The sequence below is a fragment of the Peromyscus eremicus genome, chromosome 17 (assembly GCF_949786415.1).
Source record: "Peromyscus eremicus chromosome 17, PerEre_H2_v1, whole genome shotgun sequence".
Classification (NCBI taxonomy): domain Eukaryota; kingdom Metazoa; phylum Chordata; class Mammalia; order Rodentia; family Cricetidae; genus Peromyscus; species Peromyscus eremicus.
In genome coordinates this window covers 57709356-57780295 of record NC_081433.1, presented here as the reverse complement: position 1 = coordinate 57780295, position 70940 = coordinate 57709356, and the positions used below count along the sequence as shown (strand labels likewise).

The 70940-nt window shown below is 47.4% G+C and overlaps 2 protein-coding genes across 2 annotated transcripts; one reads left to right on the top strand and one right to left on the bottom strand.

The window, feature by feature from the left end:
* The first annotated feature begins 3806 nt into the window (after nt 1-3806).
* LOC131894187 (cytochrome P450 4F3) lies at nt 3807-24236 on the top strand. Its single transcript, XM_059244393.1, has 12 exons — nt 3807-4004; nt 9021-9165; nt 10445-10498; nt 10623-10750; nt 14116-14237; nt 18068-18338; nt 20045-20111; nt 20319-20448; nt 22674-22807; nt 22896-22960; nt 23582-23664; nt 23991-24236. Exons 1-12 carry the CDS (start codon nt 3807-3809, stop codon nt 24160-24162), a joined length of 1569 nt encoding a protein of 522 aa, XP_059100376.1. The 3' UTR covers nt 24163-24236.
* Nucleotides 24237-49848: 25612 nt separating this feature from the next.
* LOC131894663 (zinc finger protein 709-like) lies at nt 49849-64261 on the bottom strand. Its single transcript, XM_059244977.1, has 4 exons — nt 64191-64261; nt 53623-53749; nt 53412-53472; nt 49849-51827 (listed from the first exon to the last, which is right to left on the bottom strand). The coding sequence occupies exons 1-4, from the start codon at nt 64191-64193 to the stop codon at nt 50672-50674; spliced, it is 1347 nt and encodes a 448-aa protein (XP_059100960.1). The 5' UTR covers nt 64194-64261; the 3' UTR covers nt 49849-50671.
* Nucleotides 64262-70940: the final 6679 nt, after the last annotated feature.

Genomic DNA, 70940 nt, shown 5'->3' with positions numbered 1-70940 from the left:
CTGCAGAGCTGTGCCCCAGCCTGTCCCTGACCTGCAGAGCTGTGCCCCAGCCTGTCCCTGACCTGCAGAGCTGTGCTCCAGCCTGTCCCTGACCTGCAGAGCTGTGCCCCAGCCTGTCCCTGACCTGCAGAGCTGTGCCCCAGCCTGTCCCTGACCTGCAGAGCTGTGCTCCAGCCTGTCCCTGACCTGCAGAGCTGTGCCCCAGCCTGTCCCTGACCTGCAGAGCTGTGCCCCACTCCTGTCCCTGACCTGCAGAGCTGTGTCCCAGCCTGTCCCTGATCTGCAGAGCTGTGCTCCAGCCTGTCCCTGACCTGCAGAACTGTGCCCCAGCCCTGTCCCTGACCTGCAGAGCTGTGCCCCAGCCCTGTCCCTGACTTGTAGAGCTGTGCCCCAGCCCTGTCCCTGACCTGCAGAGCTGTGCCCCAGTTTGTCCCTAACCTGCAGACTTGTGTTCCAGCCTGTCCCTGGATTTGTCTGATAGAATTCTCAGGAAGCCTGTATATCAGCTCTGAAGACAGGCTCAGGGGTGAGGGGCAGGCCTCCTGGAACTGACTGTAATTATTGATGCTGTTGTCTGCTGGGTGGAGGTAGAGGACATATGCTCCAGAACAAGGCTTCCCTCCCCTTGTCTCTCTCTGGGAATGTCCCATAAGCCTGGCTTGTACCATTTCCCTCCCTGGAAGAAAACTCCCAAGCTGAAGGCTTAGCATATGGACAGGCCCCACGTCCGCCTTCCTAATCCCCTCCTGCCACTGGGCCCTGGAATCTGATGGACATTGCCTAAAGGGGCCCTCAGTCACAGAAACACTGCTCAAGGCTTCAGCGTGGAGCCACACCTGGTTTCCCAACCTGGTCTTCCTGAAGTCTTCATGATTCTCCACACTGGTGACCTCAGCACCTGTCAAAGACCCGAGGACCCACTTGGGCCCCTCAGTGCCCCTCCACACATCTGTCCTTTGGAGACTTCCTTTGTCCCTGTTGCAAAGTCACCTCCTGGGCTGGAGCAACGGCTCTGTGGTTAAGAGCGCTGACAGCTTCTGCAGAGGACCAGAGTTCAGTTCCTGGCACCCACATCAGGTGGCTCACAACTGCCTGTAACTCCCCATTTCTGACCTCTCTGGACTCCTGCGCCCTCATGCACAAACCCACACACAGATACACATGTACACAATAATTAAAAATAAAATCTTATAAAAGAAAACTCACTTCCTCCAGGAAGCTTAATTTGACTCCTGGCTTAAATCAGGACCAGGTTCCCTTCTTGCATGTATGTGTGTGTGCCTCTGTGTCTGTGTGTGTGTGTGTGTGTGTGTGTGTGTGTGTGTGTGTGTGTGTGCGCGCGCCTCTGTGTGTGTGTGCATGCGCGTGCGCGTGTGCGCGCACGCAGGTGAAGGCACATACATTGTTCCCGTGGAGACCAGAGGACATACCCTCATGTGACTTCCAACTTTTGTTTGAGTCTTTGGAACTTCCATATATAGGTCAGGCTAGCTGGCCACTGAGCTCCTCAACATCTGTCCATCTTCACCTCCCACCTGGCCATGGAATGGCTGGGATTACAGATGTGTGCCGTTGCACATGACTTTTTATGTGGGTCTTGGGAATCCAAACTAACTCCTCACAATTGCCAGGCAACTAGTTTGCTGACTGATCTATCTCCCCAGCCAGACTTCTTCATTTATTTGATTTTATTTCTTGTTGTTGTTGCCTTTAAAATATTTTATTCATTCATTTATTTTTTGAGACAGAGTCTCACCATCTAGCCCTGGCTGACCTAGAACTCACTATATAGATCAGGCTAGCTTCGAACTCACAAGATCTGCCTGCCTCTGCCTCCAGAGTGTTGGGATTAAAGTGATGGGCTGTGGTGGTTTAAATAAGAATGGCCCCCATAGACTCATAAGTTTGAAAGCTTAATCACCAGGGAGTGTCACCATTTGGAAAGATTATAATGGTTAGTGTGTCACTGGAGGTGGGCTTTGGAGTTTCAAAAGCCAGGTCCAGCCCCTCTCTCTCTCTCTCTCTCTCTCTCTCTCTCTCTCTCTCTCTCTCTCTCTGCCTGCCACCTGCAGGATTTAAATCTCTCAGCTACTGCTCCAGCGCCATGCCTGCCACCATGCCCCCCCCCTCGCCATGATGATCATTGACTAACCTCTGAAACTGTAAGCCAGCCCCAGTTAAAATGCTTTCTTTTATAAGAGTTGCCTTGGTCATGGTGTCTCTTCACAGCAATAGAACCATGACTAAGACATGAGCTGCCATGCCAGGCAAGGTTTTATTTTAAATTGTGTGTTTGTGTCTCTGTGTAGGTTATGTGTGTGTACATGTGGGTACCCGAGGAGGCCATAGGAAAGCTGAAATACAGTACAGGCTCTCGCTGTAGCCCAAGTTGGCCTTGAACTACATTCCTTTCTTAGCCTCTCAAGGGCTTGGATGACAGGCATATAGCACTGTGACTCTGTTGAGGGCTACAGCCCCCTGACCTCCGGCTGACTGGGCTGGAGGCGGTACTGGGCATGTAGAGGAAGCTATGTCCCCCTTGCTTTTCTCAGCAGCTGGGTTGGAGCCCATCCTTCCAGACCCCCTCTGGACCATCCTTCAGGAGGGCCAGGAGAGAAGGAGGCAATCTGTGGATAGAGCATCCTGGGAAGGGAGGAGAAGCAGAAGGCCATCGAAGGGCCTCAGGATGCTTCTGGTGTGTGGCCATGTGATCCCAGCACTATAAATGTCCCTACATTGACAGTGCACTGTGCTCCATAGGGTAAAACAGCTCTGGAGAGGGAAAAGCTTTGGGCTTTACGTTCTGACAAGCCTGAGATTTTATTTATTTATTTATTATTTCTGAGCTGTGCAAATTGGGTTAGATGCTTGCCCTCTCTGAGCCTCCCTTGTTTTCCCGTTGATACTCAGGACTCTAGGGCAGACTGCTTAGAGTGTGGAGGGAAATAGGCCTTGTGTGGATGCTGGGCACCTGAAGAAAGCAGACAGTTTATGTAGACTAGTGTGTAGACTAGCCTGGGCACAGGAGGCAGGATGAGGACCCTAGGCACGGTGGGAGGACTTTCCTCACACTCTTACACAGAGCAGAGTCCTAGTTCACAGGCCCCATAGTGGTGGCCAGCCTGTTTCCTCATACCCTTTCTTTGGGGCTCTATCTCTGTTGATCTGCCCACTGCTTCCTCTAAAGCCCCCACATGAGAGGTGTGAAGTCCCGGGGACCCAGTACTCGTCTGTGTGACCCTGAGTGTGGGGTCCTGATTGGTTCTCCTCTGCTCCAGGCTGGCTCCGCCCCCATGTGGGCCATCTACCCAGACAGAAGGAGGCAGCAGGGCCTGCAAGGCATAGGCTGGCCCAGCCCAGACTCCTCCAGCCACCCCTGGTCAGGAGTCAGAAAAGGTGAGAGAAGGACTTGGGGAACAGAGTGATCCTGAGAGAAGGTACCAGCCTAGGGCCGGTGGGATGAGGGGTCCCAGTGGGGCGGGGAGGGGCTGTCCTAGGCTGGGGTAGGACAGGAAGTCGGTATCAGGTGTTGATTTCTCGCTCATGGTCCCCGGCCCCTGGTCTATGACTAGGACTCAAATCAATCTCTTTCCTTCTCCATCTTCTCTTCTTCATTTCTTCCTCCTCCATCTCATTCTTCCTCCTCTTCTCCTCCTTCTTGTCTGCCCCTGCATTGCCCTGGGTCTCCCTACCTTCCCAGGCCTTATCCCCACCTTTTAATCCCCTGCTCCTGTCTACTGTCCCTGGACACCCCTCTCCCTTTCCCGTGCCTCAGGATCTCACCTTGTGTTCATTTGCCCTGCAGGATGCTACAGCTGAGCCTGTCCTGGCTGGGCCTGGGGCCTGCAACAGCTTCCCTGTGGCTGTTCCTGCCCCTGGCTGGGGCCTCCTGCCTCCTGGCTTACATCCTGAGCCAGGCTCACGCTGTCTATGAAATCTCCCATCGCCTTCGCTGTTTCCCTCAGCCCCCCAAACGAAACTGGCTCTTGGGTCACCTGGGCCTGGTGAGTGTGGCAGGGAGGTGGGCCTGGGGTTTCAGGGTGGAAGGAATTGTGAGGTGCTTGGAATGGGGGCAGGGATGGGCTGAATCACATCGTTCCACCCGGAATAGGTTTCTCTGCATCCATCTCCAGCTGACTTCCACACAGATGCCCATGCTGCAGGGCTCCCAGCATGGCTCCACAGACTGAGGACCCTGGTGTTCTCAGGCTGTCTGTGCTGGGCTTGAAGCCTCCTGAGGGGAGATCAGGGCCAGTCCTCTGCCTCTACTCCATCTTTTCATGTCTGGTCTCCCACTGGCCACAGAAATGAGCTGCAACCCACCGAGGCACACCCAGGGGGGTGGCTGGGCCAGGGGAGCTCTGGGGTCTGATTTCCTACTTCCTCCAGCCTCTTCCTCTTATGTCTGGCTTCTCAACTGAGATGTACCAATGAGCTAGCCCTGTTGCTCAATCTAGATATGAGCTGGCCACTCACTTCCCCTTTCAGACGCCTTCCCAGAACCCATCCTTCAGGCCACACCTTGAACGTTGACTTAGATCTGTTTTTCCCTCTGGGTGATTTGGTGACATTTGTTTTTCCTTGTAAATGGCATGGTGCCAGGGGTGCAGGGGTTCAGCTGGACCACACACAGGCTGTTCTGCCAGGGCCTGGTGTCAGCAGATGACAGGTGAGAGCTGCCACCCTGATGGAGACCTAGGTGACACCTCTGCTCCCTTGGGGTCTGTCAAGGCTTCCTCGCAGAAGGAACCAGAGGCTATCTGGGTGGCAAGTTAACTTTTCCTGAGTAGATGTGATCAAGTATTTACCCGAGGAGGTGCCCGAGTAGCAAGCCCACCAGCGTCTAGCTCTGTGAGAACAATGGGTTTATCTGGTGTTTTTACAGAGAACAGGAGAGCAGTTACTTACAGGATCATGGGTGACCCCCAAACAGCCCTATTATTATAAGGTCCCAACCATCCTGGGTGACAACTTCATGGAAGCTGCACCGTAGAGTCTTAAAAACCCTCCTTTTCCGGTACACTCTAGCATATCCTAAGATCACTTGCTGCTGGAGGAGAGAGTCATAGCTGGAGTACCAGAAAAGGGTCTCCCCTGGAGTCTAATAACTCCATCACCATTACCATTGGCCTGGCTACTACTCCAGTGTTCTGCTATAGTTGCCATGACTACCAGGAAATGCTGAAAATGACATCCTGTTAGGCCTGGAGGGAAAAGTGCCATATAAAAATGGGCCACCTAGACCATGGAGGGATATGGGATACCTTGGGGACAAGTCCTGAGACCACACTTCCACCCACTATCTCCCCATGGGAGTTCCCTCTTGTGGTGGCCTCTGATGCTGGGACTGCTCCCAGGGTGAGAGAATCCACATTCCAAAGCCAAGGTGGACATCGTGGTGTTGAGAGACTTGAGGAAACATGGACTAACTTCTGCTCATCCAGAATGAGGCTTTGACGTCTTGTGTGTTTCCACTTTCAGACCCCTTTGGAGTCTCCTGTTTCCCAGAGGGAATGTTAGAGAAAATTGTTATACAACATATGCTTGCTGGATGCCCAGTGCCCAGCTGGTGACACTCGTTTGAAGGTTCTGGAAACTTCAGGAGGCAGGATGTAGTTGGAAGACATAGATCATTAGGGACAGCTTCTTGGGAGTTTCTTGTCCTCTCTCCTTTCTTATCTCTTTTTGCTCCCTGTCCACATGAGGTAAAGAACTCCCCTACCATAGACTCCTGTCGCCATGAAGTGAAACATCGAGTGGATGGGCCGAGCAGCCATGGACTAAATGCTCTGAAACCTTGAGCAAAGAAAGGCCTTCCTCCTGTCACCTGTTCTTTCAGGGACTCTGCTCACAGGCTCATAAAAATAACTAACACAGAGATTAGTGGGTAGGTCTGGAGGAACTCAAAAGTCCAGAATCTGGTGAGAATTCAGACAGTAATGACTGCACTTATGAGGTAATGACTGTGCCCATGAGTTAATGGCTGACCCATAATGTAATGACTGTGCCCATGAGGTAATGACTGTGCCCATGAGGTAATGACTGTGCCCATTAGGTAATAACTGTGCCCATGAGGTAATGACTGTGCCCATGAGGTAATAACTGTGCCCATGAGGTAATGACTGTGCCCATGAGGTAATAACTGTGCCCATGAGGTAATGACTGTGCCCATGAGGTAATGACTGTGCCCATGAGGTAATGACTGTGCCCATGAGGTAATGGCTGTGCTTATGACAAAATGACTGTACCTATGAGGTAATTACTGTGCTCATGAGTCTTTAGATGGGAAAAAACACTGCTGGTAGTTGGAGCAGAGGCCACCTGTTCTATGGAATTTTCCTCCAAATTGCAAATTCCTTCCAAATTGAAACATTTGCTCCAGAAAGAAAAGGGGAGCTCAAGAGCCTCAGGGGGAGCAGAAGCTTAGGAGATTCTTGAGGACCTTAAGCCAACAGTATAAAAGGGGCAAACGCTTACTGGACGGAGACTCTGACCAGCCAAACTGCATAAAGAAAGATATTTGGGCTGTGGAGTGGCCTGTAAGCTCTAAAGAGAGCTCCAGGGTTGCTTTATTTTTCATGAATTTTCTGGGGTGGGGTGCAATCACCCATGTTTGGGTGGGTTTCCTAGCGATGCAGCTGCTTTTGAGTCATCCCTGCTCCCTGTAAGTAAGCCCCTTCCCATCATCCTGTTAGTAACCCCAATAAAATGTGTTGGTTGGCCAAGTCAGACACTTGTGCAATCATTACTTTTGGTCTGTCATGGTGAGTAGGGGTGTGTGTTGTGTCTTCCCAGGGAGACTGTCACACACACATTTGGTCACACGCACCTTCCCAGGGAGACTCTGTCACACACACATTTGGTCACACACACCTTCCCAGGGAGACTCTGTCACACACACTGGCAAAGAACTTAGGGACATTTTGTCCCTGCTCTGAGACTTTGTGGGAGTCTCTGTTTAAAGATTTATTTATTTATTTGTTTATTTATTTATTTATTTATTTATTTATTTATTTGTGTGTGTGTGTGTGTGTGTGTGTGTGTGTGTGTGTGTAGTGCCCAGGGAGGCCAGAAGAGGGTGTTGCATCCCCTGGAGCTGGAATTGGAGGCAGGTGTGAGCTGCCCCATGTGGGTGCAAAGAACCAAACTTGGGTCCTCTGCAAGAGCAACAAGTGCTCAGAATTACCGAGCTGTCTCTCCAGCCTCAAAGCTGTGTTTAAAATGTCAAACTAGTTCTTTTGACAGAAGGAATTTCAAAGTAGCAGGTTTTTCAGGCTGTTGCATGGTATTGATGTTTGTTTTTAGATGTGTTTATACTGAGAATTAGGAGCAAAAAGCAGGACAGAATAACACAGAAAAATTATTAGTTTGGCAAAAAAAAAGGGGGAGAATACTTGAAAGCTGGGGCTACACTGTCACTGATGGGGTCAGGAGGGAGCACTGAGAGGCCTTGAGAGGTGGCTCAGTGGTTGTGAGCTCACTGGCTGCTCTCACAGAGAACCTGATTCACTTCCCAGCACCCACACTGGGCAGCTCACAACCACCTATAACTTCAGTTCCAGGATCTAACATCCTCTTCTGGCTTCTGCATGTACTGCACTCATGTGTATAACACACACACACACACACACACACACACACACACACACACACGTATTGTAATGAAGTCTTGACTGTTAACTTGACACACCATGGAAGAAGAAATCTTAATTAAAAAATCGCCTCTATCAGACTGGCCTATGGACATGTCTGATGTCTGTGGGTTTATTTTCTGATTGTTAATTGATGCAGGAGAGCCCAGACCACTGTGGACGGCACCATCCCTACACAGGTGGACCCAAGCAGTCTAAGAAAGACAGATAAATACAAGCTAGTGAGCAAACCACAGTGAGCCAGTGAGCAGTGTTTCTCCATAGCTCTTGCCTCTAGGTTCCTGCTTGAGTTCCTGACTCGACTTCCCTCAGTGATGGACTATGACCTGGAAGTATAAGTCAGAGTTGCCTTTGGTCAGGGTGTTTTTATCACAGTAACATTAAAACTAGAACAGGATCAGGCCATGAAATGTTGCTGCACCCCAAAGACTGAGTCCTTCTACATCAATTAACAATGAAGACAATGCCCCTCAGGCATGCCTGTAATGACGAGTCTTAGAGATTCAGGTCCACGGGAGAGCTCACCGCCCCCTGGAGTTCCCATAAAGGGCCCTCACAAGGCAAAGTCTGCACTAAGTCTCTGTGACTCTGGGGATCCACAGTCCCAGGCTCAGGTCTCAGCCATGCCGCTTGCTATGTGGAAAACTGCGAGGTACAACTGTTTCCATGTGGAGGACGGGATGGAGGAGAACCCGGGTTAATACGGTATTCAGGGTGCTTGGGGGATGGCTTAGTCAGTGAGGTGCTTGGTGCACAAACATGACCCCAGCACTGGGGAGGTGCAGACAGCTGGGTCCCCGGAGCTCACTGGCTCACCAGCCTAGCCCAGTCAGTGAGCCTCAGGCCACTGAGAGATTCTGTCTCAAGAAAACAAAGTTGGGGCTGGTGAGATGACTCATCAGGTAAAGGCGATTGCCTGGCAATCTGAGTTCAATTCCAGGGATCCACACAGTGGAAGGAGAGAACCAACTCCTGCAAGTTATCCTCTGACCTCTACAATGTACACCATAGCACTTGATGTCCCACAAATAAATAGAAAGTAATAAAAAAAAGAAATTAGATGATACCTGAGGTTGACCTCTGGCCTCCATACTCACATACACATGATCATGTGCACATGTGCACTCACTCAAGCATGCACACAAGGCAAAATAAAATAAAATAAAATAAAATAAAATACAGTGTTTAGGATACTAAGTGAGGATATATCTTCTGTCCCAAGACTCAGGATGGGGGACCTGGGCAAGGCTCAGCAGTGTGGATGAAGTCCTGGATGGAATCCCTGGGACTCCCTGTGGCTCTCTACCCTACTTGTTACCTCTGGCAGCCCAGAGAAGCAAACACCAGGTGGGTCCTTCTCTTCTATAGATCCAGAGCTCGGAGGAAGGGCTCCTGTACGTCCAGAGCCTGGTGCGGACCTTCAGGGACGTGTGCTGCTGGTGGGTGGGGCCATGGCAACCCGTCATCCGCATATTCCACCCTGCCTTCATCAAGCCTGTGCTCTTGGCTCCAGGTAGACACCATGCTGGTCCCAGCTTGCACACCCGTGAGTCTCAGGTGACCTCAGTGTGGTCAGGAAGGGCTGTGGTAGAAATGCCCCTGCCCTTGTCTCATTTGGACCCACCTGACTCACCTGTGGTCATTTGGCCCCTGTCTGGAGCATTCCATGTGGTATCTCCCAGACGCTTCTATCTTTTTGGTGTGTGTTGGTGGCTGCGCCTGGTTCCCACCCGGGTTTATATGACAGTGGTTTTCTCTGGGGCCACAGACAATGGGACGAGTTGGCTTCTGACCGGCTCTCGTCTGAGGTGTTGTTAGAAACTGTCTTTTTCTCCTGGCTGTGTCCATGTCCTGCTTGGAGTGTCTGAAGTCTGGGACCAGGGCCTTTCAGAGCTATGACTGAGACAGACCTTTTGGGAAAAATCTGAGTAGTGTTGAGGCCTATGTAGGTTACATCAGGGAAGTAGTATTATTATTATTAACTTTAGTATTATTTTTACATTTATTTATGTGCGCATGTGTGCGTACTACAGAGCAAGGGTAGAGGTCAGAGGACAACTTGGGAAGTCATTTCTCTTCGTCCCAGCCATTGAACTCTGGTCATCAGGCTAAGTGGCAAGCACCTTTACCTACTGGGCCATCTTGCTGCTCCCAAAATGAACTTTTCCCCTCTAAAACTCTATTTCCCTAAATACTATATTTTATTGTATTTTCATTGTGTAGCTCTGGCTAGCCTGGAACTTACTATGCAGACCAGGCTGGCCCGGAACTCACAGAGTTCCACCTGCCTCTCTCTCTCCAGAATGCTGGGATTAAAGGCATGCTCCCTCATGCCTGGCCCAGAAATGGACTTTCAAATCTCATCCGGGGCCTGTCAATGGGACATGCTGAGGTGTGCCTGACCATCTGTGTCACAGTCAGGGCAGGTCATGTGTACTTCAGTCACGTGTACTTCAGTCACGTTAGCCTATGTTTGTCTGTGTGTGTCACATGACTATGTCAGGCGATGTCAGCACATGCTGGAGCGGATAGGAGCAGTGGGTCTCTATAAAGGTCTGCAGAATGTGATGCTGTGCTTGGCAGGGGAAACATGTTCAGCCATGTAGTAGCTGTGTGAAGGTGTGCTGAAGTATGTGTGTCATGTCAGGCTGAGTCCTCCCTGCACCCTCTGCCCCTGCCCCTAACCCTACCATGTGGACTTGGAGGGGAGTGTGCAGATCCCAGGCTAAGGGCCCCATCCCTTCCATGTCCTCCCTCCCGCCATGGCTCCTGATGGTCCTTGTTCACACCAGCTTCAGTTGCTCCCAAGGACACAGTCTTCTACAGTTTTCTGAAGCCCTGGCTGGGTGAGTACCAACAAGTGAGGAGCTGGGAACACCCTCGGGGGCCAGGGGGCCGGGGCCAGGGGGCCGGGGCCCGGGGGCCGGGGGGAGGGTGCTCTCCTTTCCTACTGCCGTGCTGCTTTATTAGGAGATAGCCTCTTGATGAGTGCCGGTGACAAGTGGAGCCGCCACCGGCGCATGCTGACACCCGCCTTCCACTTCAACATCCTGAAGCCATATGTGAAGATTTTCAGCGCCAGCACCAACATCATGCATGTGAGTCCCTGGAACCCAGGTCCCCAGCTGGAGCCTGGGGGACAAAGGGCTGTAGACAGGTCTGGTCTCCAGTCCCTGCTCAGATGGAGGCGGTGATAAAATACCCAGACAGAAGCAACTTAAGGGAGGAAGTCGCTTTGCTCCACGCTCCATAGTTTGGGGAAGTCACAGTGGCAGAAGCGTGCGGCGGCTAGTCCCATTGCATCCGTAGTCAGGAAGCAAAGAGGGATGAGTGCTGACGCTCAGCTCACTTTCTCCTTTGTGTACAGCCACGGACGCCGCTGGCCCACCTGCTTTCAGGGTGGCCCATTGCCCTTCAGTTAACGTCAGCCTTCTAGTTTCTCTTCTGCTGCTGTGATAGAATTCCCAGACAAAAAAGTGACTGAGGTGTCACTGAACATGTCATGGCCATGGTCAAGAGCAGAGAGAAGATACACAAGGATCCCTGCTCACCCACAGCCAGTTTTCTCCTCTCTGTTTAGTCCAGGAACCTCTGTCTAGGGAATGGTGCCACTCACAGTGGGATGGGTTTTCCTGAATCAATTAACCGTCGAGACAATCCCCCAGACACATGTCCACAGGCTGACCTGATCTAGAAAACACCTCATGGAGTGATTCTCTTCCCAGGTGATTCTAACTGTGTCAAGTGGACAGTCAAAACTAGCCAACACATCAGATAACCCCTTCCAGGCACGCACAAAGGGTAACCTAACACAGATAATCCCTCACAAGAATGCCCGGAAGCTTGTCTCCTAGGTAACTCCAGATCTTGTGAGGCTGGCAATCAACATTAATCATCACAGAGGGTTTGTATGTTCGCATGTGTGTGCATGTGGAGGCCCAAGCTTGATGTTGGAAATCTTCATCCATCTCTCTCAGCCTGACTCATTGAGGCAGGGTCTCTCAATCAAACCCAGAGCTCATGGATACAGCTAGTCTCTCTAGCCAGCTGTACTTGGGGTCTTGTCTCTTCCTCTTGCATACTGGGATTAAAGGCATGAGTGGTCATGCCAGGCTGGGATCTTCTGTGATAGGAAACAAGGAAGCCTGGGGTCACTGCTGCCCTCTGAGCTGTCCTTTGTAATCATATCTGAGAAATGGCCCAGGTGAGAAATAATAGGACAGTGAATTATTGTTATTCCTAGAAAGGATTCTCATGATCAGGGACAGTAAACTCTCACATACTACAGGTGTGTGTGTGTGTGTGTGTGTGTGTGTGTGTGTGTGTGTGTGTGCATGTATACCTGTGTGTTTGTGCCAGGGTCCAGCCTCACCTCAGGTTCAGGTCCTGAGGCAGGGAAGGGGCATTGGTGCAAGGGAAACTTCTGACCACCAAGTGGATTGCACTCAAGTGGCCATGAATAGCTCAGGCCGTCTTTCTTTATACTTAGAGTTTTTCTTACCATGGTTACATGTACAGCTTTATTATCAGTTCCCATTTTTTAATTTGAAGAAATACATCATAATTTAAGGAATACATAGTGATCATTATGAAAGCCCCCATTGTTTCCCTTTATGCTTCCCCAAATACACCTTTCCACCCCATACATAACTTTATTCTAGACATAGGGTTCAGCATTTTTGGAGCCTTAACTAAATATCAAGTCAGACACATCCTGCTCTCACAACACTTACATCAGCTGGCAGCTACTTGTGGTTACAAAAGTAAAAAGTAATAGACCTGGGTGCAATACTTAAAGCAATATTCAAACGAGACAATTCTTTCAAGATATATTTTTATACAGTTCCCTTTACTACAAGAGGGTCCCATGTCTCAATCTCTCTGTAAAAGGCAGACTTTGATAAGGCACTCTCTTCCCATCTCACTGTACCATAATTCTTCCACCAATATAAGCTCCTATGTATGGTAAGAATAGGTCTATCCATCCCACATTTTGCATTGTATTTTTTCCTCTTAGAGCATATTAGATCCTACCAATGATTCTATGCTTGGTTTCCAGGGAACTTAATCTCAACGGTTGACACCATGTGTATTCCTAAGGCTTTCTTCCAAGCCTGTGTATGGATGCCCTTTCCCGAACTGTGAAACATGGTTAATGTTCCAAGTGTTGTGTTCTCATATGTACCTAACTATCTCTATTGAGTCAGAAAAGTTCCCAGGATTGGGAGTTGTAATTAGCAATTCCAGATAAAAAAAATTTAAGAAGCATTAACCCCCTGCTGAATCTTAGGGGGAAATATTTGAAAAAGAGCAGAATTTCCAGGGAAAATTACAGCTGTTGCATGTGTGACTGACAAATAAAACTAAAAACCACCTGAAGAATCACCAATATAATGGGAGAGAAAAGAGCCTGCAAGATGCATGAATTTTGCAAATTCCTATGCTGTCCTGTGGACTACTGGTCCTTGCCAAGTGAGAGTCCATTTCCATGGGTACCTTGCCCTGAGGAAACCCATTGGATAAGTAGTCATGTGTTGATCCGAGACTAGGCTGCCCTGCTCCCAACATGTGTGTGTGCAGATATACCTGTGTGTGTGTGTGTGTGTGTGTGTGTGTGTGTGTGTGTGTGTGTAGATCAGAGGTCAACCATGGGTATCTTTCCTTAGTTACCATTCTCCTTGCTTTTTTGACACAGGGTCTTTCATTACCTGGAGCTCAACAATTTAGCCAAGCCGGCTAGCTGTTGAGCCCTAGGGACCCTCCTGTCTCCACATCTCTGGGCCTAGGATTACAGATGCATGCCACCATGACCACTTTTTTTTTTTTTAACATGGGCTCTGGGAATTGAACTCAGATCCTTATGCTAAAGTGGCAAGCACTTTTCTGACTGAGCCACATGACCAGAACCTAGGGATATATATGTGTATATATATATTGGTTTTTCGAGACAGGGTTTCTCTGTGTAGTTTTGGTGCCTGTCCTGGAGCTCGCTTTGTACACCAGGCTGGCCTCGAACTGACAGAGATCCGGCTGGCTCTGCCTCCCGAGTGCTGGGATTAAAGGTGTGCACCACCGCCGCCTGATATTTTTGAAATAAATTTATAACAGCGAAGATCAAGAAAGATAGCACCGACTGAACACCTTGTGTGTCAAACAATGGTCTCACATGCCGATTCTGTAATTATCCGCTGTCTGCTTTTACTTTCACAAGCTTGTGAAGTAGAGGGCAGTGCTGCCCAGTGAGGGCGACCCTGAAGGTCTGACATATCAGGGAGCTTGCTCAAGTCCACCCAGTTAAAGACGTGATCTGTGGATGGTGGGGTACCGGTTCTATCTTAGTATGGCACACAGCAAATCAGGTCAAATCAGAGGCTGTTTTGGGGGGCTCCTTTTTGGTGACTGCGGTTGGGAAGAGGCTCAAAGTGCCAAGGCCCAGCTCATTCCTGTCCCCTTCTCTGGCCAGGCCAAGTGGCAGCGCCTAGCCTCCAAGGGAAGTGCCCGCCTGGACATGTTTGAACACATCAGCCTCATGACGCTGGACAGTCTGCAGAAGTGTGTCTTCAGCTTTGACAGCAACTGTCAGGAGTGAGTCCCTGTCCTGGCCTGGGAACACGGCCCCTAGACACAAGGGAGGCGGGACTGGCCAGAGGGAGCAGAACGGCCTTCCTAGAGGAGGTGGCTCAGAAGTAGCATTGGAGGACCTAGGAGGGGAGAGACTGAGTGGTCCTTCCAGGAGGTGCAATTGTTCAGATGATGGCCTGGAGATGCAGGCTTGCACCCAGCCGTGAGGATGATGAGGGTGTCAGGGGAGATGATGGCTCGACTCTAAGGACCCTGAAAAGCTAGGCCAAGGGATGTGAACTCCATTATGAGATTTCCAGGAAACCACTGAAGGTGTTTGAGTTTGCAATAGTCAGATTTCTCCCACTGTAACAACGTATCTGAGACAATCAACCTCAAGAGAAAAAAGGATTTTTTGAGCCCGGGCTTTCAATCAGTGAAACCCAAGAGGCTTCAGTCAGTGATCAGTTGGCTCCTGGGATGTGGCAGTACCTCAAAGTTGGAGCATGGAGGAGAGGGGACTTTTCAAAGTAAAGAGAGAGGTGGTGGAGGGGCTCATCAGTCCCCACCTAGGGCTATAGTTCCTGGGACTCTGCAGGCATGTTGTGTGACACTGTTATCTGAGGAGGTGTAAACAAACATCTTCTCACCCCAGGTAGGGAGACTGTGACAGACCCAAGTATGGACACCACCTATGTCCAACTTGGTGAACCAATGAGTTCTTTTGGGGTCACTTACAGAAGCAGAAATGACTCAATGACAGCGGCATCACCAAAGTCGGCCAGCATGGGTGACAGCTCACAGAGCTGGAAGCCCAGAGCTCTCTGCAGCTCTACAGGTCAGAGCGTCTCCTCTCTCCAGCAGTCCTTACTACTTATGTAACTTTGGGGAAGGAGGAGCCTCGTGAACCTGATGAGTTTCAGGGATTTCCTGAACTAGAGTTGTTTACTTCCTGAGTCTTAATGAATCTTGCTCCAGGATGGAATGTTTCAATTCAGAGGAAATTACAGTACAATAAGGCAGTTAATGGAAACGGAGAGGCATTTTCTTCAGTGGCTACGCCACTGGTAAGGAGGTGTCCACATTCCTGCAAATAACCCTAATTAAACTCATTGAGCCACCAGTAATAACAATTAATAATTATAGACATGGAAGTGGAAAGAAGATAAGTTGGGAAGAAGAGGAGAAGCCTGAGTGGAGGAGGAAGGGGAGGAGGCTGGGTGGAGGAGGAAGGGGAGGAGCCTGGGTAGAGGAGGAAGATGAGGAGCCTGGGTGGAGGAGGAAGGGGAAGAACCTGTGTGGAGGAGGAAGGGGAGATGCCTGGGTGTAGGAGGAAGGGGAAGAACCTGTGTGGAGGAGGAAGGGGAAGAACCTGTGTGGAGGAGGAAGGTAAAGAACCTGTGTGGAGGAGGAAGGGGAGATGCCTGGGTGGAGGAGGAAGAGGAAGAACCTGGGTGTAGGAGGAAGGGGAAGAACCTGGGTGGAGGAGGAAGAGGAAGAGCCTGTGTGGAGGAGGAAGGGGAAGAACCTGGGTGGAGGAGGAAGGGGAGGAGCCTGGGTGGAGGAGGAAGGGGAAGAACCTGGGTGGAGGAGGAAGAGGAAGAGCCTGTGTGGAGAAGGAAGGGGAGGAGCCTAGGTGGAGGAGGAAGGGGAGGAGCCTGGGTGGAGGAGGAAGGGGAAGAGCCTGTGTGGAGGAGGAAGGGGAAGAACCTGGGTGGAGGAGGAAAGGGAGGAGCCTGGGTAGAGGAGGAAGGGGAAGAACCTGTGTGGAGGAGGAAGGGGAGGAGCCTGTGTGGAGGAGGAAGGGGAAGAACCTGGGTGGAAGAGGAAGGGGAGGAGACTGGGTAGAGGAAGAAGGGGAGGAGCCTGGGTGGAGGAGGAAGGGGAGGAACCTGGGTGGAGGAGGAAGGGGAGGAGCCTGGGTGGAGGAGGAAGGGGAAGAGCCTGTGTGGAGGAGGAAGGGGAAGAACCTGGGTGGAGAAGGAAGGGGAGGAGCCTGGGTAGAGGAGGAAGATGAGGAGCCTGGGTAGAGGAGGAAGGGGAGGAGCCTGGGTGGAGGAGGAAGGGGAAGAACCTGGGTGGAGGAGGAAGGGGAGGAACCTGGGTGGAGGAGGAAGGGGAGGAGCCTGGTGTCCACACTGTGCTCTGGGGCATGGAAGCAGCTTACACAGACTCAGTAAAGGACAGGAGATGGAGAAGAGTCTCCATAATCTTCCCTGTGGCAGATGAACTGACTTTTCCCCTGGGAGATCCAATCAAACACTTCTTCCCCTAAGGTGGGCACTCAGGACAGACCAAAGTCTACCTCTGTGAGACCAATGAGTGTTGAGGCAAAAACACAGCTCTCTCTCGAAAGGGGAGAAGAGACTGTTTATTCTGGAGCCAAATATGAGTGACCATGGCCTGGAAGCAGACTCAGGCTTCCCCAAACTCCATGTTTCAACATGGTTCAAGTTTGATGAAGTTTTTGTGATAATAGAACAAAGAAAGCCATAAATTGAGGCATGGGTGGAGAGTCAGCTCAGTGGTTACAAGCAGTTGCTGGTCTTGCGCAGGACCCAGGCTCAGTTCCAACACCCCCACGGTAGCTCCACAACCATCCATAGCTCCAGTTCCAGGGGATCCAATGCCCTGTTTTGAACTCTGTGGGCACCAGGCATGCACATGGTGCACACGCATACATGCAGGCAAAACACTCATACACATAGATATATATGGTTCCTAAAATGATTTTCTTACATGCTTCCAAGAACTCCTAACAGTGTATTTATCTAAAATGCCTATCAGACATCCAAGGTGAATGAAACTACACCTGTCTCCTAGGTCAGGCAGATAGCTTTATTTCTTTTGCAATTTAGGGTAAGACCCACCTTTCTTATACAACCTTACTAATAGACCCCTAACTTCTTACCTAACCACTTCTAGGAATGTAGACTGAGCACATAGCTCCCCTTTCATATACTAACCGGTCTTTAGCACTCAGTTGATCTCCTCTTTTACCACTCCCATTTTGGATTGTAAAAGAAAGCCTGGTGGTCATTGCCTGAGGAAAATTCTTACCTGCCTTTATGACCCTGTAGAATTCAAGCATGGTGACCTTGCTCAACCAGGGGATTGCTATTGTTTGGGGGTTATAACTGGATGCCTGGGAGACTTAGGAGGAACATGGAGAACTTAGAGACGGACAACAGAGAGGGATAAGGAGGATTTGGACCAGAGAGAATGTGTGGATGAGATGGAAGATGAGGAAGAGTCAGATGGGAAGTACTAGCTGGGTAAGAAAAAGATGAAAAGGACCTAGATGAGGCAGAATTAAGATGAGAGGATTAAGATAGAACTTAGAGGGAGCAGTAGATAAATATAGAGAGAATCAGGCAAGAAAGGAGCTAGGCAGAGAACACAACTAAAACTGTGTTAATAGGATGTTATACCAGAGGAATTAAAGCAAGTGGACTATAGAGCTCAGTGTGCTGAGATTCTATTTCCTGAAAATAGTCCTCGCCGTTAGTAGTTCTCTCTCCTGAGCCCCTGGGATGTATAATATTAAGGCTGGTCCCTCTAATATTAATTATACAAGAGGAGTCCCACTTTCTAGATCACTTGTGGCAGGTGGTAGGGGACAGAGAGACATAGTTGGAGTTGAAGGTGGTCTGTTCTTATCACCATAGACCTGGGTACCACTGTATTGTTCTGCTCTAGTTGCCATGGCTACTGGGCAAAGTCCAAGATGGCATCAAGAGTAAACAAGCGCTTTTAGCTTCTCCATCCCATGGGCAGCAGCTCCTGGCTGCTGAGATGCTTCTTGGGGTTCATGTATGTTAAAGTATCACTTCCTCTATGCCTACACCCTTCAGGAAGCCTAGTGAGTACATTGCTGCCATCTTGGAACTTAGTTCTTTGGTGGCCAGAAGGCACCAGAAGCTGCATCTGCATGTGGGTCTGTTCTATCACCTCACCCGGGACGGGATGCGCTTCCGGAAGGCCTGCCGCCTAGTGCATGACTTCACTGATGCCATCATCCAGGAGCGGCGCAGCACCCTCCCTGATCAGGTTGATGATGATGTCCTCAAGGCCAAAGCCAAGGCCAAGACTTTGGACTTCATTGATGTGCTGCTGCTGAGCAAGGTGTGTTCCTTAAGGGGAGTGGAGGGCCGGGCCTGGGATGACAAAGTGATGTCACAGAGCTGAGAATGTTCTGCCCTTACTGTGTCCTGGACCCCATGCAGGCTCCACTCATCACTGGAACCTGGCCATGAGCCCTTCACCACCAGGCCAACTAAGGTGTCTAGAACCCTGCATGGGTATCTACATCCTTTGAGTCAACTCAGACCAGGGAGGGGCTCTGATCACAGAGAGGCTGTTCTTGACTTTCCAACTATGGGTCTAAATCTTTGCACATAACCTATACAGAAGGTGGGAAGGTGACCCTGAATATGAGCCACTCCAACCTCCCCACCCCCATTTGTCAGGCCCAGATCCTACTCATCACCCCAGGCCCCTGGACTTACATGGGCCTGGCTGGGGACCTTTGAGTTTTAGAAATTAGTGTCTTTGAGCAGCAGGTCCATCTTCCTATGGCTGTGCTCAGCAGCCTGATGCCCACGAGCAGAACAGCCCATTCCACAATAAAGCAGCTAGGACGATGGCAAAGCTCCCAACTCTCAGGTCCCCTTAGTGGCCAATGCAATACTTTACCTGTATATGGAGCATTAAAAAAACAAACAAACAAACAAACAAAAACCACTTGTGTTCCCTTGTGGTTTAGGAGGGCCTGTGCTCATGTGTGCATGCTCATGCAGAGGACAGAACTTGACACTGGGTGTCTTCCTTAATCACTCTCCATCTTGCTTCATTTTAAAAATAGTTTTAGGTTTATTTATATTTTATGTGTATGAATGTGTTGTCTGCATATATGTATGTGCACTCCATATGTACCTGGTGCCCAAGGAAGTGAGAAGATGGCTTTAGATCTCCCGGAACTGGAGTTACAGTTGCGAGACACTATGTGGGTGCTGGGAATTGAGCCATTTTCCCAGTCCTGGATCACAGCTCTTATTTTCAAGCAGGAAGGTTTGAATGCTATAAGGCTTGAGGCTTATGTAGGACAGCTAGGGCTGTCACATTGTATCTTCTTCCCTGCGAAGAGGGAGTGAGAAGAAGAGATGGGAGATGGGAGTGAGAAGAAGGAAGGGAGAGAGGGAAGTGTGAACTAGGTCTCTTTAGTGACATCTACAGGCAGGTCAGCCAAATAGCTCCTGGGAGATGAGATTCTCGGGTGTCTGTTTTAATGCGTTTTAAAATCACACTGCTTGTTTACTGTGTGTGTCTATGTGCATGGGTACCTGTGCCACAGTACACACAGGGGGCCAGAGGACAACTCCAGGGAATGAATTTTCTCCTTCTGTGTAGATCCTGGGATTAAACTCAAGTCATCATCAGGCTGTGGCAAGGGCCTTTATCCATGGAGCCCTCTCACTGGCCTGTTCCTAGATACACACAGAAGCACACTCTTTGGAATAAAGTTCTGCTTCTGACTTCAAAGGCAATCCACGTTCAACTCCAATATTCTAGGTTGCCACTCACTTCTCCAGATACTTGTAGTACAGGGATAAAGAACATTGATGGGTTGCTGGTTCCTCCAGGGTTAGGACAGAGGCCAGCCACCAGGAATGGCATAACTGGTGTGGGGACTCTGAGAATGGTGATTGACACAGGTGCAGGGGTGTAGTTGGGTGGGTGTCCACATGGACCAGGGGTCTTCAGAGACTGTCTCAGGTTAGACACAGGAATACTCAGAACTGGTGCCATTTGGTGTCTTGCCTTGTCTTCAGGACGAACATGGAAAGGCACTGTCTGATGAGGACATCAGAGCAGAGGCTGACACCTTCATGTTTGGAGGTGAGTGTTCCGTGAACTGCTACAGAGAGGGGAGGTGTCTGTCTAAGCATCCTGGTGACCTGGTAGGTGGAACCCGGATCCCTCTATCCCTTCCCCTTCCCTGTCCTTCTTGGCAATTACACTTCCTGGGGACTGAGCCACCTGTATGGTGTCCACTTGGTGATGCTAAAGCAGCCAAGAGACCCAGACTGCCTGTCTGCCCCTCAGGCCATGACACCACGGCCAGTGGGCTCTCCTGGATCCTGTACAACCTGGCAAGGCACCCGGAATACCAGGATCGCTGCCGGCAGGAGGTGCAGGATCTCCTGAGGGACCGTGAGCCTGAGGAGATTGAATGGTGAGTGCAGGTGCTGGTGTGCTTCTGAGCCCCTCTCCTTGGCTCTTCTCATGAGAAAACAAAAGATGGGAGAGAAAAGGAGGGAAGAGGAGGTCTGCATTTAGATCGGGGAGAGAGGCTTTGAAAGATGGAGGTGAAGGGGGAGGAAAGGAAATGAGAAAGTGGGACAGGAAGAAGAGGTGTGTGTGTGTGTGTGTGTGTGTGTGTGTGTGTGTGTGTGTGTGTGTGTGTGTGTTGGGGCTAAGATGAACCAAGGTGGCAGCAACTGAGGCCACCAGCATAGACTGGGCAGGCAATGTTAGTGACTTTGATTTTAACCCAAGGCCATTTATGGGGCCAGGAGAGGGTTTGAGCAGAAGATAGGCACATCAGCTCTGTATTGCAGAGGTCCTTGTAGGTATCTTCCAAGGTCCTTCCCTGTCAGATTGACCTAACCATACAATCCTTTAGTCATCCAGAAAAACTTTAGCTTAGTTATTGAAGTTCCTTTGAAACATCAGGTGCGCTGGGTGCCAGGGGCACACGTTTAGTCTCACCTACTTGGGAAGCTGAGGCAAGAGGATCCCTTGAGTCAGGAGTTGGAGATAAGTTTGGGCAGCATAATAAGACCTTGTCTACCTCAAAACACAAAACAGGGCTGGAGAAATGCAGAGGACCCCAGTTCCATTCCCAGGACCCATGCCGGACTGCTCACAATTGCAGTCTGTAACAATTGTAACAATTGTAACCCTAGCACCAGAGGATCCAATACTTCCAGACTCCTTGGGCACCTGTAATACAAATGTACACACACACACACACACACACACACACACACACACACACACACACTTTAAAACCCTTAAAAATATAAAACAAACAAACAAAAAGGCATCCTTGGAGGGACACATAAACAAATAAGCAAACAAAAAGCTAGCAACCAGGCAGCCTGCAGGAAGAGAATATGTATGGCACTGGGCCAGGGGGCTGAGTGATGTGCCACAGAGTTCAGATTTTGAGCAGTTAGCTGCTCACACCAAAAGAACACAGATCAAAGGTTTCAGCCACATTGTTGGCTCTGCACGAGTTGTTCAAGTTTTCCAGTGGATTCTGCTGTGTTTTCTAAGCATAAAATCACCGTCTGGAGCTGTGGAAGGGGCTTGGTGGGAGAACACTTGTCTAGCATATGCTAACACTTGCCTAGCACATGAGATGGATCCTAAGTCCCACAAAACCAAAACTAAACCCAAAACAAACCAAAACCCAAACAACCCTCCCCAGCACCTCTCTCTGCTAAAATGACACATTTACCCTTCTACAGCAAGTTACATTCTTTCCTTCCTTTTTTTCTTAGTTAATTACATTTGCTAGTATCTCTAGTACAGTGATGAAGAAAAGCAAAAGCATTTTAGACACATTTATTTTACTTTTTACTGTTTTGTACTTTGGTTTTCCTTTTTTTTCCAGAGACAATAATTTTTATTCAAACTTGTTAATTTAAAAATTATTTTTATTTTTAAGGTTATATGGTATGTGTGTGGTGTGTGTGTGTAGGTGGGGAGGTGTATGTGAATACAGTGTCTGCAGAGGTAGGAAGAGTGTGTCAAGTCTCTGGAGTTGGAGTTATGGGGCAGTTGTGAGCTGCCTGATGTAGGTGCTGAAAACTGAACTCAGGTCCTGGTAACCACTGAGCCATCTCTCAGCTCATTTGTTGACTTTTTATACCATTGGCATTTAGACATTGAGTTCTCTCAGAAAAAGATTCTAAAGCTACCTGGCTAAACTTTCTTTGGTACTTTCCTAATTCTCTGATTTAAAAACCTTTTGAATAATCAAAAGTTAATTGCTAATAAACACACAATTAAGCTAACTAATCAGTAAGCTAGCCAACTGTTAGTTGATAAAGTATTTTGAGACAGAGTGTCACTGTGCACCATAGGCTGGCCTGGAACTCATAATCCTCCTGTCTCAGCCTTTCCACTGTTGAAATTTTGTCTTTGTTTTCATTTTTAAAAATTACATTAGCTAATTAATGTCGCTCTTGGGGATTGAACTCAAGTCTTTAGACTTGTCAGCAAGTGCTTTTCCTCACTGAGCCTTCTAGTCAGCCTGTGCTTTTACAGCGCTCAAGCACTTCATCCATCTCAAGATTATTTTACCAGAGGGAGAAAGGTTCCACTGGGCCACAGAGGCGCTGTGGTGCTCTCATTTTTGACCTGGTTAACTGTTGGTTGGGATTTTCCCAGGGACGACCTGGCGCAGCTGCCCTTCCTCACCATGTGCATCAAGGAGAGTCTGCGGCTGCATCCCCCTGTCATGGCTATCTCCCGTTGCTGCACTCAGGACATTGTGCTCCCAGACGGCCGGGTCATCCCCAAAGGTGCCCACAGGGAGGAGAGGGAGGGTCCTGGGCAGACAGTGCGTCCAGCGTGCAACAGTTTGTCTCGACCGCTTCATTTCCCCCACAGGTGTCATCTGCAGAATAAGTATTTTCGGGACACATCACAATCCCGCTGTGTGGCCTGACCCGGAGGTGCTGTCCCTTAATTCTCCTATGTTGTGGGCCGGGGTTCTAGAGGTGAAGGCACGCACGTGTGTGTGTGTGTGTGTGTGTGTGTGTGTGTGTGTGCAGCTCAATCTGGCCTTGGCCTCACGCTGTAGCCAAGCATAACTGTAAACTTATGATCCACCTGCTTCCACCTCCTGAGTGTTGGGATGACAGGTGGGCAGCACCATGCCTGGCTTATGCTGGGGATGGGATCCAGGGATGTGCCTGGTAGGGCAAGTGCCGCACCAACTCAGCTACCTCCCCAACCCCAATCATAGGTTTTATAAAGCGGGGTCTCAGGTATCCCAGGCTAGCCTGGAAATCCCTATACAGCCAAAATTGACCCTGAACCATTGACCCTCCACCTCCACCTCTGGGGTGCTGAGATGACAGGTTTGCACCCATTCGGTTTTATGCTTCTTCTGGGAATGGAATCCAGGGCTTCCAACTGCTCCTGGCCGCACCCCTAACTCTGGGTGAGCAGTCCACCAGCCCAGGAGCCAGAGAAATCAATTCTTACCTTCCACCGCACACGGAGGACTCTCTGTTCCTGGCTGTGCTGCCTGGCAGATGGTAATCACCCACCGTGGCTCTGTGTTCCTGCAGGTCTATAACCCCTTCCGATTTGACGCAGACAACGCCAAGGGCAGGCCATCCCTGGCTTTTATTCCCTTCTCGGCAGGGCCCAGGTGAGGTCGGGAGTGAGGGGTCGGGGTCTGGGGCTGGCAGTGAGGGCAGGGGGAGTTGGGTGGGGGAGGCGTTACCATCTCCCTCCTGCCTCTCTGCACAGGAATTGAGCAAAGGTTTGGGGGAAGCAGGGAGGGGAAAGTGAAGAGCCCCTCTCTGTGCTCAGAGTCCCTCCCTGGTGTTTGGGTGCTGGTCTGGACCAGGCTCCAAGGATACTGACGCCCAGGCGTGGTCCCAGATGTCATAGCCCGGGGCCAGGTTATAGTGCTGTGTCGGTCCCGGGTGGAGTCTAGGACACAGTCAGAGTCCCCACCCCGCCCTCCCTCAGGAACTGCATCGGGCAGACTTTCGCCATGAGCGAGATGAAGGTGGCGCTGGCGCTGACGCTGCTGCGCTTCCGCGTCCTGCCGGACAGCAAGGAGCCGCGCAGGCAGCCGGAGCTGATCCTGAGAGCAGAGGGCGGGCTGTGGCTGCGGGTGGAGCCGCTGAGCACGAAGTGACCCCACACCTGGCCTGGGACCCCACCCCCCACGCCCCTGCACATTCCCAACAATAAAAATCTTGGTCACCCGTGTCTGAGCCTCACCAAACATCAGCAGGGAGGTTCTGGAAACCAGGTGGCGCGCCTCCTGTGAGCCACAGGCAGCCACGGAAGGTGTTTGAGAAGTAGAGGGACAGGTCGGATTTAAGGGACAGGAAGAGGCAAGGCTCTGGGCACACCTGTGAGGGATTCCCTGGATTAAGTCAACTGAAGTGGAACGATCCATTGTAACTGTAGGTGGCGCCATTACCGAGTTTGGGTTCTGGGTTGAATAAAAAGGAAAAAGCGAGACTGACAGGTTAAGGTCAAGCACTCAGGTTCGGTTCCCAGCATCCACATGGAGGCTCACAACCGTCTGCAACTGCAGTTCCAGGGGGTCCCACGTCCTCTGCTGGTTTCCACAGGCGCCAAGCAAGCATGCAGCGTAGGCAAAACACCCACACACTTTAAATAAAATAATGGTTTTTGTTTTGTTTTTTGATTTTCTGAGACAGGGTTTCTCTGTGTGGCTTTGGAGCCTGTCCTGGAACTCACTCTGTAGACCAGGCTAGCCTCGAAATCACAGAGATCCGCTTGCCTCTGCCTCCCGAGTGCTGGGATTAAAGACATGAGCCACCATCGCCCGGCAAATAAAATATCTTGAACGCACAAAAAGGGAGAAAGTAAGCTGAGCACCACGTGACCAGCCACCTCATGCCAATGCGATCTTACCATTTCCACCACGTTGTGACCTTGAAGTGAGAACCAGAGTTAACCTTTTCTATCTTTGTTACTTTTCTATTGCTGTGAGGAGACCCAATGAGAAGGAATTGTATAGATTTTATACATTCTATACTATACTACAGAAGAAAGAGTTTACTGAGTGCTTACGGTTCCAGAGGGTGAATCCATGACTCTCATGGAGGGCAGCATGGCGGCAGCAGGCAGGCATGGTGCTGGAGAGCTTATATCTCATCCACAAGCATGAGGTGGAGAGAGCGAAACTCACAGTGTCCCCCCCTCCCCTCCACCCCACTCAGTGACACACCTCCTCCAACAAGGCCACTGCATTAGTCAGGATTCTTCAGAGAAACATAACTTACAGACCGAATACATATAAATGGCATTTATCAGAGTGCCTCACAGGCTGTGGCCTGACTGTTCCAACAGTGACTGTCTACCAATGGGAAGTCCAGGGATCCAATAGTTGTTTGGTTTATGAGGTGGGATGTCTCAGCTGGTTTTTAGTATATGCTGGAATCCTGAAGAAGTAGGCTCTAACACAGCAGTTCTCAACCTATGGGTCATGATCCCTCTGGGGGTCAAAGGATCCTTTCACAGGGGTCACCTAAGACCATCGGATTACACGGATATTTACATTATGATTCATAGATTCATAACAGTAGCCAAATTATAGCTACAAAGTAACAATGAAAGTAATTTTAGGGCTGGTGGTCAGCACACCCTGAGGAACTGTAATGAAGGGCTGCAGCATTAGGAAGGTTGAGAACCACTGGTGTAATGCCAATGAAGGAATGAATTTACCAGCAAGAGTGAGAGCAAGCAGGTGACGAGCAAGAGCTTCCTTCCTCCGTGTCCTTTATATGGGCTGCCACCAGAAGGTGCCGCCCAGATTAAAGGTGGCTCTTCCCACCTCGAACGATCCAATCAAGTAAAATCCCTTAGCTGTGTACCAAACAGCTTGGGTTTAGTCAATTCCAGAGGCAGTCAAGTTGAAAACCCCAAATAGCCATCACAACCACACTAACCCTTCCCAAACATGTCCACCAACAAGAGACCAAGCACATGAACCTAGGGGGCCATTCTCATCCAAAGCACCCCACTCCCTTACCTTTTGAGGGTGGTTCATTATAGCAACTGGACGTGTAACCAAGGAAAGGGCATGCCCAAGCCTCTGCGTTAGAGAAGGAAGTTCACAAGGGGCTGGTCCAGAGTGCAGAGGAGAGCCGGCAGCCCGGCAGGACTCTTGGCTCCCTTCCAGCTCCTGCTATTCCTTCTGCCTTCAGAGACCTCCCTGTTTCCTCCATGGATCCCCTAACGCAATGTGCTGGCCAAGAGAGTCAGGCTTAGCCTCCACTGTGTGCCCAGGTACATCACAAATGTCAGGAGGTGTGCCCTCTCCTCCCTTTCTTAGCTCCAGAATTCTGTCTTCAGAACACCTGGGAGCATCTTGGGGTAGAGTGGAGGGGGTCAGGGCCATTCCGTTTGACTCCTGAAATTTAATACTAGACCACTGGAAAGAAAAAGAATCACCTCTGAAGAGCCAGTGACCCAGAGGATGCTGGGTGCCGGTGTAAGCTCAGCTGTGTGACGGGGGCAGGCTAGCCACCCTCTCTGTTCTTCAAGCCACAGGGAGTGATACACCACCACCGGAGGTGTGAGCATAAGGGACTTGGAGTTGTGCCTGGTACATAACAAGTGCTCAACAAACAGGGCTGCTGTTATCTCCTCTCTTGGGAAGCCTCAGTGGGGCACCAGAAGCCTGTCTCTCGGCACCTGTATTTCATTGCTTTAAACTCAAAAGCAGGTGATCTAGTATTTGTGCTTGCTGAATCAGCTCTCCCTACCTTGGTGGCTCTGCATAAAGGACACAGGTTGTAAATCAATTTATTGCTATTATTATTTTTTTATATGCTTATTATTCATTTTATTTCATTTTGGGGATGGCCATTCAATTGTTTGGTATTTTGTAATATAAAAATTCTATATATTCATTCTCATATATTTATATATTATAAATACATAATAAGGTATTATAATTTTTAAAAAAGATTTATTTATTATGTATACAGTGTTCTGTCTGCGTGTATGCCTGCAGGCCAGAAGAGGGCATCAGATCCCATTACAGATGGTTGTGAGCCACCACGTGGTTGCTGGGAATTGATCTCAGAACCTATGGAAGAACAGCCAGTGCTCTTAACCAAGAAGCCATCTCTCCAGCCCAAGGTATTATAATTTAGTATATGTCATATAGAAATTAGAATAACAGCCAGGCGGTGGTGGCACACACCTTTAATCCCAGCACTTGGGAGGCAGAGCCAGGCGGATCTTTGTGAGTTCGAGGCCAGCCTGGGGTACCAAGTGAGTTCCAGGAAAGGCGCAAAGCTACACAGAGAAACCCTGTCTCAAAAAACCAAAAAAAAAATAGAATAACAAAAAGCTTGTTGCTAAAATTTCACAAAAATAAGAAGATAGTATATTAAAATAATAATAATATTTATGAGAGTCATCCCCAAAAATCATAGTTTGCTTACATCTCATAACAATGTATTACAGGGGCTGGAGAGATGGCTCAGAGGTTAAGAGCACTGCTTGCTCTTCCAAAGGTCCTGAGTTCAATTCCCAGCAACCGCATGGTGGCTCACAACCATCTGTAATGAGATCTGGTGCCCTCTTCTGGCCTGCAGCCATATATTCAGGCAGAACACTGTATACATACTAAATAAATAAATCTTTAAAAACAAAAAAAAAACAATGTATTACAGGGGCTAGAGAGACGGTTCAGTGGTTAAGGGCACTGGCTGCTCTTCCAAAGGTCCTGGGTTCAATTCCCAGCAACCACATGGTGGCTCACAGCCATCTGTAATGAGATGTGGCACTCTCTTCTGGCCAGCAGGCATACATGCAGACAGAGCACTGTATACATAATAAATAAATAAATCTTTAAAACAAAACAAAACAAAACAAAACAAAAAAAACCAATGTATTATAGATATTTCTTTTATAAAATAGACTTCTAGTCATACAATATATTCTGACTACAGTTTCTCCTCCCTCAACTCCTCCCAGTTCCTCCCCACCTCCTCTTCCATCAAGATCTACTCTCCTTCTGTCTCTCCTTAGAAAACAAATGTCTTCTAAGGGATAATAATAAAATAAAATGTAATATAATATGAGAAACAAAAACAAACACATCAGAATAGGACAAAACAAACACATGCAAGGAAAAAAAGAGCCCAGGAGAGGGCACAAGAGCAGATATAGACTCAGGAATCCCATGAAAATACAAAACCAGAAGCCATCACACATATGCAAAACCTGTAGGGTAACAAATAGAAATAATTAAGAACAAAGTAAAATACAAGTAAAAAAAAGTCCTGATGTGATATTATAAGACCAGGGACCTCTAAAGATGGTGTTGAGTTTGTTTTCTGTTGGCCATTGGCTGCTGGGCTTGCCGCCTACCCTTAAGAGTACTGTGCTTCCCCAGTGAGACTCCTTTGGAGAATATAAAGTTTTCATTTGCAAACGGTGGTTTCTAGGATAGGGATGGGTCTGTGCCCACTTCTCTTGGAGCTCTAGGACCCCATCTGGTGCAGACCTGCACAGGCCATGAGTGCTGCCTCAATCTCTGTGACTTCCCATGTGCAGCTCTCGGGCCTCATTTCCTTCTGGATCTCACACTCTTCCTGCTTCCTCTTCTTCAGGGTTCCCTGAGCTCCGAGGGGAGGGGTTTGATGGAGACATCCCATCTAGAGCTGAGTGTCTCAAGGTCTCTCACTGTCTGCATAATGTCTGGCTATGAGTCTCTGTATTTGTTCCCATCTGTTTTAGGGGGAAGCTTCTCTGATGGCGGCTGAGGAAGGCACTGATCTATGAGTACAGCAGAATGTCACTTTATTGCTATGTTCCTTTTGTACAGCAGTAGTATTTGCTATTACCCTAGGTCCCTGGGCTATCTGGTCTCTGGTTCTTGGTCACCCAAGCAGTGTTGTGCATGGGTTCCATCTTGTGGTGTGGGCCTTAAATCAAATCAGATATTGGTTGGTGACTCCCACCAGCCTTGTGCCACCGTTGCCTCAGCATATCTGGCAGGCAGGTCACCACTGTAGATCAAAGGGTTTGTGGCTGGGTTGGTGTTTATGTTTCCCTCTCTTTTTTTTTTTGGGGGGGGGGGGTTTCGAGACAGGGTTTCTCTGTGTAGCTTTGCGCCTTTCCTGGAACTCACTTGGTAGCCCAGGCTGGCCTCGAACTCACAGAGATCCGCCTGGCTCTGCCTCCCGAGTGCTGGGATTAAAGGCGTGCGCCACCACTGCCCGGCTTATGTTTCTCTTTTGGTAGCATGCAGAGTACCTTTGGGTACCAAGAACCCTAGCCAGTAGAGGTGGAGACTCTAGCAAGGCATCAGCTTGACTGCGTGTTCAATGAGCTGTGTAGGTGTTATTTTCAGCAACAGGGCCTTGCCATCAATTTGCTATTATTGTTACTATTATGTGTATATGTAAATGCATGGTGTGTGTGTGTGTGTGTGTGTGTGTGTGTGTGTGTGTACAATGTCCATGTGCCACATCTCAAATGTGGAGATTAGAGGATAACTTCCAGGAGTCAGTTCTTTCCTTCCACCATGGGTCCCGGGCACTGAACTCAGGCCCTCAGACTTGAGCCGAGAGCTGCGATCACCTTTACCACAGAGCCATCTCATTGGGTCCCAGCAGCAGTTTTTTTCTTAGAGTAGTGGGTGTATCTGGAAGAGCACTTGAGAGAACCCTCAGCGGAGATGCTGACCTGTTTTCCTGTCTGTGTTTCACTTACCAGGGGCTTGGCACTGCTGAGTCCTGGCTGGCCTCACCTCCTCTTTAGCCTGTCACCTTCGCTCTTTCCACTTGGCTGCCCTGGTTCTGCTGCTGGTGGCAGGGGTATCCTCTTCCTCTTCCTCCTCCTCCTCCTCCTTCTTCCCTCATGCTCCTTTTCCCTCCTCCTCTGTGTGTATAAGTCCCTCCTCCTCCTCCTCCTCCTCCTCCTCCCCCTCCCCTCCTCCTCTTTCTTCCCCCATGCTCCTTTTCCCTCCTCCTCTGTGTGTATAAGTCCCTCCTCCTCCTCCTCCTCCTCCTCCTCCTCCTCCCCCTCCCCTCCTCCTCTTTCTTCCCCTATGCTCCTTTTCCCTCCTCTGTGTGTATAAGCCCCCGTGTGCGCGCACGCGCTCACGAGTCTATGCCCACATGTGTGCAGTGCCTACAGAGGCCAGAAGAGGGCGTCAGATTCCCTTGAGCTAGAGTTACGGATGGTTATGAGCAGCAGTGGATGCTGGGAAACAGACTCCGGTCTTCTGAGAGAAGAGTAAGAGCTCATAGCCATTGAGCCGCTTCTCCAGCTCCCTGTTTTTTAAGATATATTTTCTCCCTAAACCTGGACCTTACCAATATGACAGGCTTCCCGGCCAGCCTGTAATCAGCATGGCAGAAATGAATATATTCTGAAGAGACTCTTTGGTTACGACTATTAAAAATGGTCCCTAAGAAACTGCATTTTTCCCAGGAGTCTCATGCTGGTAGAAGGCCAGCCTGGGCCAGCCAGAGGGGGCAAGCTTTTCTCCTCCTGGAGAGATTTCCAGCCTTCCAAAGGTAATAGTAGGGCAATGGTGGGTGGGACCTCACCTTGCCAGGACAGCTCAGATGCGCACAGAAATGCCTCACAGTTTAACTTACTCCAGGACCCTGAAGGTGGATTTGGGGGGAGTCGCTGGGTCTCTTTGCTCTTCCCGAAGTGGCCACATTGACCAAATCTCCTTTTTCTGTTTTTCACTCCTAATTTGACTTTTCTAATTGGCTTATGGAGGACAGGTGACTGAGCCTGGCTTCTTGAGACACAAGCTGTGGCCCCAAGTTCTATATTAAGTGACCCCAGAGATCTGTTTGTCTTCTGGCCAGTGCTGGGATTGAGAGACCCCCCACCCCAGTTCCCCCTAAGCCCGGAGAGCTGAGGGAAGGGATATCTTAAAATAACCAGAACTGAGTCAGTTCCCCATTCTCAGACAGGGTGAAGTCGGAAGTTTTAAAAGTACAAAGTCAGGACGCCTCCTCTAACCACGAGACGCCCCCTCCCCCGAGATAACATGACCAGACTTAGGAGATGGGCCATAAAACTCCTGACAGAGCAAACAGACAAACTAAAATAAGATAAAGTCCAGGCTCGGGAAAACTGGACCAATCAAGGATAGACCCGTACTAACCCCCTCCTCTCTGAAGAATTTTGTGGTTTTTGCCTTCAAAAGCTAACCTCCCCTAGAAAGAGGAACTCTCCTCCGTGCCTCAATTAGCCAGGTGCTGTGGATGAGGGCTCCCTGCTAGCTTGTATTGCACTGAGAAGTAAACCTTGCTATTGCATTCTGGACATCTTTGGTCTACAGTGGTTTCTTTGGGGGTCCTAATCTGGGTAGAACAGGATGACAGGTGGGTACCACCACACCCAACTTGTTTCCTGTGGGTGCTGGGTTCTAGCATCTCATGACTGAGTGGACTGTCTCCTCAGACCTGCTTCGTTCCTGCTTCTGATGGACTCATTCTCATCTTGCCTCAGGCCTTTGCATTTGCTGTTCTCAGCTCATGGCATGTTGTCCTCCTAGCTCTTGGAGACAGGCTCTCATATATCCCAGGTTTACAGCCCAGGATGACCTTGAAGTCCTGATCTCTGTCTCTACCTCCCTAGGGCTGGGATGACAAGTGTGCTTCACCAAGCCCTGTTTATGAAGTGCTGGGAATTGAACCCAGAACTTTCTGCATGCTAGGTGAGCACTCTAGCAACTGAGCTGTAAGCTCTATCAACTGAGCCCCACACACTCAAATCCATTTTGGTCATTGCGTTTTGGTGCTCAGCAGATGTATGTTTTCTTGTTTGCCTCCTCTAATCAAGACACAAGCTCCACGAGACAGGGGTTTCCCTGTCTCTTTCATTCTTGTTCTGTTCCCAGTTGTGGCCAGGTCTACAGTGATGCCCATGTCCTCATGGTCATTGATCCTCAGTCCCTGCAGCTGGCCCTCTACCCATCATGACTTGCTGTGTGGTAGTCTGCCCAGCCCCAGGTGCTGACTGTCTGGATTGCTCTCAGCCTTGGATAGAGAACCTGCTTTTTGCAGTGAGCAGTCAATGGAGAGATAGCCAAAGGGCTGAGGCTGAGGATGAGTGCTCACCCTAAACTGGACATCTGCGTTAAGCCTGCCACCCCCAAGTCTCAGGGCACATCTCAGATGAGGTAAGAGCCGGAGAGTGGAGAGGAGAGCTGTGAAATGCCATCTTCCGGTCAAGACATGGCTGCTGTGGGATGTCTTTCTGTATGCTGTGAATATGTGTTGTTCCCATTGGCTAATAAAGTTGCATTGGCTTATGGCCGGGCAGGATGGAGAGACAGTGAGAGAGGAAGGGAGAGGAAGGGAGATGCTGTGAGCTGCCGCCAGGAGAGGCAGGGTGTGAAAGTACCAGTAAGCCACGGAGCCACATGGCAAGACATAGATTAATAGATATGGGTTAAGTTAAAGAGCTAGCTAGCAAGAAGCCTGAGCTGTAGGACATACAGTTTGTAATTAATATTAAGCCTCTGAGTGATTATTTTATAAGTGGCTGCAGGACCGCGGGTGGGAGAGATTCATCTGGACCTCGGGGCCTGGTGGGACTGGAGAAACATGGCCATCATGATTATGTTGTTACCTGCACATGATCAAGCCAGTCAAAATCTCAGCAGGCACAGGGGTGATGGTCTCCAGGCCCCACCCCTTACTGAGGAGCTACTGGCAGTGGATAGTTGCTGGGGAGGGATAATCGTTCTTTTTTGAGAATGTGGCCACTGGCAGATTTCCCATGCTCTAGTGGATATCTACATACCCATGCACGTGTGAGCAGTACTAACTGCACTAGGTGGATTTTACAACAACAACAAAAAAAAGACATGAAGTTGGGAAGGGGAGGTGTTACAGAAATATGGGGGGAGGGAGGGTTGTGGTGGAGGGGGGATGGGAGGTAGCAGTAGATGCCACCATTTCATTGTGTACATGTATGAAATCCTCAAAAATAAAGGAAATATTTAAAAAGTGATGTAACTCTGCTGTCAGGGAAACTGAGACATGTTGGGAGAACGAAACCTTCCTGGCTCACCACTAACCTGTTACTGACAGGAGCTGGAGTGTCAGTGTCCACAGCTTAGGGGAAATCACACTAAAGTGAGATGCCAACAACAACCACTAGAGGGCCGATGTGCCGTCGCGTTCCTCCTAGGGACTCTAACCCTGGATATTCCGTACTCCTAGGGAATCTAACCCTGGATGTTCGGCACTCCGTTGCGCATAAACACATTTTCTTTTGTTTATAATTTTTCTTAAATTAATTACTTTATTTATCTGTGCACCCGAGTGCATGCATGACATGGGCTGAGTGTGGGGTTTCTAGAACAACTTGTGGGAACTGGTTCTCTCCTTTCATCTTGTGGGTCCTGGGGATAGAACTCAGTCGTCAGGCTTGGCAGCAAGTGCCTGTATCCCTTGAGCCATCTTTCCGGCCCCACCTTGTTTTTTGAGCCTGAGTCTGTCCTATGACCTGGGACTCCTAGTTTGGCCTGACAGCAAGCCTCAAGATTCATTTCGTCTCTGTCTCTGCAGCAGTGGGATTCTAAGTGTGCACCACCATGCCAGCTTTTTACGTGGGTTCTGAAGATCAAGGTCAGGTCCCCATGTTTAGTGGGCAAGCGCTTTAGGTGGTGACACCTCCCCAGCCCCAATTTTATTTTCTTTCCATCTCTTGGTATTGGGGTTAAAATAGCAGAATAGTGAGGGAAATATTGCGGTGTCAGAAAGAACTCCTTCTAGCCCTATATGGATTTTTTTTTTCTTTTAGGTATGTGTGGTGTAGGTACATGCACTTGCCTGGGTGTGTGCATGGAGGACAGAAAAGAGCCCACATGTCCTTTATCACTCTCTGATTTATTCTCTTTGAACCTGGGACTCACATTTTGGGGGACTAGATTGGGAGCCAGCAAGCCGCAGCAATTCTGCTATCTCTGCCAGACTTACTGCGCGAGGTCTGCTGGCTTGTTACAGGTCCTGAGGCTTGTGTAGCAAGTGCTCTTAACCACCAAGCTGTCCTTCAGCTCTGTCTGGCTTGTATTGGTTTCCTGCCTCCTGTCTATCATATATGACACAGTTCCTATCTCAGACAGTGATTTTCCCCCTAAAGACAGGCATACATGTATGTCTTTGATGCCTTGGAAGGCTGACTCACAGAATGCAGAGGTAAAATATGCATCCCTTCCTCCTTTGCTGCACAGTAGAGAAAGCTGTGTGTGTGAAAGTGTGCGTGCGTGCGTGCGTGCGTCCATGTGGAGGTCAGAGGGCAGCTTGTGGGAGTCGGTTTTTTCCTTCCACCATGTGGGTCCCCAGGATCTAGTTCAGGCCATCAGACTCGTTGGCCAGCATCTGTACCCACTATCTTAGTGTTCGATTGTTGTGACCAAGTTGCCATGACCAAGGCAACTCTTTTTTTTATTTTTTAGATTTATTTATTTATTATGTATACAGCATGTATGTCTGCATGCCAGAAGAGGGCACCAGATCTCATTACAGATGGTTGTAAGCCACCATGTGGTTGCTGGGAATTGAACTCAGGACCTCTGGAAGAACAGCCAGGGCTCTTAACCTCTGAGTCATCTCTCCAGCCCCAGCAACTCTTTTTTTTAAACACTCTTTTTTATTATTAAATTTTTTTCATTTATTTTACATACTGACCACAATTTCCCTTTCCTCCTCTCCTCCATTTCCCTTTCACCACCTCTCATCCACTCTTCCCACCCCCCATCCACTCCTCATCTCCATTCAGAAAGGATGAGGCCTCCCATGGGAGTCAACAAAGCATGGCATATCAAGTTGAGGCAGGACCAAGCTCCTCCCCCTGTATCAAGTCTGAGCGAGGCATCCCAGCATGGGAAATAGGTTCCCAAAAGCCAGCTCAAGTGCTAGGGACAGATTCTGATCCCACTGCTAGAAGCCCTACAAACAGACCAAACTACACAACTCTCACCCACATGCAGAGGGCCTAAGTTGGTCCCATGCAGGCTCCTAGCTGTTGGTCCAGAGTCTATGAGCTCCCATGAGCTCAGGCCACCTGTCTTTGTGGGTTACCCTGTCATGATCTTGACCCTCCCTGGCTCATAAAGTCTCTCCTCTTTCTCTTCAACAGGGCTCCTGGAGCTTGGCCCAGTGCTTGGCTGTGGATCTCTGATCTGCTTCCATCAGTTACTGGATGAAGGCTCTCTAATGACAATTAGGGTAGTTACCAATCTGATTACAGGAGAAGGCCAGTTCAGGCACCCTCTCCACTATTGCTAGGAGTCTTAGCTGAGGTCATCCTTATGGATTCCTGGGATTTTCCCTGGCACCAGGTGTCTCCCTAGACCCCAAATGCCCCCCATCAAGATATCTCTTTCATTACTCTCCCCATCCATCCTGCCCCCACCTGTCCAACCTGCTCCCTCAAGTTCCCATCCTCTCATACCCTCCTGCTCCAGTTTACCCAGGAATCTCATCTATTTCCCCTTCCCAGAGTGATCTGTGCATCCCTCTTAGGATCCTCCTTGTTAGCTAGCTTCTCTGGAGCTGTGGATTGTAGCCTGGTTATCCTTTGCTTTACATCTAGTATCCACTAAAGAGTGAGTACATACCATGTTTGTCCTTCTGAGTCTGAGTTACCTCACTCAGGATGATTTTTATCTAGTTCCATCCATTTGCCTGCAAACCTCATGATGTCTTTTTTTTTAAATCATTGAATAATAATACTCCATTGTGTAAATGTACCACATTTTCTGTATCCATTCTTTAGTTGAGGGTCATCTAGGTTGTTTCCAGGTTCTGGCTATTACAAACAAGGTTGCTATGAACATAGTTTAGCAAGTGTCCTTGTGGTATGGTTGAGCATCCTTTGGGTATATGCTCAAGATTGGTATAGCTGGGTCTTGAGGTAGATTGATGCCCAGTTTTCTTTCTTTTCTTTTTTCTTCTTTCTTTTTTCTTTTTCTTCAAGACAGGGTTTCTCTGTTGTAGCTTTGCGCCTTTCCTAGATCTCACTCTGTAGACCAGGCTGGCCTCGAAATCACAAAGATCCACCTGCCTCTGCCTCCCGAGTGCTGGGATTAAAGGCTTGCGCCACCGCCGCCCGGCAATGCCCAGTTTTCTGAGAAACCACTATACTGATTTCGAAAGTGGTTGTACAAGTTTGCACTCCCATCAACAGTGGAGGAGTGTTCCCCTTACTCTACATCCTCTCCAAAACAAGCTGTCATCAGTGTTTTTGATATTAGCCATTCTGACAGATATAAGATGGTATCTCAGAGTCATTTTGATTTGCATTTCCCTGATGGCTAAGGATATTGAACAATTCTTTTGTTTGTTTGTTTGTTTGTTTGTTTTTCGAGACAAGGTTTCTCTGTGTAGCTTTGCGCCTTTCCTGGAACTCACTTGGTAGCCCAGGCTGGCCTCAAACTCACAGAGATCCGCCTGCCTCTGCCTCCCGAGTGCTGGGATTAAAGGTGTGCGCCACCACCGCCCGGCGAACAATTCTTTAAGAGTATCTTGGCCATTTGAGATTCTTCTGTTGAGAATTCTCTGTTTAGATCTGTACCCCATTTTTTAATTGGATTATTTGATATTTTGATGTCTAGTTTATTGAATTCTTTATATTTTTTGGTGATCAGGCCTGTCATATGGGTTGGTGAAGATCTTTTCCTATTCTGTAGGCTGCTGTGTTGTCTTATTGACAGCTCTTATACAAGAAAGCATTTTTTTAAAGATTTATTTACTTATTATGTATACAGTGTTCTGTTTGCATGTATCCCTGCAGGCCAGAAGAGGGAGCCAGATCTCATTACAGATGGTTGTGAGCCACCATATGGGTGCTGGGAATTGAACTCAGGACCTCTGGAAGAACAGCCAGTGTTCCTCACCTCTGAGCCATCTCTCCAGCCCTACAAGAAAGCATTTTAACTGGGGCTTGCTTACAGTTTCAGAGGTTTAGTCCATTATCATCATGGCCGGGAGCATGGCGGCATGCAGGCACTGGACAGTAGCTCGAAAGAGAGACACTGGGCCTAGCTTGGCCTTTTGAAACCTCAAAGCGCACCTCCAGTTACACACATCTTCCTCCAGCAAGGCCACACCTCCTAATCCTTTAAATGCTTCAGTTCCACTCCCTGGCGACCAAGCATTCAAGTATATGAGCCTATGGGGTCATTCAAACCACATGTGCTGGCTAATTTTATGTCAACTTGATGAAAGCTACAATCACCTGAGAGGAGGGAACTTCAATTGAGAAAATGCCAAAATAAGATCAAGCTGTAGGCAAGCCTGAAGAGCATTTTCTTAATTAGTGATTGATAGAGGAGGACCCAGCCCACTGTGGGTGGTCCCATCCATGGGCTGGTGGTCTTAGGTTCTATAAGAAAGCAAGCAGAGCAAGCTAAGCAGAGTAAGCCAGTAAGCAGCATTACTCCATGGCCTCTGCATTAGCTCCTGCCTCCAGGTTCCTGCTGTGTGTGAGTTTCTGTCCTGACTTCCTTCAATGAAAAACAGTGATATGGAGATGTAAGCCAAATAAACCCTTTCCTCCCCAAGTTGTTTTTTGGTCATGGTGTTTCATTGCAGCAATAGAAATCCAAATTAAGATACTACTATACCCCCTGAGCCTGAGCCATCTCATTAGGCCCATGCCCAGCATTTTATGTGGGTTCTGGAGCTCAAATTCAGTTCCTCAAGCACGTAATCAACTGGGCCATCTCCCCAGCCCTGAACAAGCTTATTCATCCAGCACCAAGTCTTCAGCATTCTAATTCAATAGGAAGCCAGAATAGCACGGAGGGAGGTGTAGCTGAAAGATTTCCTGTGTCCCAGCCTGCCAGCGGTTGGGATAAATCTCTTCCACTCGCATCCCCCAAGTAAACACACAGAGGCTTATCTTAATTATAATTGCATGGCCATGGCTCAGGCTTTTTTGCTAGCTAGCTCTTATATTTTAAATTAGCCCATAACTATTAATCTATGTATTGCCACATGTTCCGTGGCTTTACTTGTGTGCCATTACAAGCTGCTCCCTGGACAGCAAGCTGGCATCTCCTGACTCAGCCTTCCTCTTTCCGGAATTCTCCTCTGCTTATCCCACCTATACTTCCTGCCTGGCTACTGGCCAATCAGTGTTTTATTTAATCAGTGTACAAAAGCATTATTCCACAGCAGGGAGGTATGGCTGAGAGCTGCCCCAGCCTCTTAGGGAAAGAGAGTGTTTGTCTCTGAGGAGGAGCCTGACTTGGTCCTCCCAGGGCAATAGAGATAGAAACTGCAGGACAGGACCAGTCAATTTCTTAGCCAGGTGGTGTTCCCTGGGGCCACTCTTTCTCAGGGCTGTCACCCCGAGCTTGGTTCTCTCCAGAAGTAAGGAGACCTGGTCACTGCACAGCCATCCCCAGCCTGCAGAGGGGGCTCTGTAGGAAGGTCACAAGGCTGGAGCAGAAAGGACTGGCTGGTCTCTGTCCTTGAGGATTGGGAATAGTGAGAGACTCAGGTGACCTCATCACCTGCCTCAGTGGACTTTGGGATGGTCCAGTTAGGATCACTGACAGGTGTCTCCCCAGAGATGGTCCCTAAGCTGGGGTTAGAACCCCAGCCTTCCTGTGGGAAGTCTGTGGGCTGGTAAGATTGCTCAGTGAATAAAGGTGCTTGTCACTAAGCCAATGAGCTGAGTTCAGTCCCTGGGACCCACAGGGTGGAAGGAGAGAACCAGCTACTGCAAGTTGTCCTTGTTATGGAATCTGTGACCCTGGGAAAAGAACACAGACTCAATCCAATTGTAATTAAAAGATTTATTGATTAGCTACTAGCAGGACAAACAATCTTTGAGCCGAATTTGAGACTGCCATGAGGAAGGGGTAGAGGGAAGGATTTTGATAGGGGAAAACTTCAAGAAGTCCTTCAACAATGAGGTTCCTCTTTGGATTCCTGAGCACTGTGTGCGCCCTGTGGCTGCTGCTGAAGCCCAACATGGCAGAGACCTATTGGGCCTTCGTGAAAAACTCTCCCCTTCTGATGCCAATGGGGATTGAGAGCCCAATATGGCCAGCTTTGGCAAGCATTAACATAAGCCTAGGAACTGTAGCCATGCGGTTGAATTCTCCAGAAGGTAATGTATGGTAACTGCTTTTTCAAGTATGTTTGAGAACATGTCACCCAGACATCTTGGAGATTAAGGATAACCCTGAAGGTCACTGACCTCCATCTGTTAACAGTAACATGCCAGCTAAGCCTTATTCATTTTCACAACCCTCTTCAAGCTGGTGTAGTACCTACTTTTCAGGAGTGGCTCTGTGCAACATTTATTGGCCTCCTGAAATTCATCTAGCCCCCTTTGAAGATACCTTAAAATTTATGAGCCTGAATGTAGCCATTATGAGACCATTAGTTCTGCTCCTTATGAGCTGCCTGTTTTTTCTTTATGGTTCTTAGTTGTTCTTTTGCAGAGCTGCCAGCTTAAGTTGGGCTGGGATCAAGAAATATGGGCTTTGGTGGTTTGTGTTCCTGGAGTTGTGTCCATGCCAGTGGATGCCCACACACTCCAGAAGAGAACTTGACATTGCTGCTGCCGCTGTTGCTGTAATAGCAGTGATGGCCACCACTGCTACTGTTTCTGGGATTACCATTTCATAATTGGTTACTACAGCTAGCACAGTGGAGACCCTGGCAGCAAAAGTAGCTACCACAGTTAGTTAATCTTTCATTCTATTGGGCATGATAAATTTAATTCAGTAGTTATATACATTTCAGTTGGCTTTGAAAATTATAAATTTATAAACTCAAGTTCCATTTGCTTTTGGGATACCATCTTACAAGGACTCCAATTTGCAGTAAAGCTCGTTAAGGAAGGGAATGGTGGACTGGAGAGATGGCTCAGGGGTTAAGAGCCCTGACTCTTCTTCCAGAGGACCTGAGTTCAATTCCCAGTACCCACATGGCATGTCATACCTGTCTGTAACTCCAGTTTCAGGAGACCCTGACATGCATGGCAAAAACACAAATGCACATAAAAATAAAATAAAATATATTAAAAAAAAAAAAAAGGAAGGGAATGGATCAGTTGCCTTTAGCCTACTGGCTATGGGTGGGTTAGGACTTCTGTTGGTCTTTTCTGTGTCGAACACACAGATTGCAAGCCCAGTGCCACTTTGAGATCTTTGGCAGCAGTTAACTCTGCAGCTCACATGTGATTGAGCCTGTATGATAATGATAATTCAGAGATGGGTAATGCCTGGGGGGGGGGGGGTCGTTCACCAACCTAAGACAAAGCGCCTGTGTGGCCTGGGCAGGCGTCTCCATGACGGGTAAGGTGACCTGCTGATGTCCCACGCAACCTAAGTCAGAAGCTCATTTTTTAGTAAAAGGGGGACCTGTAGGGTCCTGGCCCCTGTTTTGGGTAACTGTTGCCTTGCTGGCTGACCTTGACCTTAATATCCTCCCTATGCTAATTCCCTGCCTAATTCAGAGGTTCCACCCTCCTGAATGCTTAAGGGAAGTTCCTTGTCTGTGTATCTTGCGTAATGGGCGTTAACAGCTTAGATGCAAGATTGTAAAACATCGGTAGCAACTTCTGCCCTCCGGGGTTCTCCCATTGTGCTGTAAGCCTGTATTTAAGACCTCCTTCCTCCTTCAATAAATGGCATTTGGCATTTAAAAAAAAAAGAAAAAAGAAAAAGAAGATACAGTTGTGAGGGCACCTCTTTCCAGTTTCTAAACAGTTTCTGTTGATTCAAGTCTTTGGCAAATAGCAGCAGCTAAGCTGATAAGCAGTGAGGGGCATTCGTCTGGCCAGGGGAAGAATGAATGACTGGGTGATGCCACCCCAGAAATCCCAAGCATGGGAAAATCCTGTGGCGAGCTGCTTGAAGGGGAACCCAGAGCAGAAAAGTAGAGCCATTCTTTCAGCACCCATGAGCAACAGCAGAAAGGACAGGATGAAAGCCCCCTCCTCTGTCATCTCTTCACAGACACGGAAATCGTGAAATTTAGGTGCTCAAACAGATGCTCAGCAATTTAGAATTTGCATTATTTTTGTGATCGGAGGCTGGTGCTGTTTAATACACGTCTATCACATTAAAAAAAAAAAAAAAAGTCAGCCGGGCGGTGGTGGCGCACACCTTTAATCCCAGCACTTGGGAGGCAGAGGCAGGCGGATCTCTGTGAGTTCGAGGCCAGCCTGGTTTCCAAAGCGAGTTCCAGGAAAGGCGCAAAGCTACACAGAGAAACCCTGTCTCGAAAAAACCAAAAAAAAAAAAAAAAAGTCCTTCAATATTTATGCAAACAAGCGAAAACTGGTCTGTTCTGCCAAGGTAAGTGGTTAAGGCAACTCAAAACAATCTTTTGGTGCCCAAGACCTGCTTTGGTGAGTGGGGGTAGGGGATGTGGTGGGGGTAGTGTTTGAATCCCAAAGAGGATGTGTGGAGTCCGTGGAGGGAAGGAAAGGGGTGGACGTGATCTGAGGGTGAATTGAGAGGGCTGCTAGTGCCCTTTATTGAAAAAGGCACATATTGAAAAAATACACCTTTTGTACTCAATAGTTTAGCCACAGGCAAGATTGAAAGTACACTCAATGATTCAGGGACAGAAAGTGCCTATTAACTTCACCATAGCATTTTTCCTGAGACAAAAGCCATAAGTTCAGCAAGTATCTAAATGCCTATTGTTCTCAAAGGTTCAGTAACTCCACCAGGCACCCTCTCACATTGATAGAATGACAAGTTCCTTCTGTCAGAGATGAGGAGAATGACTGCTTTAGCAAGCAGGAACTTTCCCCAAGCCCCTGAGGGAAGAGAGGCCCTTATCCAAATGCCTGACCTTGAGAAAAGGACTTCCTTGGGGACCAGACACTCCACTCCAATTTAAGAGCAATTTTCATTCCTCAAGGGGCATGATGCAGTGTAAGCACTGAGCTGTTCTCTAATTGTGTTCCTTTGTGTCTTAGTCTTACTCTACGGGCCTGTTCCCCTCATACACTCCCAAAAGGGCAGGTCCTGATGTCTTACTCTGCCCATTGTACGGTACCATTCTGATTTCTCTATATTTATTAACTGAACTCTTGACCTTAATGGCCTCAGGCTGTGGATCTCTGGATCTGGATTGTAGGCATTTCATCCTTGGGATCAGGTGTGCTGGTAAATCTCTAACGATCCTGTTCTTGGTATAATTAGGAGGGTACATTGGGATTCCTAGTCCTCGGTGGTGGGCATTTTTTTCCAAAGAATTATTTTGTTAAGAGGCCACCATTTTATACATTTTCACCCTGCAAAGCCCACAGAAAATTTCCCAAAGGAAAAGGCATAAAGGAACTCTCATAACACATAGTGAGAATCATTAAAAATGAAGTTAAAAGGTGCTGGAGAATTGTAATCTGCAATATCAAAATGCTGGAACTTGGTCAAGCAGTAACGGTTGCCATGTGGTCCATGCCATTTGGGTGTCTGCATAAGCAAAAAAAGCAGTAGCCGTATCATAACAAGTAGATGGTCAGGGCTGTGTATTTCTAGGTGGGAGTCACTCAGTTGAGGTTACTAGGAACTATCCTCCAGGGACTGGAGTCAGAGACAAACCACTGGTGGCTACCAAGATGGATGCCCAGCATAAAATGGAACTTCTTTAGCCATCATACCCACTTGCTGTGGCACACAAATGCCACACACAATATATACATATCAAAAATACTTAAGATGTTTTATTGGAGTGTATTAATAATATATAATAGTGAGTTTCATTCTGACATTTTTTTAAATTTATTTATTTATTATGTATACAGTGTTCTGTCTGCATGTGTCCCTGCAGGCCAGAAGAGGGCGCCAGATCTCATTACAGATGGTTGTGAGCCACCATGTGGTTTCTGGGAATTGAACTCAGGACCTTTGGAAGAACAAACAGTGCTCTTAACCTCTGAGCCATCTCTCCAGCCCTCATTCTGACATTTTCATAAGTGTATATAATGTGTTTTGATCACATTCATCCCTTAGTACCCTCTTTCCCCATCCCGCTCCCATTGATCCCCATCCCTTTCCAAGCTAGTTTTTCTGCCTACTCTTGCCTTTTTGTGTGTGTGAAGCAGAGCTTCACTCTTGCAGGAGCATGGGTGAGGGGTTATTTATGGGAGTATGGACACCTTACTAGTAGTGGCTGCACCACTGAAGAAAAGCTCTTCACTCAATGACTGGTAACTGTCTCTGTGGATGCTTCAGAATTGTTGATGAAGATTTGTGGGTTTTTTTTGTTGTTGTTGTTGTTGTTTTGGTTTTTTTTTTTTTTTTTTTTGGTTTTTCAAGACAGGGTTTCTCTGTGTAGCTTTGCGCCTTTTCCTGGAACTCACTTGGTAGCCCAGGCTGGCCTCGAACTCACAGAGATCCACCTGGCTCTGCCTCCCGAGTGCTGGGATTAAAGGCGTGCGCCACCACCGCCCGGCTTGTGTTATTTTTAATCATGTGTATGTGTTTGTGTCTGTGTGTGTGTTTGTGCATGTGAGTGTAGTGCCAATAAAGGGCCGGAAGAGTGTGCCAGATCTCCTGGAGCTGGAATTGTAGGCATTATGAGCTGCCTGATCTGGGTGCTAGGAACTGAATTCTGGTCCTCTGCAAGAATGGTACACATTCTTAAAAGCTGAGTCATTTCTCCAGCTTTAAAACTCAACCAACCAACCAACCAACCAACCATCTAATCAATCAATCAATCAATCAATCAATCAATCAATTATTGTGTGTGTGCGCACACATACCTGCCATGTGAAGGTTAGAGGACAACTTGCTGGATCCGATCCTTGCCTTCTATCATGTGGGTTCCAGGTACTGAACTCTCAAGTGCCTTCTCCCGTGAGCCATCTTGCTGGCTCCTGGATGCTCTTGAATAAAGTTGTCTGCTTCTTGAGTTGAAGCTCTTGCTCTGAGGCAAGACCTTTTTTTCTTTTTTTGGGATTCAGTTTTCCTCATCTTAGAGCCTTCATGGAGTGCTTTCCACTGGTACAGGATAAAGCCTTAGCCAGGTCGGGCAGGGGGAACAAAGGAGAACCTTGAGGCTGTTCTGGAAGCTTCAAAACACATTGTGTGTGTCTGATGTCTTGACGAAGGCGCAGGAAGTGCGGGAGGAATTCATTCAGCTGAAGAAAGGTGAGAGGGATGGGAAGGACGCCTCCCACCACATCTTCCCTTTAACCCACCACCTTCTCTCTGGGTGTTGCAGTGATGTAAGGACTTGCAGATGCCCAATTGACCCGGATTTCATCGTGGAGAAATGTTCCCACAATTGGAAGCCAAACTGGTGAGGGTGGTGAAGGGGGAAGGACCTGGGAGGGGGAAGGGTCCTCCCTTCCGTGTGGGTCACATGGTCTCCCAGCAGCAGGGGCCCCAAAAGAGCTCCCTACACCGAGGGCTTCTTGGGAAATTTTAGTTTTTGAAAATGTACATTTACTTATTTGTGTGAGTGGAGGTCAGAGGACAGCTTTGTGGAGTGGGTTCCCTCCACTATGTGGAACCCTGGTATCGAATTTGGGTGCTCTTAACCACCGAGACATTTCTGCAGCCTTGAGAAAAGGAAGGGAGAAAGGGAAGGAAGGAAAGAAAAGAAGAGAAAAAGAAACAGAAAAAAAAGAGAAAAGAAAAAGATGCTCCAGAATTGAGCTGAAGCGCTGCCGCTGTAGTTCTGCGCACTAACCAGTTAGAATGAACCCTCGCCCCCTCCGCCAGCTCCTCTCCAGAACTCCGCCTGTCAATCACTCAAGTCTCCTGAGCATTATCCCTGGAGGACACGACAGAGCTCAGCAAAGATCCTCTTCCGGGTATTCTAGTGTCCCCACCACCTCAACTCGCCCAAGTCCTCTTCCACAGCAGTCCCTGGGACTTTCAGGGATGCTTGGGACGAATTCAAAGTTGACACAGGATCCCTTCATCTGTGCAGCGAGTCCTCAAGCAGCAGCCAGGGAGCTGCCGGAAGGTGAGCTTTGAAGGCACAGCTCAGGGCTGAGTTGCCGACAGCACAGATGGACCACATTCTGGAAGAACGCGCCTAACCTTCCCCCCCCCCCCCCCCCAAGCCTCAAGCACAAACTCTGGTTTGACAAGCATCAAAGGATGTGAGCAGGGATCGCAGAGACGGCTGAGCAAGTACAGGCGCTTGCTGCCAAGTGTGACGATCCAGCTCAATTTCCAGGACCCACAGAGTGGTGGGAGCACAGAGACTCCAGCGAGCTGTCCTCTGGCCTTCCATTGTGGTGGGAGAATTAGTGAAGCCATGGTGTCTGGCATGAACACTGGAATGTTGGGATTGTTTTAGACGCGCCTAAGTCCTGAGGAAATCCTTCGTATCTGATCAGTGATTTTTTTTTTTCTTCTGAGATTTATGGAGCTGTTTTTCTGAAGGAGCTTTATGGCCTTCGCATGACTGATCACAAGACACTCCCTGTGAACCTGGAATTCTTGTATTAATTATTGGGTACTGCAAACTGCACAATAAGGACTGAGAAGTGCGTGGGTCATGTGTTCCTTCAGGCAGCACATAGATCATAGAAGAGGCTGTGGTATGAGAAACTTGACTTACTCTAAAAATTAACTTTTGTGTAACCATCAATAATGCGTTTCTGCAAAGCTGCTCGGGGGTTCAGACCATTTGAGACGGTTGCCCTGCTGCTGCAGAGCTCCATTACATCCTCGAATGTCTCTCTTTGGTTGTCCTGAGTAACTTAGTATACTAACACACTGTGGCATGCGAGCCTACACACACACACACACACACACACACACACACACACACACACAGAGAGAGAGAGAGAGAGAGAGAGAGAGAGAGAGAGAGAGAGAGAGAGAATTCTAGACCACATACCAAGTCTGAGAGTTGCAAACTCCTTCTGAAATGTGGATGGCCACTCCTTCACATCTCTGAAATTCTCTTTTCAGGCATGAATGACATCACAGGAAGCTAGCCACCTATCCTGTGTATCATATAGATAGGATCCCACATGTTGATGAGGGCCATTCGAAGGGGAAGGTCCTTTGAAATCAAGCCCCTCCTCGTTTTTTAAAGTCTTATTATTTTTGCATGTGTGAATATTATGTGCATATACATGTGCGGGTATTTGCACATGTGTACTTGTACATATGTACGTGCCTGTGTGTTTATGGAGTCAAGGTTGATTCCAGATTTTTCAGTTGCTCACTTTATCTTTTATTATTTATTTAACTTATTTATCTTTTATTGTTTTATTTTTATTGTATTTATATTACTCTCACCATTTTTCAGTTCATTTTTTTTGAGACAGTGTCTCTCACTGAGCCTAGAGGTCACTGACTGGTTAGACTGACTAGCCAGTGAGTTCCAGGGATCCCCTATTTCTGTCCCTGATTGATGTATGCTCGATTTTTGTGTGGGTGCTGGGAATCTGAACTCGGTCCTCATGCTTGCATGCACTCTTCACCCACGGAGCCATCTCCCCATCCCCTTACATGATATTTATTAAAATATTTACACTTACAGAATAAGAACTAGTGAAAGACGAATCAAATTTTAAAAAGCAACCCAATGGAAACTGAACATGTGGACATGAGTAAGAACACCACACACTTCCAGCAGCATTGCTGATCAGGAGAGACACCTGGGAGTACATCTGAACCGCAGTTCCTGAGAGAACACAGTCAGGGAATGCAGTAAATCATACTTGCTTTATTGATTGGCTGATTGTGGCTTGTATGCGTGTGCTGCATCACGTGTGTGGAGGTCAGAGGACAGCTTGCAGGAGTCGGCTCTCTCCCTCCACCATGTGGCTCTTAGGGAATGAGTCCCCAGACTTGGCAGCGAGTGTCTTTATTCACCAAACCGTCATTTATTTAGAATCTGTCGTAAGCGGTCAGATACTAATCCAGTAAATCATGACTTCCCAGGTTTTAAATACAGCACAGCTAATGTTTCCTGAGGGTTAGCTAGAGGTATTTAAAGGTGCTTCCCCTCCTCTGACGGGTCCTTTCCCAGGATTCTCCCCCACTCCTACTTAGAAATGCGTAATTACAAACCACGAGCTAAACCTCCATATGAGGGGGTGGGAAGCCCAGTGGTTAAGTGCAGCTGCTGCTTTTGCAGAGGACATGGACTCCACTCCCTGCACCCACTCGGTGGCTCAGAACTGCCTCCAACTCCAGTCCCAGGGGATTCATTGTCCAATTCTGACCTCTCCAGGAACCCGGCACACCAATGGTGAATGTACATACTTGTAGGCAAAATGCTCATCCACCCCCCCCAGAAAAATAATACCATTTTAAAATCCACATAGAACAGAACATGTGGCATTTGTGTTTCTGAACCTGAGGCACACTGCTTCAAATTTTATTTTCCAGTTGCCTCCATGTTCCTGCAGATTGATTTCATTTTTTTTTTTTACAGCTGAGTAATATTCCATTGTGCATATATTCCCCATCTTCATTCTTCACTCTGTAGTTGTGTTGTTTGATTTCGTTTTCCAGGCCTTCGGGAATAGAACAGCAGTGAACACGGATATGCATGTGTCTCTAGTGACAGCAGTGAACACAAATGTGCACTGTAGTAGGAGATGAAGTCCTTTGGGGATGTGCTCAGAAGAGGTACTGCTGGGTCATATGGAAAATTCTATAAATCTGAACCAGCAAGGCCCAGTCCTCCTGTCCCTATCTCCTCAGTGCTGGGATTACAAGTGTGTACCACTATACCCAGCTTTAAAAACCTTTATTTTAGCTGGGTGGTGGTGGCACATGCCTATAATCCCAGCCCCTGGGAGGCAGAGATGGTAGATCACTGAGTTGAAGCCAGCCTGGTCTACAGAGTGAGTTCCAGGACAGCCAGGGTGACACAGGGAAACCGTCTCAAAAAACAAACAAATCTCTATTTCTTATGTAGGGTGTTTTGCTTGCATGCAGGTCTGTGGGCCCTACTTGGCTTTTTATGTGAATTCTGAAAACTGAACTCAGGTCCTTGTGCTTGTGTGGCAAGCACTCGACTGACTGACTCTCCAGCCCACGAAAGTTGTATCATTTCACATCCATCTTTTTATAAAAAAGCTAGCACTAGGTTTTAAGAAACTGTTTACTGTCTGTCAAGAGCCCCGAGTCCCTGCATTGTGTGCATGCTTCATGACTTGACAGTGCTGGCCCGTGAGGGGTTCACGAGACTAGCGTTGGAACAGCGTCCCAGGCTGAAGAGATGGCTTCGTGCTCTTGCAGAAGAGCTGAGTTTAGTTCCTAGTACCCTTTTCAGATGTCTCACAACTGCTGCTAATTCCAGCTGCAGGGGGCTGGGCGTCCACTTCCGGAGTCCCTGGCATTAACACACATGTGAGTGTGCACACACTACACACAAGTCACCACCCCATCTCTCCACCTCCCTCCATCTTTTTATACCATCTTTGACAACACATGGGATGGTGCACTTTGGAAGAAGGCCGTTGGAAAAGTCTAACTTTTTGTAAGATCATGGTAAGTTTTCTTTTTGCAATTGCAATTTTTTTAAAAGAGAATTAAATCGTTATTGATTACACGATAATGATACACGAGCTTCATTCTCATCCATTATTTTATCTGATACCATTATTCAATTCTGATATTGCATAGGGTGGGCCAACAACCATTTTATAACCACAATTGTGACTTTGCTTGAATGGCCCTTTTAATGGTGAAACTCAGTGAAGACAACAAATACCTGGCAGTTTAACTACAATTCTTAAGATAACTAAAGTCGCCAGGAGTGGTGGCACATGCCTTTCATCACCCTAGCACTAGGGAGGGAGAGGCAGTCCAGATCTGAGTCTGGTCGACAAAGCGAGTTCCAGGACAGCCAGAGCAAAATCCCCCCCCCCCCCCAAAGAAAAGGATAACTAAAATCTCCTACATTAAAAAACTAGGGCTGGTGAGATGGCTCAGCCAGTAAAATCACTTGTGGCCAAGCCTGATGACCTGAGTCAGATCCCTGGGGCCCATATGGTAAGAGAATTGACTCCTGCAACTTTGACCTCCACATGCATGCTGTGGTGCACACATTCCCACATCAGACACACACACCAACTGAAAACCGGTGCGGGCACTGTCAGCAACACCTGTTTACGGAGACTCCGCAGACTGACCGCCCCCTCCCACACACTGTCAGCATGCACCTGTTTACGGAGACTCCACAGACTGACCGCCCCCTCCCACACACTGTCAGCATGCACCTGTTTACGGAGACTCCACAGACTGACCGCCCCCTCCCACATACTGTCAGCCACACCGTTTGCAAGTTAAGCTCTTAGCAAACTACCACGGAAGCACCAAGGCTAGTTCTGGAATGCCCACACCAGCGTGATTCCCTTCAGAAAATTCATCTCACTCTGAATTCATCTTCAGCTTAACTGAAACCCAAATGCACATTTAACAGTGCCTGGCAACTGAATCCAGGGCCACTAAGCCACTGAATAGCTCCCCCAGGGAGTCAATTTTCAAAGCAACATCCATGACCAAACAGCTCCGCATAGTAGAGGCAGTGTTGGAGCCAGTGACGCACATCTGAGACACCATTACAGCGAAGTGAAAACACTCCCCAGAAAGAAATGGGGACTCAAGAGAGGACTCAGAACTTGCTCTTACAGTTCAGCTCAAGGGAATCCAATGCCCTCTTCTGGACTCTGCAGCAAGCTGAACTCACATGTGCAACCCCCCCTCCCCCCAATGTAACTGATGTAAAAAGCATAAAAAGAGGTACTATTTTAGTATGAGTGATTGAGTAATCTTTGTGCTGGGGAAGAGACATTTTTATTAGAAAACAAATGTGGAATATATAAATGATAAAGTACAGCCACAACTAGCCAGTTGAGGCCTGTGACAAAATCTGGACAATTTACAAAGTCAGATTTTATTGGTCCCTTAATCACAAAAGCACTTAAATTATGTCGATCAAACATGTATAACTAAGCCAGGTGGTGGTGGAGCATGCCTTTAATCCCAGTACTTGGGAGGCAGAGCCAGGTAGATCTCTGTGAGTTCGAGGCCAGCCTGGTCTACAAAGCGAGTTCCAGGACAGCCAGGACTGTTGTACAGAGAAATCCTGTCTCGAAAAACCAAAAACCAAAACAAACAAACAAAAAACATGTATAACTAAATCAAAAAATACCAACAGAATTTATGACTAAGAATCAGAAATCCACACATTTAGCAGTGAGCTAGAGAAAGATCACAGGACACTATCACATTTCTTTGCAATTGTGGCTTCTGGACAGCACTGGAATCAACAGGTTTTAAACTTCTTAGGTTTATGAGATTTGGGGACTCACTTCATTTCACGGGTTTGAAAACATTAACATTGCAAAAGTTCAAGTATTCCTTCATTTAGAGTCTGGGTCTGTGGTGGAGCTTATTGAAGACTTTCCACACTGCTGAAATTCAGGGTAGAACTTTCCCATACTATTAACAGTGATAGTTTCTTTCCACTGTGTCTTCCTGCCCATGTGTGCTAACAAGGATGGGCAAAAAGCTTTCCCAAGTTAGTATTCATCTCAAGTCCTCAGCGCTGAAATGCTTCCCAACAGGATGTCAACTCAGGGTTTGACACAGTGAACAAACTGTGGCACGTACTTCTGACTGAAACCAGTGCAGACCTTCCCACACACACTGCACCCGTAGGCTCATTTTTAACCCATGTGCTGGAATGTGTGGAGCACTTCTACTCACACTCAACTTCTAACTCATACTTAAAACTATCCATCACCAATTGACTGTGTATATGCATGTGTCTCCTAAGACTTTTGGAATACGAGAATCCCTTACCACATTCCTGACATTTATAGGGCTGTCCGTTGTGTGTTCTCATGTGATTCTGGATGTAACTGGAACAACTGAAGGATTTCCCACACTCCTTACATTCATACGGCTTCTCTCCAGTGTGAGTGGTCAAATGGTTTCGTAAGGAAGCACTATATTTAAAGGTTTTCCCACACTGCATACATTCATAAAGCTTTTCCTTGGCGTGGCTTTTTTCATGGTTTCGAAGGGAATAGACATACGGATAAGCTTTCCCACACACCTCGCATTTGTAAGGCCAGGCTCCACTGTGTGTCCCTAAATGTCTTCTTGCGCAGTGGCCAGAAGTGAAGGTCTTCCCACACTCTTTACATTCATAGGGTTTCTCTCCAGTGTGAATTCTCTCATGTGCTTGAACATGGCTGGAATGTCTGAAGGTTTTCCCACACTGCTTACATTCATAAGGTTTCTCCCCAGTGTGAATCCTCTCGTGTAGTTTAAAGGAACAGTAACTCTTGAAGGTTTTCGGGCAGTGTTTACATTCATAAAGTTTTTCTGTTGTATGAAGCCTTCTGTGCATGTCGAGGGAACTGACAGTCCAGAACATCCTCCCACATTCCTTACACTCAGGTATCTCTCCGGAGTGAATTATCTTATGTCCCCGAAGGGCGTCAGCATTAGGAAATGTTTCTCCACACACCTTGCATTTATGCCTGTCTGCATTGTGAGTTAGCATGTGCCTATTGGCACAGTGGCGATAGCGAAAGGCTTTCTCACAATGCATACATTTATACGGCTTCTCTCCATTGTGGATCTTTTTATGTTTTTTAAGGGAGCTTGAGCACATGAAGGCTTTACCACACGTTTCACATTCACAGTATTTCTTTACGTATTTCTGATAGTCACATGGTCTCTGTTTAGAGTTGAACATACCATGCCCCTTCGGGGATGACTGACTGATGTTGTGGCAATCAGGAAGTTCAGGAGTCTTGTTTGTGATATCGACTGGATTTTGGGCTATGGCTTCTCTATACTGGCCATTGTCTGCAAGTTCATGGTCTCTCTTTACCATTTGGATTCTGTAAGAATTAAGAAATATAACCTTAAGAGTTTACTTATTAACAATGTTACACTTATTAGTAGATATTAGATTTACATTGGGAACATTCACAAGGTCCTTTGGGCTTTTATGTGGGCAGAAGTCCTGAGTGAATGCATATTGCTGACACGGGTATGGCCATGCCTCAGACTAATGACAATGGCAAAGCCTTCCTCCAGCCTGTGTGTTAATGTTGACTGTGCAAGTACAAGCATTTACAAACGAGTGACTGGTGTGTGTAAAGACTAGCAACTGTGCTGGGCGGTGGTGGCGCACGCCTTTAATCCTAGCACTAGGGAGGCAGAGGCCAGCCTGGGCTACAAAGTGAGTTCCAGGACAGCCAGGGATACACAGAGAAACCCTGTCTGGGAGGAGGGGAGGAGGGGGGGGAGAGGGGGAGAGACTAACAACTGCAGCTTCCTCATCCCAGATGTTTACAGCCTGAGCCGGGCGATGGTGGCGCACGCCTTTAATCCCAGCACTCGGGAGGCAGAGCCAGGCGGATCTCTGTGAGTTCGAGGCCAGCCTGGGCTACCAAGTGAGTTCCAGGTAAGGCGCAAAGCTACACAGAGAAACCCTGTCTCGAAAAAACAAAAACAAAAAACAGATGTTTACAGCCTGAGATTGCTGCCTCCAGCCGCCTCCTAGACACACCAGCTCTGTGGTGTACTAATAAATGCACTCAGGTGCCAAGTGTGGCCTACTTGGTGTGACTCCAGCACTGCCCACCCGACCCTAGCTTCCCTTACGAGTCTCTGTCCTTTCTTCACTCCCTTGTGACCCCAGACACACAGGGTAGAACACTGGAGAGAAGCTTTAACATAAGTGGATTCAAGGGGCTGTAAGATGGCTGGACCATAGCTCCTATCATTTTTTTTTAAGAATTAGTTACTTTTTAAAATTATATATATATATATATATATATATATTTAATAATTTATTTAACTTTATTTTATGTGCATTGGTGTAAAGGTGTCAGATCCCTGGAACTGGAGTTACAGGCAGTTGTGAGCAGTCATGTGGGTTCTGGGAACCGAACCTGAGTTCTCTGGAAGAGCAGCCGTTTTTGTTTTTTTTTTTGTTGTTTTGTTTTTGTTTTTGTTTTTTTTTTTTCCTGAGACAGGGTTTCTCTGTGTAGCTTTGCGCCTTTCCTGGGACTCACTTGGTAGTCCAGGCTGGCCTCGAACTCACAGAGATCCGCCTGGCTCTGCCTCCCGAGTGCTGGGATTAAAGGCGTGCGCCACCACCGCCCGGCAAGCAGCCAGTGTTCTTTACGGCTGAGCCATCTCTCTAGGTTCCTTATGTTTTTTTCAAATGATGTGTATGTAGTAGTTTGAATGAGAATGGCCCCCTCAGGCCCATGTATTTGAATGCTCTGTCCTCAGCTGGAATGTCTTACATAAACTACTTTGCAGACCTTGAATATCCATAGGACATACAAGCATTCATTTTCAGAGCTTAGGGAGATTGTTTTTAAAAGAATAAATAGTCTGAATTTGTGCTCTTTTTAATATTTTCCCAACATCCAGTGATTCTCAGCTGTTTCTTTGTGGGTATTCATTACCTCATATTTCTCTTCAGACTTCTGTAGTAAGCTTCCAAATCCCACTGTTCCCATTGTGTTCCTAAAATACAGATGCAGAACAATTTTTAAAAAGTATAGTGCTATCAGCTGCTTGGTGCACGAGGCCAACCTTGGCTGACCGTGTGCACGCGGAGTCTTTACTCTGAATCAGCACTCAACAAAGCGAGTGAAACCTCGATGTCATGCTCACCTATAGAAGTCAGATTCCTGTAGGTTTCCTGCATCACATCTCTGTAGAGATTCTTCTGGAAAACATCCAGCAAGGCCCATTCTTCCTGGGTGAAGTTCACAGCCACATCCTCAAAGGTCACCGGGTCCTGAAACATCCCATGTTATTACAAAATAAAGAGACTGGCAGCGGCTGGTGCTTACTCTTCGCTGATATCAGGCTGAGAGGATAATGCTTCATCAGTTCTAGGGCTTGGTAATTAGACCTACCGTCTACTCTTCCTCCCACACTGCACTGCAAGCAACACAGTGTTCTAGTTTGATTTCTGTTGCTGCGATGAAACACTCTGAGCAAGAGCAACTTAGGTGAGGAAAGAATGTGTGGTGGATTGAATGAGAATGCCCCCACTGGTTCACACAGTTCAATGTTTGGGTCCCAGTTGGTGGAACTTTTTAGGAAGGATTTGGAGGTGTGGCTTTGTTGGAGGTATGTCACTAGTGGTGGGCCCAAGCCATTCTCAGTATGCTCTGCTTCCTGCTTGTGATCAGATGTAAGCTCTCAGCTACAACTCTAGTGCCATGCCTGCCTGCCACCATGCTCCCTGCAATGATGGTTATGGACTCACCCTATGAAACTGTAAGCTTTGGTCATGGTGTAAAGTAACCATAGCAGTAAAGTAACTGAGATAGAGTTTATTTGGCTTACACTCCCAAGGTCATAGTCCCTCACTGAGGGAAATCAGGGCTTGGATTCAAGCAGGAAATTAGAACAGAAACTATGGAGGAACACTGCTAGCTCACTTAAGGCTCATACTCAGCTAGCTTTTAAAAAAAATATAGCCCAGGACCATCTGTCTAGGGAATGTTGTTGTTGACAGTGGGCTGGGCCCTCCTACATCAATCAACAATCCAGACAATTGCTCACAGACAAGACCATATGCCAGTCTAGTCTGGGCAGTCGTTCAACTGAGACTGCCTCAAGATACACAGAAGGAGTAGCCTTTCATTGGTAAGTGCAGGAGATAATTTATATAGTGTAGATTACTATGCAAACATTAAGAAAACTTATTTGTGTGTGTATGTATGTATTGGTGACATATCATAAGTTTTTCAGGTTAGAGTCCATGGCCCCTGTGAGTACTGTGTGGGCAGTGAAGCTCTCAAGCTGCTTTGTGTTTCTCTCTATGATCCCGTAGAAGAAGCTTTCACAGGACAATTGGTCTTGGACATTCATCTTGTATATCCTGAAAACATCACTGTATCCTGGCAACTACAGCTGTATTGATCCTGGCAATTGCCACTACATTCTGTTCCTGATAAAGGTATAAAAAGTCTGATTGCTCTCAGTAAATCTTTCCCTGAAGAGGGATCTCTGGATCTGAGAACAGGGTCCCAGTTACAAAGAGCAATTCAGGGAGAATTCGACACAAGGAGACCAGAGAAAATTCCTAGTGATGCTATTCAGCTTTGGAAAGAAATCAACAACAGTAATAGATAAAAATGACACAGTTAAAATTAATATGAAAGTGATTAGGAAAAAACAACAAACAGGGGAAGAGGAAAACTAGAACTGTAGATAGTGTCTAGTGTCTCTCTGTCCTCCCTGTGCTGAGTTTGCTCCTGGTTTCCTGCTCCCAACCCTATCCATCAAGTGCAGTTCCTCACAGCAGAAACTTCACTGCTTCACTTCATCTCTTACTGAAGTTCTTAGGGTAAGAGAATTAACTCCTAAGTCAGGGTACAGGTCTCGGATGCATTGTGCATCCAATAGGATAAGACATGAGGGGATTTTCTTTTCCCAGTGAGTGAAATGCCTGATCCCAATAACCCAGGACAAGGTAGGAATTATATACCCATTTCATTGAAGACTTAAGGGTCCTTTTCTTTGTTGTTTTTTGTTTTGTTTTTTCGAGACAGGGTTTCTCTGTGTAGCTTTGCACCTTTCCTGGATCTCGCTCTGTAGACTAGGCTGGTCTCAAACTCACAAAGATCCGCCTGGCCACCACCGCCCAGCGACTTAAGGGTCTTAAACAGACTTGTGCTCAGGATGGACCAGGCGCTCCCTTTATACCGTCTCTCTTTGATTCTGTTTCCGGGGAAGCTTTTCTTTCCTTTGACTGGAGGGTCGTAGCAAAGGCTTATCTTTTATTTTCTAGTTTTGCTAACTATTTGTTACACTGTATTTCCAGGATTAATCATGGCAATGTGTTTAATTACAAAGTAGACTTATTAACATTTTTTAATTGTTTAATTTAATTCCACAGGGCCAGTGAGATTGACTGACTTCAGTTCAATCCCTAGTTTGAAGAAAAAACAAACAAAAAACAACTGCATAAGCTTGTCTGACTGGAAGTGAATGTATTTATCTGATTTATTTAAAGATGTCAAAGAAATTCTAACCTCAGAAATTAGAACTATTAGAAATCAACAAAAATAACACGCCCATCACTTGGGATGTTAATAGGAGGCATGTATGGTGATAGTCAATGACAGATCACACATCCTCCTGAGGCTCATGGACAAATCAACACTTTGGTACTGCAAGCATGGTATAAGTTACCAGATTCTGGAAGAAAGACAGAGGAACTTTCTAAAATTAGACAAAGCCCTGACGAGACATATCAAGATCATTTCCCACCTTTCTCAGGGGGCCAATCACCTGGTGGCTGATGGGCAGGCAGGAATGATTATTGCCAAATCACTGGCATGAGAAAGCTAACACTGCATGCCACACTGCCAACTGTCCCTTTCGAAAGAAAGAAGACATTAATGATTACATCTGATTCTGTCCTGACATTGGGCCTTCACATACTGAAGGATTACTCCTGCTGTAGCCCTTGAAGGGCAGGTAGCACTCAACTATTAGCGGCTATTTCAACAAGAAATGAGGAATGACAAATGGCCCAATTTTATGTTAAAAGTTTGTTGTTACTGCTTTAAAAAGAGCTAAAAAAAATTGTTTGTTCTTGCTTTTATTATACATTATATGGATATTTTGCTTTCTGCCAAAAAAAAAAAAAAAATGCTAAAAGAACTCTTTGCAAAAAATAAAAATTGGCCAGGAAGTGGTGGTGCAGCCTTTAATCCCAGCACTCGGGAGGCAGAGCTGGGTAGGTCTCTGTGAGGCCAGCCTGGTCTACAGAGCGAGATCCAGCATAGGCACCACACAGAAACCCTGTCTTTGAAAAAAACAAAACAAAACAACAACAAAAAAAAAACCCAAAAAAACAAAACCAACAACAACAAATAAATAAAAATTGGATTAATCTGCCGGGTGGTGGTGGCCAATGCCTTTAATCCCAGCACTTGGGAGGCAGAGCCAGGCAATCTTTGTGAGTTCAAGTCCAGCCTGGTCTACAAAGTGAGATTCAGGACAGGCTCCAGAGCTACACAAGAGAAACTCTGTCTCGGAAAAAAAAAAAAAAAACAAACAAACAAAAACCCACCTCCCCCCCAAAACTGGATTAATCCTTTGGATTTATATTCCTCAAAAAAATAAACAATTTTATTAAATACTCTGGATAACTTAACCGTGGCTTTTGTATTTTATGCCCCTGTAAAACACTGAAAACTGACAATGCTCCTGCATACACCGCCAAGCCTTTCAGGAATTTTGCAAACAATTTGATCCAACCCATCACGGGCATTCCATAACCCTCGGGGGTCAATCTTTTGTGGAAAAGCTAATGGATAGCTTAAACATTGTTTAAAATAAAGGAGGGGAGTAAGGTAGTTTGGCTGCTCCCCACAGATTTTATCCTTTTAAACATACATATAATCTAATTTTATTTATTTATTTATTTTTTTGGTCGGAGCTGAGGACCGAACCCAGGGCCACTGAGCTAAATCCCCAACCCTGCGATCTAATTTTATTTTATGTATGTATGTCAGTGGTAGGGTGTCAGAAGCCCTGTTGTGAGCTACCATGGTGGTACTAGGAATTGAACCGGGGTCCTCTGGAAGAGTAGCTACTGCTCTCAACAGCTGACCCATCTATCTCTCCATCCCTTATCTTCTACTTTATTTACTTAAAAAATTAAAAAAAGAAAATTTAAATTTGGGCAAGGATGGCCTCACTGTTGCAGAACGTTTTTTGGGCCTCTCTAAAACATTTCAGGGTCCCGGTCCTTTGGAGAGATGTTATGTCTGGCCCACTGCATGGCCCGGGTACAGCAATTCACTGGAGTCAAAGGCTGTTTGTGTTTTTTCCTCAGGGTGCTGAAAAGTCAGTGTAGATACCTGAAAGACTGACTCAACCTGTGGAAGATGGATGAAGAGCTTCCAAAGCGTCTCCAGAGGCTACACTCGAAGAAAAGGAGGAGAGAGCGGGTGACTGGGAGAGCTGAGGAAATCTCAAGGGAAGGGTGTGGCTGCAGAACTGCTGTACTTGCTAAGCTGTCTCGTTGAAGGCATCTGCCACTGCTACTGGGTTTCCGTACCTGACCCTCCTGCGCTTCACTTTGCTAGCTGGAAAGAGAATAACATCCCTGTTTATGCAAGTAACTCAGATCCTGGTGTCGCTACTGCTAATCAAGTTGTTCCCTAAGCAAAGACGGTCACATGACAATTTGAGTATTGATGTTCAGACCCTGCACGATGAAATACTAATTATTCAGCATTCAAATGAGATGAATTACCCTCCTCCATTGCTGCACAAAACCTAGCAAAGATTTTTGATCATTATTTTGTTAATAGTTATACTGGGAAGCATTACAGCTTTGAGACTGTTTTGCTACTCCATGTCTGCTGTAAAGATTGACTTGCATACCCTAAAAATAAAAAATAAAAGAGGGTTAAATGCAGGGAACCATGGATGTGGCCTGGCCTAGCTGCCCTGAGAGGCATGCATCATAGGTTTTCCAGATTAGAGTCCATGGCTCCTGGGACACTGTGTGCCTATGCATTCCCTCAGGCAGTGAAGCATTCAGGCTGCTTTGTGTTTCTCTGTATGTTCCCCTAGAAGTCAAGGAAGCTTTGACAGGACAATTGGTCTTGGACATTCGTCTTGTGTACTCTCTAAGGTTTGCAAACATCACTGTATCCTGGCAATTGTCACTATATTCTGTTCCTGATAAAGGTATAAAAAGTCTGATTGCTCTCAATAAAATTGTCACAGGCTCGTTCTTCCTGGCTGCCATATCAGGTAACCTGGAAAGTAAGTATGGGTGCTTACAAGAGGACAACCCACAGGAAGCAGTTCGGTCCTTCTACCATGTGGGTCTCGGGGATCAGAGGTCACAAGACTGGGCAGCCAGCACCTTCACCCGCTGAGCCATCCAACTGGACTTAACATCTGCTACACAGGGTCTACAGCACTTGACTAAATGCAGTGCTACTGTCTGGAGTGCTGAAGGAGTTACTAAGTATTCCCAAGACTGTCCCCCTGAGCAGCCAGTTCCGTATTCAACCTCTGATGGCATCTAAGATCTGAGTTGGGGGAAGGGATCCCACCAGCTTAAATAATGGGAGAATCACACCAGGGACCTGGCTGGATTGTTCAGTGGGTAAAAGTGCTTGCTGTACAAATCTGTGACGTGAGTTTGAACCCTGGAAGGAGAGAGCACTGACTACTGTAAGTTATTCTTTTATGTCCACGTGTCTACCATGGCACGTGTGCACCCCAGACCCAATAAACACCATCATACTGGCAATGGAGACTAGCTCAGGGGTTAAGAGCATCTTTTGTTCTTTGCAGGACCCAGGTTCAATCCCCAGTACGCACATGGTGGTTCACAGCAGCCTGTAACTCAGGGTATCTGAAGCCCTCTTCTGATCCGTGTGTGCACTGTATGCATGGGGTGCACATACATGCAAACAAAACAATTACACACACACACACGCCTTAAAACAAAAACTCACACAATCAGAGATGGTAAAGAAATAGAAGCCAGGCTTTGGTGGCACAGTCCGTCATCTCACTGCATACAGAGGCACATAAGTGAAAGTCATTCTTTATCACGAGTGTAATTTAAAAACTAATTTTAAAAAAGAAGAAAAGAAAAGAAAGGAGGAGGGAGAAAAGGAGAAAAGGAAGAAGGAAGAAAAGGAGAAGGGGAAGAAGAGGAAGAAAAAGAACAAGGAATAAAATAATAATAATAATAATAATAATAAAGAGCTAGTGGAAGGGAAAAAAAGTGGTTCTTTTCAAAGATGACCAGCTCCTTCAAGGTCCTGCAGCTGTGACATCCCCACCATGATGAACTAACTGTAAATAGGAACTGAACTGAAATAACCCCCTCCCTTAAAAAAAAAAAAAATGAGATCCATGTACTAACCGAAAGGACGCACTACCTAAATTAACTGTAGACTATGCAGAATCTTCGAGGAATACGAGGATCAAACAATGCTAATGCAGTCAGCTGTCAATGAAAATGCAACAAACCCTTACAGGTCCGTTTGCGGCTAACATGGTATCAGATTACATGGGTGGGGGGCAGCAGTGGTGGGGGTGGCTCCGCTGCGGAGTCCACCTGCTATTTTTCCAGAGGACTCAAGCCAGTTCCCAGCACTCAGACTGGGTGGATCCCAACCACTTGTAATTCCTGCTCCAGGGGATCCAGCGCCCTCTTCTGGCCTTCCTGAGCAATGCACTCATGCATCACACACACACCACACACACACACACACACACACACACACACACACACACACACACACACACACGACTCTTTTAAACCATGACAATCCCAAGTACATGAGAAATTAAACTCAAGAAAACAAAAAAAGGAAAAGCTCGTTCTTTGAAAGACGCATGAGATTTGATAAAACTCAACTAGTCAAACTAGAAAGGAGAGAAGGTGTGTGAGAAGGTAAGTGCTTGCAGCCATGCCTGATGACCTGAGTTCAATCCCTGGGACCCACTGTGGAAAGAACTGATTTCTGAATGTCTCACCAACACATGCACTCCATGGCACATACACACACACACAATCTGTCTAGCTAACCTCAGTGTGGGCTTTCCCCTTCTATTCCTACACTCCTTCCAATAAAGTCACATCCTACTTGTATTCATCATTTTATTGCCTGACTTGTTTTTTTTGTTCTTGTTGTTTTTTGGTTTCAGTGTAGCTCAGGCTGGCCTCTTATTTCCTAAGTAGCTCAGGCTGACCTTGAGCTCCCAATCTTCTTCCTTCTACTTCCCTAGTAGTGAGATCACAGACATAGGCCAATTGCCTTTTCCTTGTGGGTTTTTTTTGGGGGGGTGGGGGTGGGGGGTGGGTCAAGGTCTCAGGTAGCCCAGGCTACTCCTGAACTGAATTCTCTGGCCTCTTGCTCCCCAAATGCTGGGTATTCAGAGACCTACTGCCATGCCCCGCTCACTAGGCATGCTTTTCCCTTTTACTTTAACAAACTTTATGTGTATGGGTGTTTGCCTACATGTATGTCTAGGTGGCATGTACATGCTTGGCACCTGCAAAGGCCAGAAGGTGCCACATCCTTTGGGACTGGAATTACAGACAGTTGTGAGCCACCATGTGTCAATGTATATATTCTGAAGGTAAGGTCTCATGAAGCTAAGGCTGGTCTCGAATTCTTTATCTTCCTGCCTTTATTTCCCAGAGCTGGGATCACAGGTCTGGGTCACGCCTAGTACCCACATACAAAGGAAGACATGAAGGGGTTGGGGCGATGTAGAAGACTTTCCACATTTAAAGCCATTTTATGATTGCTTTAGCTGCATTAGATACTAACCCTCAAGGTAGGAATGTTATTTCCTCAAGTCTTGATGGTTTCCTGTGTTCAGTACGGTCTGCTTCTGCAGTTAAGGGGCTTTTTCCGCTGTGGGATGGTTGCTTAGATAACCATTTTTTTTTGCAAGAGTTAGAGCTTCCTTACCCCCCTTGCCTTGTGTCTACCCTGAGATGTTCATGAATAAACGAGACTTGCTCAAAATCCTGTCCTGTCTCCATCTCTCGTGTCTCTTGTTTCCCACATTCTCACTCCCCCTCTAGGGTCTGGAGCTGGCTCAGCAGTTAAGAGCATTTACAGCTCTTACAGATCTCAGCACCCATGTCTGATGGCTCACACTGTTTCTAATGCCAGCTCCAGGGGACCTGACACCCCGGGCTGCAGGCACCTGCACTCAGGCACACATACAGACACACACACACAGTGTCACAATAAAACAAAAAAGAAGCTATAGAAGTATGAGGGATCAGAGGTTCAGTAGATGAGGGCGGGAATGAGGTATGTGTGTGTCTATAATTATAGGGCGGCAGAGACACCTGAGATAGTAACACAGCACTTTTGCTACTCAATTACGGGGACAGGAGTTTAGACCCCCCCAAAAAGCTAGATTCCCCCAAATCAAACAAATAATAAAAAAAAGTTTCTCTCCTGAAGGTTGAGAACTTTAACCCACCCCAGCCTGAGGCCACACAGTCCCTCCTTTACAGCCACTCTAGGAACAGGGAGAGGGGAGGTGGCTGGGGCTTCCCAGATTTCAGCCCAGCAGAGAAAGTATGAGCAGAGAAAGTTTGAGGTCTCAGGGCTGGGCACCTGGGGCTCTAAGGAAGCCTGGAATTTTCTAGGGTTTGGGTATCAGTTTCCTGGTAACTCCATGAGAACTGAAGTTCCCAAGAGGGAGAGCCTAACAGAGAGGGGGAGAGAGAAGAGAGACTAAAGAGATGAAGATTCTAGGCCAAAATGACTGATGATACCAAGGATCATGGAGAGAGGTGACCATACCTTTAATTCCTGGCACCTGGGAGTCAGGGAGGATTCTTTGAATCCCAGGCCAGCCTGCTCTACAGAGTTCCAGGGCTACATAGTGAGAGGACCCCCCACCCCCCAGCCCCCTAAATCCTAAGGGGCTGCAGAGATGGCTCAGTGGTTATAAGCACCTGTTGCTTCTCCAGAGGACCTGGGTTCAGTTTCCAGCACCCACAGTGGGCCACTCACAGGATTATGGGGTTTTTGTCCCTTTGAAAGCCCACATCCTTGTGACTATCAAAAATCCTATAATTCTTAGCCAACCACGCACCTCCACCAAACCCGGAATATATGAGAATGTCAGGCACAGCTTCAGAAACCCACAGCATTGGGTTCCTACTTGCTGCAAACCTGTGGCCCTACTGAGGCCTTTGATAAACACTTCATGACTCTGTTCTTTCTTCTCGGTTTGTTTGGTTTTTTTTTTTTTTGTTTTTGAGACAGGGTTTCTCTGTGTAGCCCTGGCTGTCCTGGAACTTGACCTGTAGACCAGGCTGGCCTTGAGCTCACAGCTCCACCTGCCTCTGCCTCCTAAATGCTGGGATTAAAGGCATGTGCCACCACCGATCATGTAACCACTTCCACAGTGGAACACTGTGTGAGGCGTGTTTGGGGGTCCCGGCCACGGGCACTCATGTCTGGATTCAGAATAAACCATGCCTTTATTCCCCTGAGATGAGAGTTGTGTTTTTCCCCCCTTAACATGCCCTGTATTATGATTGCTCTCCCTTCTGTTGCTGGGATTGGGTCCCTGTTTCTGTCCATAAGTAGGTCAGGGCCACAGGGTCCTGTCTTCAGACACAGGTAATGAACAGTGCTGGCCAGCCGGGGTTACAGTGGACTCCCATCCCCCATCCCTTTTGTTTGTGGGGTAACGGGGAAAAGAGAAACCTACAGCAGCTGAATAAAAGTTTTTCCAAGAAGTTGTAAATTTTCTTGGTGGGGACAAAGACTTTTTTTCCCCTCGAGACAAGGTTGCTCTCTGTAGCTGTGGCTGTTCTAGAACTCCCTCTGTAAACCAGACTGACTTCGAACTCCCAGAAATTCGTCTGCCTCTACCTCCGGAGTGCTGGGATTAAAGGCGCGGGCCGCTACCGCCCTGCCGACTTTTTTTGAGTGCTCCGTCTGCATGTCTGCCTGCAGGCCAGAAGAGGGCATCAGCAGCCATTACGCATGGTTGTGAGTCACCATGTGGTTGCTGGAAATTGAACTCAGTACCTCTGAGCCATCTCTCCAGCCCCGGAGACAAAAACTTCCTCTCATCCTAGGAACATGGTCTAACCAGGTTTGTGAATATGCACATAAGGAAACGCATCTAAAAAAAAAAAAAAAAAAAAGTTAAGTGGCGCACGCCTTTAATCCTGGCGCTCGGGAGGCGGAGGCAGGCAGATGTCTGAGAGGCCAGCCTGGTCTAGGGAGCTAGTTCCAGGACAGGTAGGGCTGCTACACAGAGAAACCCTGTCTCGAAACAAACAAACAAACAAAAATAGTGAGGGGAAAAAAAAGGAACCTGCGCGATGGTTCAGCTGAAAAGGTGCTTGTTGCCAAACCTGACGACTTGCGCGATCCCCAGAACCCACACGGTGGAAGGCGAGACCGGACGCTGCCCTCCCCACGGGCCCACCCCTACAAATAAGTGTAATTTAAAACACCAAAAGAACGTAGCTAGAAACAGCCCCAAGAGTAATTCACCCAGAGAGGGCCCTACGTCTCCCTTTCCACTCGACCCCCTTTTCCTACAGTTCGGCTGCGGACTCCAGGAAGAGGCCGCAGAGTCGGTCTGCAAACGCTCAGCAAGTTCCGGGAACTTCCGAGCGGCCAACCGCGCGGAGCCCGTGGCCCCTCCGCCTCCTCCCCGCGTCTCCACGCCGCACTCACCATGGCGCGCTCCCGCTCTCCCTGCGCTCCTCCTGGTGCCACCGCGGACCGTGCGCGCTGCTGCGCGGCCGCTGCCGCTGCCGAGGTGAGCGCCGAACAGGGCGGCACCGGAAGAGCGGCTGCCCGCTGCTGATTGGACGACTCCGCTTACACGCCATCCTGATTGGCTCCAGGGAGTCCCTGCTCCTTGATGGACAGGACCAGTCGCCTCCCGTACAGTCCCGAAACCGGTGCGTTCCAGCGCAGTCCTGCCCCGGCCTGGTTGCTGTCCAGAAGCATTCCACAGCTGGCTCAGATCTGATTGGGCATGTGCACGGGGCTGAAGGTAGAAACTGGAAAATCTGGAGTTGCAGGCAGGCTAGCCTCGGCTGCATAGTGAGAGGTCAGCCTGGGCCGCAGGAGACCTTGTCTCCAAAAAGGACACAAGAAATCCAGATTTATTCACGGAAAATTAGGTGTGATGGCACACACCACTAGTCACCCAGCACTGGGGAGATGGAGGGAGGAGAAATAGGAGTTCAAGGCCAGCTAGGGCTACAATGAAACCTGTTGGGGCCAGGCCAATCTGAGGCTTTCTCAGCGGCGCTGATGAAAAGACAAAAGGGAAACACTAGTTTTGTGTTCTCGTCCAGGCGCAGACTTGGCACCTGCCCACCCTCCAGGGCTGTGGTTACTGGTTCCAAGGCCACTGTGTGCTTGCTGTGATGTTCCTGAGATATCCTGTATTCCCTTTGTAGCACTGCCTGATAAGGCTCCCTGTTAGCAACTGATGGAGGTGATTTGGAAATGTGTGAAAGCAGATAGACGTCTCCAGAGGCTGAATTATTCTTTAATCGGAATGTTGTGGGGGTTTTCACCAAAGAAGACTCCGCAGACATGGGTTTAAGCCAACAGAATTGAAAAACCTGCTTCGATTTTGAAGGCAGGAGCCATTATGCTGTATTTAAAAAAAAAAAAAAAAAAAAAAAAAAAGGGGGGGCTGGAGAGATGGCTCAGAGGTTAAGAGCACTGGCTGTTCTTCCAGAGGACCTGAGTTCAATTCCCAGCACCCACATGGTGGCTCACAACCATCTATAATGAGATCTGATGCCTTCTTCTGGCCTGCAGACATACATGCAGGCAGACCACTGTATACATAATGAATAAATAAATCTTAAAAAAAAAAAAAAGAACAAAAAAAAATCTTTAAAAAAAAAAAAATAAGTTTCGCAGGGCGGTGGTGGCGCACGCCTTTAATCCCAGCACTCGGGAGGCAGAGGCAGGAGGATCTCTGTGAGTTCGAGGCCAGCCTGGGCTACAGAGTGAGATCCAGGAAAAGCGCAAAGCTACACAGAGAAACCCTGTCCAAAAAAAAAAAAAGTTTCTATTGCCAATAAGAGCTGAGTTGCCGGGCGGTGGTGGCGCACGCCTTTAATCCCAGCACTCGGGAGGCAGAGCCAGGCAGATCTCTGTGAGTTCGAGGCCAGCCTGGGCTACCAAGTGAGTTCCAGGAGAGGCGCAAAGCTCCACAGAGAAACCCTGTCTCGAAAAACCAAAAAAAAAAAAAAAAAAGAAGAGCTGAGTTGCTCTCTGTTTCCTGGAACCTGACCTTCCGAAGCCCATGACCTTGACTTATTTTGGGGACTATCCTGACCCTCCCTGACCCCTCCCTAATCTCATGGTTGGTGACCACGCCATGTTTTAAAGGGTTTGTTTGTTTGTTTTGTTTTGTTATTTCCTTATTGTCCCTTTGTCTCTCCTCTGTAAACTACTTGTGATTTTATTCCTTAAAAGGGGCCCAAGAGGTGGGTGGATTTGGGGCTGCTCTCTCAAACCTGATTTAGGAAGTAGTCTCTGGCCAGCTCTTGGGTGCACTCTAATAAAAATCAATCTTGCTTCAAATTTGGTTGAAATTATAGTGGTCTTATTCATTTACTTATCTATGTATCTTTCTTTCTTTCTATTTATTTATTTATTTATTTATCTATTTAATTATTTATTTAATTATTTAATTATCTATCGGAGCTGAGGACCAAACCCAGGGCTTTGCACTTGCTAGGCAAAACACTCTACCACAGAGCTAAATCCCTAACCCCATGTAGTGGTCTTATTCATAAAGTTAGGATTAACAAAATGTCTTTATTAGCCAGCTGGTGACTATACTTGATGTTTGGGATCCCAGTGTAGCCCCCAGCCTTTCTCAGAATGAACTTTTTTTTTTTTAGTTTTTGTTTATTTGTATTTTATGTACATTGGTATTCTGCCTGCATGTCTTTGTGAGGGAGTCAGATTCCCCGGAACAGGAGTTACAGACAGGTGTAAACTGCCATGTGGGTGCTGGGAATTGAACCTGGATCCTCTTGAAGAGCAGCCAGTGCTCTTAACTGCTGAGCCATCTCTCCAGCCTCAGGGTGAACTTTTTTTTTTTTTTTTTTTTTGGTTTTTCGAGACAGGGTTTCTCTGTGTAGCTTTGCACCTTTTCCTGGAACTCTCTTCGAACTCACAGAGATCCGCCTGCCTCTGCCTCCCGAGTGCTGGGATTAAAGGTGTGTGCTACCACCGCCCGGCAGGGTGAACTTTTAAGCACAAAACATATGCTGGGTTGACATACTTCAGTTAAGAACAGTTAGTCAGGGGTTGGGGATTTAGCTCAGTGGTAAGGCCCTGGGTTCGGTCCTCAGCTCCAGGGGGGGGAAAAAAAAGTTAGTCAAAAACAGAACTACAGGAGCAAAAACCAAGGTTAGTCATTTAGAGACTTTCCCAGAACTATGGGCTTTGTTGGATTAGGTTTATTTTTTTCATTTTTCAAAGGTGGTGCTATGTGCTAAGTTTCATGGCCTGAATGGCACTTCCATCAGGGAGTTAGCTGTGCTAAGGTCTGGGGCCTTGTCGTGAGAACAGCTGAAGGGCAGCCATTGGTCCTGAGTTTTGAGACCCAGTGTGTGTGTGTGTGTGTCTTGGGGTTTTACAAGTGGAAAGGGAGGTTGAGGATGAAGAGTCTGTCACTTCCCCTGCAGTCTGGGAGAGATGGATACCAGCAGGTTTCATTTGTGGATCCCCTTATCAGAAGCTCCCACAGGTGATGTCTGTCAGGTCCACTTGAGGCATTTAGGTCTTTAACCTTTCATTCCAGACCCCTGGCAACAGATAAGATGAGGCCATGAATTCTCTCCCTGGCTACTTCCTATCGAAGAGGGACAGCCTGAGGGTTGTCTCCAGGATCTAAGGGGGCCTAGGTCGGGCTGACTTCATGTAGTAGGAAGACAGCTTTAACTGGATTGGCTGGGCTCTGGTGGATCCTGAAATTGCCATCACGCTCTCCTAGAGCAGCTTCTGAAAAATAATCTTTAGGGGGTTATGCTGGAGACCAGCTCTGGTGGGGTTCAGGTCCCACAGAAGATGTATGGAGTTGGGGGATGGGGAGAGGGCTATGACTGACAGAGTCTGAGGGTGAATCAGTACGGCTGCCTGCACAGTTTATTGGAAAAGGAATACACCTTTTTTTTTTTTTTTCTTTTTTTTTTTTTTTTTGGTTTTTCGAGACAGGGTTTCTCTGTGTAGCTTTTGCACCTTTCCTGGGACTCACTTGGTAGCCCAGGCTGGCCTCGAACTCACAGAGATCCGCCTGGCTCTGCCTCCCGAGTGCTGGGATTAAAGGCGTGCGCCACCACCGCCCGGCTAGGAATACACCTTTTATACTCTGTAGTTGCACATAGAATTAAACAGGACAAGGCAAGTGAGCTGGGGTGTGGCTTGTGATCAGGGATCCAGGAGGCTAGCATTGACCTTGACAAGTTAATAGGCACCAGTCATATGTTAATGGAAGGGCCACAAGTTCCTCTTGCCAGAGATAAGAATGTCTTTTTTTTTTTTTTTTTTTTTAGCAAGCAAGAACTTTCTTTAAGGGCTGGAGAGATGGCTCAGAGGTTAAGAGCACTGGCTGCTCTTCCAGAGGTCCTGAGTTCAATTCCCAGCAACCACATGGTGGCTCACAACCATCTGTAATGAGATCTGGCGCCCTCTTCTGGTCATACATGCTGTATACAAAATAAATAAATAAATCTTAAAAAAAAAAAAAAAAAAAAAAGAACTTTCTTTAAGCTCCTGAGAGAATGGGGGGCTTTGTCTCTAATGCCTGACCTTGGGAAAAGGACTTTCTTGGGGAATCATACACTCCATTATAGATTCTTGTATGGCTTAGTTTGTCCAAATAACTAAAGCTTAAAAGTGAGCAAATGCCAAATGCCAGAGACGGCATACAAATGCCTGACGTGCTGCCAGCAAAAACTGGAGATGAGGGACCCAAGATTGTGGACCTTCAACCCTCCTCTCGTTCCCCTCCAGATCTTCTGCTTTGCACACCTCTAGAGGGCCAAGGCACAAATGCCTACATGTCCCAAGGTCATGATTTACGGCATGCATAAATCTCCTCCATATAATGACTTCTTGTAATGCTAATCTTTTTCTTCTATCTGATCTTCATGTTCTGTGTTCCTAGACCAAGGGTACTTTCTGAGAAACGGGATGGAAATGAAACAAATTTCAAGGGAAATTATACAAAGATGATCACCCAGGCTGGGGTCAAGGCAGTTATGCATGTCATGAGAAAGGACCTGCAGCCTGGGGAAGCTTTTCAGGCTTGGATAAAAGGTACTGAATGTGTGGTCAACTATAGCACATGGTATGATGTGTATCAGCGCACTGGACTCAATTTGGCCATGATGAGTAATTCAGTTTCTGAGGCTATTCCAAGGGCATTGTGTAAAACTTGAGACCTGAAGGGGTATTGGCTGAAGACTGTGGATGGAGTAACATATAGATGGGATGACAAATGGGAAGTGTGGGAACCTAGAATAGGAGGTAAATAGTGGCCTCCACCAAGAAAGGGAGATGGCAGCTTTAATCCAGATATTTTGATTCCTCCTGAAGGAGTGTGGAGACAATGTGGCAATGGTTGGAGTGATTGCTGCAAGTTTTATTGGGTTCCTAGATTGATTTTTTGTTGTTGTTGTTGTTTTTGGGTTTTTTTGGAGCTGAGGCTCAAACCCAGGGCCTTGCGCTTGCTAGGCAAGTGCTCTACCACTGAGCTAAATCCCCAACGGGGTTCCTAGATTGAAAAGAGCTGCCAGGAAAGGTGAGCTCCTTTCATGGAAGTTCTGAAAATTGGCTCAAGTCTTCCTTGGAACTGTTGGGATAAGAAGGACAAAGCCGCTGACCTGCAGGGACAGATTTCTTGTCTGGGGTCATTGTGGCCCACCAGTCATGGGGCTTGGTGTTTGCAGAGGGCTGAGGAGGAACTTACACAGTTGCAGAGGTCTTGAGGTCAGAGCAGGCTGTGTGAAAAGGAAATGACTGTCTGCTACATTGACCACTGTTCTTATTTTTATCGGTTTTTTTTTTGTTTTTTTTTTGTGAAATTGCATGTTGCTAGCCTTTGGATCAAATGCTCAGAAGACTGTATAATCATTAAAGAATAAAAATAGGTTGTGCTTGCTCTGGCATTAAGACTGGGATAGTTTCTGTGTTTAATCAAAGATGATGAAGAATATATTGGTGATTTTTCTAAGAATAACCTTTGGAATTATGAGACTACTCAGTATTAGGTGATTTCCCCTTTCCTTTCTGTTTCCCCTTGCTCATGATTGAAAGACCCTAGCCCTTCAGGCTTACACCCCCAAGCCTCAGGAAGAGAGAAACTTCAAGCACCAGGAAATGAGAAACTAAAAATCTAGTTCCCAGGGCAACCTGACTCAGCCACTACTCAATCACCCCTGTAACAATATAACAATATAAAGAGATTTCTATTAAGAGGTGTGCTCAACTGTGACTGGGAAAGTTGCAAATGTTCCAGGGAGGACCACTGTGACCTGTATGCACTCCCACCCTCATACCCTCCTTGAGGTTTCAAGAAAAATGTGCACACTGACGTAACTGTATCCCCCTCTATGATCACTCTGTAACCAGACAATGATTTTATGAAATTAGCTTCTAGACATAAATCAATCGAAGTGACATTGTATGGGAATTGTAATCTTGTGAGTTTTGTGGGTTTTTCCTTTAAAAGCCCTTATGGGGCTGCAGTAAGATGCAACTCTTGCTCTTTGGAGCAGAGTTTGCCCATCTGTACAGATGTTTCTTTAATAAAATCCTCGTGCTGTTGCATCAACTGGACTGGAGTCTGGTTTCTTGGGGCGCCCACCTGAGACCCTAAATTTTGGGGTCCAACAATGATAATAAAAGACTGAGGTTACCATAGCAGAAGCAGAAGCTGTAGCAAAGAAGCTACTTAGCAACTGCAGAAGCCTGAAGTGACCTGTCAACTTGCATGAGCACTGTCTCTGAGTTGTTATTATGTCTTCCAGGTATCCTGTCTTTCTGACCCCCGAAACTGCTGAGGCTGGTCCCCAGCACATCTGGACTGAGGGCATCAGTTAACCTCTCTGCCTCACCAGCTCTTAGAAAACCTTAAAGACATTTCACAATGTGGGGGCCCAAAACAGCTTGACCGTACAGCTGCCATGACAGGCTTAGAGGCCCACACAGGCTTACCGGCAGACAATACCCAGACCCAGGGAAAGCCATAAGCTGATGATTTAATCTTGAAAGTTTTTGGAATTGATTATGTAAAACCCAAGCTTTACATGCCTTGCTGCAAATAATGGTTTCATTATTAGAAGGATAAAAGAGGTCATAAGAAAGGACCTGCAGCCTGGGGAAGCTTTTCAGGCTTGGATAAAAGGTACTGAATGTGTGGTCAACTATAGCACATGG

Bases quoted from the DNA above. Each gene is read 5' to 3' on its own strand.
- LOC131894187 (XM_059244393.1), top strand. From the start codon at position 3,807: ATGCTACAGCTGAGCCTGTCCTGGCTGGGCCTGGGGCCTGCAACAGCT. The intron at 18,339-20,044 runs GTGTGTTCCTTA...CCTTGTCTTCAG, and splicing joins ATGTGCTGCTGCTGAGCAAG to GACGAACATGGAAAGGCACT. The intron at 22,961-23,581 runs GTGCTGTCCCTT...GTGTTCCTGCAG, and splicing joins CTGTGTGGCCTGACCCGGAG to GTCTATAACCCCTTCCGATT.
- LOC131894663 (XM_059244977.1), bottom strand. The intron at 53,473-53,622 runs GTGAGCATGACA...TCTGTATTTTAG, and splicing joins CAGGAATCTGACTTCTATAG to GAACACAATGGGAACAGTGG. The intron at 51,828-53,411 runs GTAATGAATACC...TAATTCTTACAG, and splicing joins AGTCTGAAGAGAAATATGAG to AATCCAAATGGTAAAGAGAG.